This window comes from Solanum dulcamara, chromosome 11 (assembly GCF_947179165.1).
Source record: "Solanum dulcamara chromosome 11, daSolDulc1.2, whole genome shotgun sequence".
NCBI lineage: Eukaryota > Viridiplantae > Streptophyta > Magnoliopsida > Solanales > Solanaceae > Solanum > Solanum dulcamara.
The window spans coordinates 35518957-35591045 of record NC_077247.1 but is presented as its reverse complement, the minus strand read 5'-3'; the positions used below and the strand labels follow the sequence as shown (position 1 = coordinate 35591045).

Genomic DNA, 72089 nt, shown 5'->3' with positions numbered 1-72089 from the left:
GGTTTGGAGGATGGTCATCCACACGAATGACCTGGGATCGATTCACCCTCAATGCGAGTTGAGCCTATAGCATAGTGCTTGCCTAGTGCGGTTTACATCCTCGGTGTGGTTTGCAGGCTATTACAGAGTGGAGGGTTTACCCAATGTGCACAAAGTGCTCACCAGAGACTGCTCACGGGCAGAGGTTATAGCGGCTACGGGTTATCATGGGTTCCAAAAAAAAACAATGTGTACTACTGGAAAGAAAGAAAATAAAAACCTCTGAAATTGAAAGTACGAGGTCGTTCATGATATCGGACTGCGTAGGATTAGTATATCCCAACTGCAAAAGTAAAATTAGTAACTTGAAAAACAAAATAAGTTAATTACATGCTGTAAAAAGGTTAAAATACATAGTGTCAGTATATATAAGTTAAATCCCCGCACTATATTACATTATTAGTTTATACATATTTACTTTTTTAAACTTTGTGTCGAGTCATGACAGAAAAAGTTAGACATGCATACAGTGAATCCAAATTGAAAGGAGCCTAAGGCTACAATGAGGACACAGAGATAAATGGAGACGGATTCGCGAAGAATTTGGGCGGATGATTCCATCATGCTGGACTGTCTTGAGCCCATTCGATACCAACTTCCAGTATGTAACAATGGCTTCCGGAGACCATCCTCAGAGATAGCTGAATCATCTCGAAAACTCGTCTTCGCTACGTCTTTCCCTTTCGGAGGTAATAATAATGGCTTTCGAATTGAGCCCTCATCGGAGTTGCTGGCAAAATCCTCTCGGAAACTCATCTTGCCAACATTTAAATTCTTAGGAAATAAAGATGAAGCTTGAAGTAATGAAGAATTGATGTTAATGGGGGAATAATAGATCAGCAACAGACTCTGCAATAAACATGGAGAAACTGACCAATGTAAATTTATGAGTGCCAAGAAGAAAACAGAGTAGTTATTGTAGTTGAAGTATCAAATTATATGACACACTTTCGTTTTTGGTAAGTCACAAAACGAATAACACATACAAATATTTATCAATATTTTACCATCCCACTTATCTGGCAAAAAGTCCACAAAGGTGTACTAGCCAAATTACATAGCATAAATTGAGAATAGAAAAAGCTCATATTCAACCTTGTACTCTTTGTAAAAATATTATATTTAGTCATTGTTATACTTTTTTGATATATTTGTCTTTGTTCCAACTTTGGGCACATATTTATCCTTTGATGGTCAAGTCTCATGCCCCACTTTTATCATCCTATGTGGTGCCTACGTAAATATACTTTTATCATAATTAAAGAATTTTAGCCAATCGGCCAAATATTTGACTTTCTTGAGCTTAATTCAACCCATCTAAAAGGAAAATTAGATATGTTATTGTGATCATGAAAGTTGGGATAAGCTTTGTTTCCCTGCATATAGTATCTAAAAATTATTACCCAGGAACTTCAGTAAAGAAAAAGCTTTGCATTTGTTATTTCTAAAATATTTTGTCTACATATTATAGGAGTAGCTACAACAAGTTTCATCAACTTTAACCAACTTCTAAAATTGGACCTGAATGGCCTGTGGCCTATTGGGGAACTCCTTCGTCAATAAAACAAAATTCCACCATCCTTTTTTCCTTTTTCTTTTTGTTTAGGTTTTCTCCATGGAAATAAAATGTACAAGTAGTCTCATTACATATGTGTACCCTTCTTTAACAATTTGAAATTATACCGACGAAAAATAATTCAAGTTATTTGATGGACATGAGGAATAATAATACAAACTTACGAGTCATTTGGGTTTACAGTAATTTAACATGTTATAGTAAGTTGTGTAATTTATTTTCCAGGCAACAAGTTCTAACAGTAAGACATAATCATTTTTTTTCATCCTTAATCAGAGATCACAGATGAGCCGTCTGTACTCCTTTTCTGTGCTCCAGAAAACTATTAATGGAGGATATTTGGTGATCAGGATACTATAATGTGACTCTGCGACCTCATCAACTGAAATGGAATGTTAGGCCCAAATAATTAATAGTAGCAATATACTTTACACTTAAATGTTTGTTTTCGCTTTAAAGCGAAATAAAATGTACATCAACTAGTATTGTAGGATACCAGTCGATGTAGAATCTAAAGCCTGAAATTTTATGTGATGGCTTTATCCCTTGATGTCTTGATCAATGTCTCATAATTTTAAAAGACAACTAAATCTAAAGCTAGAACAAATTTCTGTCATACTATCTATGTCTAGACATTATGGACTTGACTAAGTCCAGTATCCGAACATAGTCATAAAATAGAGACGACTCTTTGCCTTCAAGACCGTCCCTGCTCACCCTGTTACTGCCTGCAAGGTTGTTGCACGGGCTTCCACCAATCAGTAAATCAAATCCGCCAAATGAATCTATCAATTGCTCCAAGCGGTCTCCATTCAACTGCTGCACATCTTCAAAATCTATAAGATTCCCTTTCTGATTAGTTTGCTCCCACCAACTTCTCACAATGTTCCTGTTGACTTCAGATTTTTCCACAGAAACCACATTGTTCAGTTGAATCCCTAGACGGTAAAGAGCAACTTCAGCACCGCCAATCCCAGAGAAGAGTGATAAGACGTTCATCCCATTTGGAAACATGTCTTTCAACACCGATAAATGGTATGCCACTGTGTCGACCTAATAATAATATCAATCCACGTATCATGTTAAAAATTATTCCAAGGTAAAGAAATTGTATAAGCCAAGGGAGGAGTTACTTAAATTAAATCTTGCAAACCCAAGTTTACGGGGAGAAAAGGAAGGAGGGAAAAGAAAACAAGACTTGGATATACAACAACTACAACAACATACCCAGTGTATTTCCACAAGTAGGTATGGGGAGGGTAAGACGTACGTAGACCTTATTCCTACCTTTGTAGGGTAGAGAGGTTGTTTCCGATAGACCCTCAACTCAGTACGTCCAAGGATAAATATCATAAATCATCAACAATATATCTTTCCACCAAAAGAAGATTTAAAAGACAAAGTGATCAAGTACGGCCCAAGCAATAATACTATTTAGTAAATTGATAAGATAAGGAGATATTATGATGTTGACCAAGAAAAAGGAAAGAAGAAAGAGACAAGACCTTATTGAGGCAGCACCAGAATATCGTATGGTGTGTCCATGAGAGAGCAACAGGATATTATTGCAAAAGAAGCTAATACCGTCCATATAAATTAAAAACACGTCCTCATTATATAGAGCTAAGCCTCTTTCAAAATCAGGAAAGACAGGTTAACTGGATCAGACGTTCAACCTATTCAAATTATTAAATTTTATTTCACAGTGGAACTTCCTCAAGTGTTTGTTTGCTAGCAGACAGTAAGGACTTTTACTACTATCAACTTTTTAAGCATAGAGCATATGACTGATAAGCTTTTAGGCATTTATAGCTAAGATAAGGTCATAGCTTCTATCATCCTCTCTCACTTTACCTACCTCCACCTCCCTCTCCACTTCTATGACCAGTTCACCACTACAAGGACCCAAGTAGGCATGTACACAAATCATACAATCATTCAGCAACTCAAGATTAGTTTATGCTACAACATCCCTGTAGCTAACTCATCTGCACACTCTCAAAACGTTGTATGCCTCCCAGGCACGTCAGAACCCCAGAAGAGGATGAATTTGGGAAAAGGTATACACACACAAAAAAAAAATCAAGTCATGGTTTTGGTTTTCTTTCTCTAGACTTTTCAAAACCAGAGTTCATGTATATGTTGATGCTAAGGGAAAACGAAGTCTTTCTTGAAAGGAGGAAAAAGAAAGACGTCGTAATGATGTTTACTAGTAATGAATAGTCATTCTTGCACTCCACTTCACCCCAGAAAACAATAACAAAATAGAAAAATTACAAAAATTACAAAAACGAAAGAGGAACAACTGATTTGCTCATCAATTCAGCTAATTAACTTTTACAATATGTCAACCACCACAATTACAGACACATAATCTGTGGGACATAGCTTGTGCAAAACTGCTCCTTTTTTTGGTTAGTGCATAAATGTTAAAACTCCTCTTATGACCATCAATTTTGCTACCATAGAGTTCATAATTGCACAATGAGGGATAACAGGTGTAACACACAGCTTCTTTCCAACCGTTGTTCTCTATGACGGAGTGTTTTTGTCAGTTTGAAGTTAGAGCAAGCTTCACACTAAGTGTTGCACCGGGGTAAAACTGAAATTTCCAGATTGTCTCTCATATGCTTCAAGCAATTAACCATTCCTTTGAGGACAAAGCTTCTCTTCATTATAACGAAGTAGTCGACCATTGTATATGTTTAAACAATGTAGTTGCATATAATAATTGAAAACTGAAGCTAAAGTCACAGGAAATGTGTCCCCTTGTTATGTCAACCCTTTTGATTACCTCCAAGAAACAGAAAGGACAACACCAAAACACAAAGCTTATTGTTTATACTCTGTCAAAACAGGCTACTCAACCCTTTGTGCCCAGAATGAGATGGTTGAGAGCTGGTCGTGGAATTTAAATTGGAAAACAAAATTACCCCCAAAGGTGATTTGCTTCACTTGGACAGCACTCTACGAAGCATGTTTGACTCAAGAAAATCTCAACAGAAGGAAAATGCATACTGTCAACAGATGCTACATGTGCAAACAATGTATAGCAACTAACAGTCACCTACTACTACACTGCTCAGTTGCTACAGATATCGGGAATATGTTCTTTTCAGTTTTTGGGCTCAATTGGGTTATGCCTGAGAGGATTAAGGATGCTTACATATGCTGGAATACTTGGAAAGTTGGTAGAGCCATCAGGAAAATCTGGAAAATGGTCCCTGCTTGTATTTTTTGGTGTATTTGGATAGAAAGGAACCGTAGATGTTCTGATGGAACAGCAACTCCTAATCACAGTCTCAAGGCTATGTCTCTTATTTTGCTGGATAGCTAGAGTAGTTTGTCCCCTGTAAACTACCCAGACAACTTTTTGGATTTTGTTAGCTCCTTATCTTTAGTATAAGGCTCGCTGTAATGGAGCTAACAAACTCACTTTTGATCTCACTCTCTTGTGTACTATTTGCATCTGCTTGATGCCTTCAATGAAATCTATTACTTCATCTAAAAAAAAAAAGGTAAACTGAGACAAAATTGGTGTTGTAACCTAGTGGTTGCAACTTCACCCAGCACTCAAGTAGTTCATGGTTAAAATCTCACCCATAGGACTCCCTTTCCCCTTATTCACAGGCCTCCCCCTCTTCCTCCACCCAACCCCCAAAAAAATAAATATTCAATATAAGATTTTTTTAGTGCTTTTGCTGATGAATCGCCCATTACCCCCTACACACATGGTTACCAGATACACATGGAAAAGCACATTACAATACTCGTATGCTTCAAAGCCATGAAGTCCTAGAACTCATATTCTAGAGCTAGTGATATCCCTTAACTGTAGATTCAATAGCTCCAGCTATGCATCTTATTTCATTTTATATAGGTTCTCTACCTCTTTTTTCCAACAATTCATCCACTTCCCTCGACTTCATAGAGAAATTTTAGAAAACTAAGATGACACTGAAGTTGTAGCGTGGATAAATGTTCTGTTCAAATACCACCAATGTCATCCCCCTTCTGAAAAAAAAATAAAGCTACATTACGTAGTGTAGTTTGTTTTTCTTGAAAACTGCTAATTTACATAGTGAGTTTTTTAATCAGCTTAACTAATATATTATGTTAATTAAAGACTTTAAGCCGGCTGATGCATAATGATCTCAGCAAAAAGTTGTGGGTAACAGAAAACAAAAGAAAGAAAAGATTACAGCAAGACTTGAATATACACGTGAAAATCAGAACAAAAAAGGTTAAGCTAACCTGGAATGAGTTACCAAGCGATTTGTATCTATCGGTCCTACTTATACCACCTCCCCTGGTATGGTTCTTTGGAAAACCCAATAGCATTTCAAATTCATCCGGCTCCAGAGGAGCAACTTTGTTTCTCCCAACCCACACCAAATTCCACTTCCGACATTGATCAAGAACATACTTTTGCACCCTCATAGGTGGCTCACCGTCAAAGGCCTCCACAGCTTTCCTGATCCTATCAGTCAATCTAGCACTCCCAATAGCTGTTTGCAAACAATTTAACTTTGTCCGTGGATCCCAAGATGGCCACCATTTCTTTGTTAGGGGAAGTGCCTCATTAATGGTGCGTGGGGGAAGTGGAAGCAAAGGAAACCTATTTTCAATAGGTAGGTTATGAATATAACCCCTTTTTCTTGCAGTAGCACAAAAATACTTTGAGTCCACAAACTCAGGCTCAATATCATATAGAAATCTGGAAATGGTGTCCCACACACCCTTTGGAGCTAGAGCAACATTTTCATAATAGAAAAAAGGGGGGCCAAAAGCTTGGTCCGGAAGAGTTCTTTGGACGATTGCAGGAACTGATTCTGTAGGAACCCCAAATCCAATCATAGGTTTGGGCAAACGAATTGTCTCTTCATCAAAAATCGCCCTTGGCTTTTTGCTTTTGCACAATTGATTGAACATCTTCCTTTTCTTGTATCCACCACTACCAATCATATGGTTCAGTTTTGGCTGTCACAATGGAAGTGAGGCATCAATTCTATGAAAAATGATTTTGTTATTCTGACAAAGCTGAACAGAATGTTAATTCACATGAGTCCATAGCAAAATAGGCGAGGGGAAAGCACACCTTTACATCTTCTGGCAGATAAGGATCTTCTGCTCTTGCCATTTGAGCAGCACAGATGAAATCTGTCAATTCAGCAACCGATGCTTCTGGACCTAGAAAGTTGTAAAGAGGACATTAATTACCTGGAAATGAGATCAAAATAAGTGCTGCAAATTCTAAAAAGATATTCAGGAATACTGCAGCGTCAATAAGCAGATTTTCTTCCAAATGCAACAGCATTGACACAAAGATAACTCAACTTAGTAGCATCTACCATAAAACTTGCATGAATAAGATTTCTTCAGCCAGGGATAAAACCTTAGCATAATAAATACATATCAAAACCAAACTAAATGTCTGATCACATATAAGATTCAGATAACATTATTAATGTAGAGGACAGAACATAATTTAATATACGCACCACATCTCTCCATTGCTATAGAAACCTCTTCCACTGGGTATCCCATATTTTCCAGGAATAATAATGTCTGCTCTTTTTCAGACAAAGAACTGCTCTCTTCTTTTATATAGCACTGTTTAGCAGAATTCTATCACACGTTGTAAAAGAAAAATGTTAGAAAAGCTTTACATAGTTGTGCCAAGACAACTCGTAACAGAATTCAGGACAGTTATTAAAACCACAGATATCTTCAATTTATTTGTAGTTCTACACAAATTTGCTATGTTGCTCGGACTCTCCAAAAATATTGCCGCATCCGGTGTCAGATCCTCCAATGACGCACTACTTTGGAAGAATCCGACACACCCCGTCGGCATTTATTAAGAGTCCGAGCAACATAGCAAATTTGTAAAACTAAACCACCTCACATTTTACTCATTCAATCTAGTAGGTGAAGCAATGGGTGTTCAAAAATACCATAAAACCAACATTGAATGCATAATAACATGTTACAGAGATCAACAAAGCGCTCTAACAAAAAAATCACTAACTGTATCTTTTGAACAAAGAGAAACCAGATTGACGTTATGCCACACAGTAAGACACTGAAAAGAAAAATGGAGAATGGTGTATCATTGAGGATAACGTACTATACAGAAGTCTGAGTCAGAGGACCAACTATCTTCCTCATAAACATCATCCAGAAAGTTCTCGTTGTATTCAGAAGAGCTATCATCAGAATTAATGCAGGGCTCCAGGTGAGGGCTAGCACTGGGCTGTTCTTCAGGAGAGTCTTCAATGGCCTGCAACATCCAAGACAAACGAAAAGTTTCATTAATAAGTAAAATTTATGCAAACAAATATCATAATTTTCTATGAACTTTCGGAGTTCATACATGAATTAGAGCTCATTGACCCTTACCTCTGAGGTGGCAATTACACGTGGACGGACAGGAGGGGAAAATTCTGGTGCGGGCATCAAGATTACATAGATTCTTGTTAAAAGCAGATTGGGATAATAGATTCATGAATATCAAACAAAATGTTCACCCACGAACCATCTCAAATCACTCCCCCGTTGAGTTGCAATGTGGAAATTGGAGGGTAAACAAGTGGTATTTCAAGTTTGAGACAATATGACTGAGTTCAGAAGGCTTCCTCTAGTTGGTAAAAGGGATGGTGAGACTCTTTTCTAGTAAGTAGATTCCCAGACTACGTATTCTCCTGCAAGCTGAAGCTACTGAAGCAGAAATTAAATGAGTGGAATATAGATTCTTTTGGCAATTTGGAGAAAAGGAAGGATGATGTGTTGAGAAAACTGCAGATGCTTGAACAGAGAACAAGGGAAATTGATTGGAGATCAGTTAGTTGAGCAGGCTGGAATTTGTTGGAAATACAAGAGGTGGCAAAGCTAGAAGAGATCTTCTGGAGGCAAAAATCCAGATTATTATTGCTGAAGGCTAGTGATAGATCACCAGAATTACCATAAAATTGCTAATGTTAATAAGAGATGAAACACATTTGACAAGCCAAAATTCAACGATGAAATAATTGAAGAACAGGAAGGCATTAAAAAGGAGATAGTGATTTTTTTATAAAAATCTATACATAGAAACTGAAAATTGGAGGCGGTCCCAGAATCACTTTAGGAGAGAAAATGATTGCAAGGACCTTTCTCAGGCGAAGTAGTAGAAGAGGTATAAAAAGTCGTGAAGGAAAATAGGCTCCTTGCCCAGATGGTTTCAATATGGCTTTCTATACACATTGCTGGTCAGTGATAAAGAACATCAGATGTTTCAATAAAATTGCTAATGCTAATAGGAGATACAACACGTTTGAGAAGCTAAACATCAATGATGAAATAATTGAAGCACGGGAAGGTATCAAAAAGGAGATTGTGATTTTTTATAAAACTCTGTAAAAAGAAACTGAAGTTTTGGAAGCCATCATTCAGAGTTGAGTGTCCAAGAATCACTATTGAGGAAAATAAATCGTTGCAAAGACATTTCTCAAGGGAAGATGTAGAAGAGGTTATGAAAAGTTGTGAAGGGGTGAAGGAGAAAAGGAACCTGGCCCAGATGGTTTCAATATGGCTTTCTAGAAACATTGCTGGTCACTAATAAAAGTAGACATACTAAGAGCTATCATTTTTTCCAACACAGGAAGGGTAGAAAAGAATTTCAATGCTTCCCTCATTTCTCTTTTAACAAAAAGTGCAGGTGCACAGCCGCTGAAAAACTTCAGGCCTATTAGCTTACTAGGTATCTTCTACAAAATAATTTGCCGAGTTGTTGACAGAAGGGCTGAAAACAATAATGAAGAAGCTGGTGGCCGACAAACAAATCGCCTTCATTAAAGGGAGACAAACTGCAGATGTTGCACTTATTGCAAAAGAGTGTTTTGATGAAAGGAAGAGGCAAAGAGAAGCTGGTACATTGTGTAAGCTTGACATAGAGAAGGCATATGACCACATAAATTGGGCATATTTGCTAAACTTGTTGAGGAAGATGGTTTGGGGAACGGTGGATAGGGTGGATCAGATTTTGTATATCCACGGTTACTATCTCAATCATCATAATAGAGCTCCGGTAGATTTTTTCCCATCTCAAAGGGGATCAAGGCAAGCATATCAGCTGTTTCCTTTTCTCTTCATTTTGGCTATGGAAGGAGATTAAGCAGAATGATATGCAAAGCAGTGTCTTTAAACTGGATCAGAGGTTTTGAGGTGGGGTCAGACTGCAAGGAAGGGTGGAAATATCCCCTATTTTATATGCTGATGATACTCTTCTTCTCTGTGGGGCTGAAAAAAAGTCAAATGTGATATTTAAGGGGTGATGCTTTTGAACTTTGAAGCTGCTTCCAGGCTAAAAATAAGTTTATTAAAGAGCTAGTGCCTATTAGTACCCAGTAAACAAGATACAAGATGTATAAAGTTTGGCTGATAACTTAGGATGTCAGGTAGGTAAACCCACCACTTACCTGGGAATCCTTTGGGGGCTAAATTCAAAAAAAAACTCAATTTGGGAGAAGGTTATTGAAAATTTTGGAAGGAAACTTGCAATCTGGAAAAGACAATACCTAGTGAGAGAGTAACTCTAATAAAGCACACAATACTGTGCTTGATTCATTACCCACCTATTTGATTTCTCTCTTTCCAATGTCAGCAAAGGTGAGACAAACTCTAGACAGAATTAGGAGGAATTTCTTGTGGGATGGAAACAAAGAAAGAAAAATCATTCCACCTGGTAAAATGGGAAGCCGTGCTGCTGAACAAAGAGGGTGCATTGGATATTAGGAACTTGAAGATGCACAATGAAAGCCAATTGATAAAGTGGTTGTGGAGATGTGGAAGGGAGGAAGCCAAGTTAGGGAAAGCTGATTTTCCACAAACATGGTGTCAAATGGAATGGTGTACTAATCCGATCAACTCTCCAAATGGTTTAGGACTTTGGAAATACATCAAGAGTCTACGTCCAAACTTTGAACAAGTGTGGGAATCAAAGTGGGAGATAGCAGAAGAACAATTTTTGGCAAAACTCATGGATAGGCACACCCCTCTTAAGAGTTAAATATGCTAACTTGCACAAATTTTGAGCGGATGCAGGGATTTCAGTATTTGATTGCAGAAACAATAGGTGTTGGTGCCTTAACTTCAGAAGGGACTGCTTTGACTGGGAAGTGCCAATGATGGTTACTTTTGCAAGAACTAGAACAAGTGTCCACTATACCTGAAGAAACAGATTCTCTAATCTGGGTAGAGCAGAAAAGTGTGAAGTTCTCAGTAAAGTCATGCTACATGAGGCTGAATAAGAGAAACAAAAAAGCAATTTAACTAGCCAGGGAAGAAGATATGGAACACACAAAAACCTTACAAAGCTGTTTGCTTTATGTGGGAGGTAGCACATGATGTTTGTTTGAATCAATACAATCTTAAAAGAACAGATTGACAGTGTGCACTCTTTCTCGAAAAAAAAAAAGAAGGTCAATGTGAACCAGATGTTTCATATGTAAAGAGAAAGAAGAGAATGGCAGTCACTTGTTTTTGCATTGGTCATGGGCAGCTTTGGAGTTCATTCATCTCCATGTTTGGGAGGTCTTGGGTGATGATGCAGTCAGTTCAGGAATTATTGGCATGTTGGGGTACAAAGGGCAGAAGCAGACCAATGAATAAGATTTGGAACACCATCCGTCCATGCATATGTCGGGTAGTATGGCAGGAAAGAAATTTTAGATGTTTTGAAGGCAAAGAAATCCTTGAATAGATGGTGAAATATAGATGTTTACACCTGCTGGATCTAAGGTGTAATTTTCAGGTTGTAGAATGAAGGGTTTATTGGAAACAGTCTCTCTACCCATTTACCCAACAAAGCTCGGGGTAAGGTCTGCGTACATCATACCCTCTCCAAATTCCACTTGTGGGACTACGCTGTGTATGTTGTTGTTGTTGTATATAACATGGACAGCATAAAAGATTTCATCAGCTCACTAGAGGAGTACCACTACAGGAGTCATTTTTGTTACTGGGGAGCTTTCCTTTCTTTTATCTTTGTAAGAAGACATCTTCCGTTTTTTTTTTTGGTACACAAATACTAGCTTAGTGCATGACCATTTTATTTAATAAAACTCAAAACCTTTTTCCAAAAAATAACAACATAATTATATTATTTTATTTACTCTCTCCCGTTAGGAGATAGAGGGGGTTTGCTAGTATTAACAGTCATTACTTTGTGAAAAAATGAAAGGACAGAATAAAGTCATCAGTACAATGAAGACAAACAAAAATCAAGCATTCTCAACAAATGCAACCCTGCTACCAGAGCTATGAAGACCAGGTAAAGAACAATTGCCATTGTTTATCGCACAATCAACACCTAGAATCCAATGTTAACATGGCACAATCTCTTCATGGGTCCTAATAGATGTCACCAAAAACCCTGACTCATCTAAACTTTGTTCTGAACAAGTTAACAAGTTTCTCTCTCTAGACCAACTTCAGCAAGTGGTGACAAATATAGGCATGAAGAAAAGGGAAGGAAGAGAGTTGGGAATGAATTGCACCATGCCCTCAAGCATGTTCGGTTTTACATAGTGTTTATGAGTAATCCCAGAAAAGAAAGGAAAGTAAGTCCTGATAATTCTTATTCCTATTTAAACAATTATAGGAATTCTATATCCTTCCTATATACACAAGGAATGAGTTCTTGACATATTCCTATTGCTTAAGACTCCCCCAAGTTGGAGCATACATAGTGTGTGCTCCTAACATGTCACAAACTAAACTCTAGAGCCACAAAGTAATTTTGTAAGAATATATGCCAAATGATCATTTGAGTTCACAAAACCAGTCACAATGCACCCCGATTCAATTTTTTTGTCACACCAAAAAAAATTTACTTCTATATGTTTCATTCTATCATGTAACACTGGATTCGAAGCAATGCGATTGCAGCTTGATTGTTGCATATCAAATGGGTAACAGAATGAGGTGTTTGATCCTTTACATACAATGAAAGTAGGATTCCCGTTCTATTGATCTGCCCCACCACTCATTTTTGTCCGTTCTATTGATCTGCCCCACCACTCATTTTTGTTTTTGGAATTAGAAAAAATTGCTTTTGCGTGAGATTATGAAGGAAAATAAGATTATTTCCGAGAAAGGAAATAGTCTTTTGTAGTTAAAATAAGAAGAAGCAACTTTTGGACAAGAGAGAACCTTTATTCGTTAGCAGAAAAAGAAATAGAGAAAGCATTAGAAGAGGGAGACAATTATCAGAGAAGGAACTCAAACCCAAACTCTTGGCTCTAACAACAGAAATTTCAAAATAGGGACACAAACCCTCAGCTCATATAGAAATTCAATATCAGAGGAGGATGTCGGTCACGTAAAAAGTAGTAGCGCCGGTAGCCGAAGAGATAGTGGCACCTAAACATTCGCCGAACAGATGAGCAGTATTTGAATGCAGAGGGGGATACCAATTGCTGGACAGAGGAGTTGTGCCAGACACCAAAAAGTAAGAAAAAAAAGAATAAATGAGTGGCCAGGCGGGCAACACATAAGGACTGGCAACACCCGCAAGTTATGGAAGCTATTTGAGTCTACCAAGATCTTAGAGTCTCTGATACCATGTGAAGAAAAGAGAAGGAAGAGAGTTTGGGGAATGAATTGCTTGATTATTCCCTCAAGCATGTTGGGGTCCATGTAGTCTTACAAGTAATCTTAAAAAGGAAAGAGTAATTATAGGGATTCTGAACTTTTCCTATATACACAAGGAATGGGTTCTTGCCATGTTAATAATTTTCTAAATCTTAATAGGTAACTATTAGATGAGCTGGTTGCCAAAGGAGGGATGGATTGAACAAGAATATCTTCATTCTCTTCACATAGTTACAATTTGTTACGAAATCTACAATGAACAGCTTGCAAACATGCTACAAAATCTAAAATGAGTAGCTTGCAAACAATGAGGCAGACATTACATACCTTTAATGTCAAAAGAGCATCCAGCACCAAATCTGAATTTTCTCCTGCAGTAACAAGTCAAGTAACATAAATACCGTAATTGTAAAATAGATTTTTAAGTTGAATAAAGACTTGGTAAATTCAAATACCATTTTGCTCTATCGCCTTTGCAATAGACTCTTCAGTAAATCCCATCACTACAAACTCCTGAATGAACTTGGACTGGCCAGGTGCTGATGATGAGCTTGCCTTCACGCAAGAGAAGACCAAAAGAGACCATGAATTGAGATGCAAAGGTATAAACTATTTTCTAAGTTCCTTCTTTTTTTTGTTTCAAAAAAGATGCCCTTGACAGGAAATAACAGCAGAATATCAATATAGGCTAAAAGAACTACCTCCCCATCACCACTAATAGCATACTGTCCAGTAGTTCTTAAATCCCTGCATGAGGAAAATGTTGTATCCTGTATTTCTAACTCATCTTCAGTATCCCAGTCAATGTTGTCACTATCTTCTTCGGAAAGATTTTTGTCCTGCACAGGATTGAACGAGAAATACAAACAAAGTATAAATATTTTTCCTCCATTTATCAAAAATATGAATAAAGAAGGATCATATACTTTCTTTTCTGATCTGTACGGCCAGAAAAAAGTCGAAAAACTGCACAGTATTAGAGAATCAAGAAATGAGATAATTTACCATTTCACAATGTAAGCCTGAAAAGAACTCTAAATTGTTCAGCACGAAGAATAATTGAGCACCCCTACAGAACATGAGAAAGTAAACGTGAATTACTGCCATTAAAGCTCCATGGAGCAATTATCAAAGCAAAAGTTCGCCCATCAAAATTTTTTGAAATTGGTTATATTGCATTCCTCAGCATGTCGCATTAAGGACATGCTGGAGACTTTCACAAAGATGCAAACAGAAATGAAAGGAAATACTTACAGTGATCCTAATAAATCTACAAGTTGATCTATATCTTCTAAGCCTATCACTTTACACCAAAAATAAAAAGATACTATACAATTCCATTTGACTTTTTGAATGGATTTGGATCTATCATCGAAACGGCTCTCATTTCTTTCTTTCCAAACACTCCACCAAATGCAATTGGGGTATTCTTCTCCCCCACTTCTTCTGTCTTTTGTCCCTCCTCAAGAAGCTAGCCCATCAACTATCACACAGAAAGCTCAAAAATAAAAGTTTCTTCAAGTCTTGACATGAAGGCAAGACTCAAGAGGAGATTGCCCTCATGTTCTTTCCTTGGGATACTACATATACAACCCCACCTCCCCCGGACTTGTCCCGTTTTATCCATTTGAACACTTAGGGATCGTTTGGTAGGGTGTATTAGGATAAATAGTCCATGTATTATGTATGGTATTATTTAGTACTAAGTTTGGTAGGAATTTTGGGCCTATGTATAACTAATCCATCTATATAGTTATACATCCTACATGGTATTATAGGATTTATAACTAATACCTTCCATTTGGTGATATTAGTAATGCATAGGATTTAATACTCTCTTGTCGCTACTCATGGAAAAATTTGCATTGAAGACCCATCATTGGATGAACTTAACTCTAAGGTGGTCGAAATTACATGTCTCATTGAGAAAGTGCATGTTGATGAGAAAGATAAAGATAAAAAGAACTATTTTGGGCCTCTCCAAGATAAGACTCATGGCAAGAAGTCCAACAAATTAGTTGTGGATCTAACACCAATGAGTAAGGAAAAACAAGGTGATGTTGTTCCTTTGCTACATAAGACGAAATGTATAATTGGTTTATTCATATTCTTGCAAATGAGTTTGTTTGTTTTTTTTGGTTGAGGTCAACTTCGGCAAATTGGGGGATTAGGTTTTGTTTTTGCCTATCAATTTTGAATTAAAACTTCAATTTCACCTAAAAAGTTCCATGCAGACAAAAAATTAGGTTTGCCACATTCATTACCGAAAAAATTAAAAACCATGAAACTTACCTGAGATTTACGATCAAGGGTGTCAATCAACTTTGTGCTGTGCTATATCAGAAATCTTCTTAATATCCTGCATCACCCAAAAAGAAAGTTAAAATTACTGGGGGGGGGGGGGGGGGAAGCACAGTTTCAGCAAATTCAAAAAAGAAAAAAGAAAAATCAAAGGAGAAAATATCATACATAGATAGATTTGAGAGAAGAGTGTAAGAGTGAAGGAAGAAGAGAACTTGGGAGAGATTGTTGTGGAGTCAGGAGAGAGATTCCAATGTACTGAGATGAGAACACACACACACACACACCGCCACTCACCCCACGCTTGCTTTGCATTTTTCTGTCGACCAATTGACGGTACAAACTATGAAGAGTACGCGCCACATTGGCCACTCGCCTACACGTGGATTCCCTTTTATTTTCAACCAATCAACAACCTTAATAATATATTAAAGATTTAATACCTCATATAACTTATATGATATTTGATAAATCCATAAAAAAGAGTTATTCACGAAACAAATGTAAAAAAAAATGATTTTCTTAATCAAACTATGTATAAAATAAAGATAGAGTTTGGTTGACAATTTACAAACTCTGCATAACTTATACACATATAAGTTATAAGAAAATTGATTGTATTATTTTATACAGAATAACAACAACAACAACAACCCAATGAAATCTCACAACGTGGAGTCTGGGAAGGTTAAAGTGTACGCAGACCTTACTCCTACCAAGGTAGGACGGCTATTTTCGAGAGACCCTCGGCTCAATAGAAGCATAAAAAGAGGTCAGATACTGTTAAAAAATACAAAAAGTTCAAAGCGTTATGCAGAATAAAAAGTGAATAATTAATATATGTATAACTAATTTTTTTATAGCTAATATATGCATTAATATATTAATTCGCTCACAACTAATCTCTACATTATAATACATTTATAACTCTAATCAACTATCAAACAGATCCTTAAAATTAATACTTAAATTATGTGTTGTTGTTACCCCTATAAAATTATAATATTTTTATCTAAAATTTACGAAAGTGTCAAGTGACCTAAAGAGTGCTTTGCCTCTCTTTACAGCATGTGAGGCTAAAAAACATTCATGTTATTATGAAGGTGGATTGTCTACTAAACACTATTTTATACACGTGGAGCCCACTGAAAGTGGGCAACCCACTAATTTTCCTTTTTCTTTAGCCATCTATTTGTATATATATATCCTTAGCATTGAAAGAAAAATGAACGCACAGAAATACGAACATATACTTTCTCCTTTCATTTTCTCTTAATCTATCTTCTGCTTATCTTTCTCCTGCTTTATTTTCTCCGCTTTATGTTACTGAATTAATTAATTTTATAACACATTATCAGTACGAAGCTCTGCTATTTATTCAAGGTAACAAAAGTGGTAAGAGTTTTATTTAATTTTATTTTAATAAAATGGCAAATATTTCAAAACTTGAATTTACTACTCTTGATATCTCTAGAAAAGACTATTTATCATGGGCACTTGATATCGAAATTCATCTAGAATCGATGGATCTGGCAGACACCATCAAAGATGATAACACGGCATCTAGTCAAGACCGTGCAAAAGCTATGATTTTTCTCCGCCACCATCTTGACGAGGGGCTAAAATTACAATATCTTACATTAAAGGATCCCTTGAAATTGTGGAAAAATTTAAAAGAAAGATATGACCACCTGAAGTTGGTCATGCTTCCACAAGCACGTCATGACTGGTTAAATCTGAGACTAATGGATTTTAAAAATATAACTGAATATAATTCTGCCTTATTTAGAATTATAGCTCAGTTAAATTTATGCGGAGACAAAATCACTGAGCAAGATAAATTGGAAAAAACATACTCTATATTTCCACCCGCAAATATGCTCCTGTAGCAATATCGCAAAAAAGTTTTACAAAATATTCTGAATTATTATCTCACCTTCTTATTGTTGAAAGACATAATGAACTATTAATGAAAAATCATGATAGTCGGCCAGTTGGTTTTTTGCCAGTCCCTAAAGTGAATCAGGCAAATTATAACCAACGAAAAAGAGGTCATGGCCCCAGTTGTGATCGTGATCGTGGTTAAAGAAGGAATTTTAATCATGATGCTCGGCTGGCACCGAGAAATTATCAGCAATATAAAAAACAGGGTAAAAAGCCAGAAGCTTTACCGAAGAATAAATCAAAAAGTGTATGTCATAGATGTGGAGGTGTGGGGCACTGGTCGCAGACTTGTCAGTCGTCAAAACGTCTGGTTCAGCTATATCAGGCATCATTAAAGAGGACAGAAAATAATCTAGAGACAAATTTTATCTCTAAAGATAATATTGAGCTCATGCATTTGAATGTAGCTGATTTCTTTAATTTTTCAGATGACAATATGAATATTCATAGGACTAATAATATGTAAATATTTTTTTTTATCTGTATTAAATATGATGTTTGTATTTTTCTAGTCAATATAAATAAATAAAATTTGTGTAATGTACCATGTGTTAATACTTATTTTATTTCTTATTGAAGAAAATATGGAAATGCCTTAAATTTTATTTGGATTAATGACCAATCACGAGGATATTTGTGTAATTGATAGTGGAACAACACATGCTATATTTAAAGACGAGAAATATTTTTCTAACTTGCTAAGAAGAAAAACAAATGTTACTACAATTTCTGCTAATTCAAAAATGATAGAAGGCTCCAAAAGAACTACTATAATTCTGCCTAAGGGGACAAAAATTGTTATAGAAGATGCACTATTTTCTTCTAAATCCCCAAGAAACTTGTTAAGTTTTAAAGATATCCGCAGAAATGGATATCATGTTGAGACACTAAATGAAATGAATATTGAATATCTTGGTATAACCAAGAGTGTCTCAGACCAGAAATATATTTTGGAAAAATTACCAACTTTGTCTTCTAGCCTATATTATGCAAAAATTAGTGCAATTAAAGCATATATGATCGTAAACCAGAAGTTTATTGATCCAAATATATTTGTGCTATGGCATGATCGAATAGGTCATCCTGGATCAATAATGATGAGACGAATACTTGAAAATTCAACTGAACATCCGTTAAAGAACCAAAAAATTCTTACAAATGATGAATTTTCATGTGCTACTTGTTATCAAGGCAAATTAATTGCCAGACCGTCGATCCTGAAGGTTGGCATCGAATTTCCTGGCTTTTTAGAGCGTACACATGGAGATATATGTGGACCTATTCATCTACCTAGTGGATTGTTTAGATATTTTATGGTCCTAATAGGTTTCATGTGTACCTCTTATCATCACGCAATCTGGCATTTGCAAAATTGTTGGCACAAATAATAAGATTAAGGGCTCAATTCTCAGATTATCCAATTAAGGCCATTCGCCTTGATAATGCTGGAGAATTTACATCCCAAGCTTTTAATGATTATTGCTTATCAATTGGGATAAAAATTGAACATTCTGTTGCTCATGTTCACACTCAAAATGGCCTTGCAGAGTCATTTATAAAGCGTCTACAATTGATAGCAAGACCTCTACTAATGAAAACAAAATTGCCAATTACTATTTGGGGTCATGCTATCTTACATGCAGCAACACTTGTATTTGGTCATGAGCCAAATATATCCCATCTATGAATTTTTGGTTGTGCCATATATGTGCCTGTAGCACCACCACAACGTACAAAGATGGGCCCTCAATGAAGGTTGGCATATATGTTAGGTTTGACTCACCCTCTATAATTTGATATCTTGAACCATTGACTGAAGATTTATTCACTGCTCGATTTGCAGATTATCGGTTTGATGAAACACTTTTCCCGCCATTAGGGGAAGAGAAGAAAGAACCCGAAAAAGAAAAAGAAATTGCGTGAAAAGTTTCATCACTATCTCATTTTGATCCACGAACCCGCACATGTGAGCAAGAGGTCCAGAAGATTATCCACTTACAGAAAATGGCAAACTAAATGCCAGATGCATTTACTGATTTGAAACGGATAACTAAGTAACATAGCCCTACAGTTAATGTGCCTATCCGGATTGATATCACAAAAGGACCATCTACTAGTATCATAGCTTCTGAATCCTGGTAGACCATTGGGATCAAAAGATAAAAATCCTAGAAAGAGAAGCGTGAGAAACCATAAAAATGATACTACACAAGAACCTCATGAAGAAGGTCAAGATTTGAGTATTCCTGATATTCCTGAAGAAATCAGTGAGCCCGAGAATCAAGTGAATGAAGAACTTTCAATAAGTTCTACCGGTGATGAGATAAATCTAGATCGATCGAAAATTACGGTGGATAATGTTTTTGCATATAATGTTACAACTAACCTCATGCAAGATAGTGAAAGTCTTAAGCCTAAATCCGTCGAAAAATATCGACGTAGATGTGATTGGCCAGAATGACAAAAGCCAATTCAATCAGAATTAGACTCTTTTGTTAAATGTGAGGTTTTTAGACCTGTAGTCCAAACCCCAGAAGGTGTAAAACCAGTTGGCTATAAATGAGTTTTTATACAGAAACGAAATGAAAAAAATGAAATTGTAAAATACAAGGCTTACCTTGTTGCACAAAGATTCTCTCAAAAATCTAGAGTCAACTATGAAGAAACATATTCGCCGGTTATGGATGGAATAACTTTTCGATATCTCATCAATTTAGCTGTACATAAAAATCTTGAAATACATCTAATGGATGTAGATACAGCTTACCTTTATGGTTCACTTGATAATGAAATTTACATGAAAATCCCAAAAGGATTAAAATTGACTGAAGCATGTAAAAAGTCTCGGAAAATGTACTCAATAAAACTGTAAAGATCATTATACGGTCTAAAACAATCATGACGTATGTGGTATAATCGCCTTAGTGAGTACTTAATAAATGAAGGCTATATAAATAATGTTATTTGTCCATGTATTTTTATTAAGAAAACGGAATCAGAGTTTGTTATACTCGCCGTTTATGTTGACGACATAAATCTCATTGGAACTCCTGAAGAGGTCCAAAAGACAATTGAATATTTAAAAAAAGAATTTGAGATGAAAGATCTCAGAAAAATAAAACTTTGTCTAGGTCTGCAAATTGAACATTTAGCAGACGGAATTTTTGTCCATCAGTCTGCCTACACTGAGAAAATCTTAAAAAGATTTTATATGGACAAAGCACATCCATTAAGTACTCCAATGATTGTTCGATCACTTGAAGTGGAAAAGGATCAATTTCGACCTCCAGAAGAGGGTGAAGAACTGCTTGTGTACCTTGCTAACGCAACTAGGCCTGATATAACATTTTTTGTTAATTTGCTAGCAAGGTATAGTTTATTCCCAACACGAAGGCATTGGAACGATATCAAACATATTTTGCGATACCTCAAGGGTACTATTGATATGGGTTTGTTTTATACTAATAAAGGTTGTGCAAACCTTATTGGTTATGCAAATGTAGGTTATTTATCAGACCCATATAAAGCTCGATCTCAAATATGCTATCTATTTACACACGGAAGAACTGATATATCATGGCGATCTACAAAGCAGTCTATCGTTGCTACTTCTTCAAATCATGCTGAAATAATAGCTCAGTTGAAAGGTGGCTTCATAAAAGGAGACAAAACGAAATATATTTCACCAAAATTATTTTTTTTCACACATGATCTACAGAAGAATGGTGATATTGATATACAACAAGTTCGTTCAAGTGATAATCTTGCAGATTTATTTACAAAGGCATTACCAACATCAACTTTTGAGAAATTAAGATATAAGGTTGGAATGCGTCGTCTCCAAAACATCAAATGAAGTTTTTATCAGGGGGAGAAAAATACGCGCTGCACTATTTTTTTCTTAACAAGGTTTTGTCCACTAGGTTTTCCTGATAAGGTTTTTAATAAGACAGCAATCAAGGCGTATTACCAGATATGTAGACACAAGTTTTATGGATATTCATGATAAATATGTATATTATGTTTTGTAAAGTTTTTTTTTTACACGTAGACATTCAAGGGGGATTATTATGAAGATGGATTGTCCACTAAACACTATTTTATACACGTGGGGCCCACTGAAAGTGGGCAACCCACTAATTTTCCTCTTCCTTTAGCCATCTATTTGTATATATATATCCTTAGCATTGAAAGGAAAAATGCAAGCACAGAAATACGAACATACACTTTTTCCTTTCATTTTCTCTTAATCTATCTTCTGCTTATCTTTCTCCTACTTTATTTTCTCCGCTTTATGTTACTGAATTAATTAATTTTACAACACATGTGACATTGTATATTTGTTTTTATTTTTTTGGCTTATTTAAATTTATTGATTTATTTTTTATTTTTCTTGTGAATCCAATATTTTTTTATAACAATAGACTCAACTACAAATTAGAATAAAATTTACTCAATAATATTATATGCAACTAAGAAGTTGAATAGAAAAAACATATTAAAACATATATGCAACTACAGAGATTGATTTTAAAACATACCTACAATAAATATTGTGCATGTTATATGTATGTCTTTTAACAGAATTTATTATAAGAAAGAAAAACAAAAATAACTTTTTTAAAAAAAATAATGTGAAATGTCATAATAGTCTATTTTCTAGCTCTCACATGCTATAAAGAGAGCGAGGTTACTCTTCTTGATATTTGGTGTTATAGAAAAAATAGGTAGAAAATGTTATAGTCTAGGAGATAAACGCTCTATAGTTTAAGTATTAAACTGATAAAGCATAGTTTTGAAGAAAAAATTAGGTATTAGCTTACTACTAAAAGATAATAGATTTTAAATAGTCAAATTATGCAACAACATTATTTACAATCTATCTCGATAAAGTAAATATATAGAATCCATCTTGAATTTGTCTGAAAAAGTTGAATACACATTCAAATTATTATGGCGATCTATTACATATATGTGTTATTTAAAAGTAAATTTATTTATCCTGTCCTAGATTTACACCTAGATTAAATGAATATAGTGGGGGTCACTCGGCCCTGATGATGCATGACAGGGTGTGTAGATTTGTGGGAGGCCTTAATTCAAACTATATCAATGCTTGCACTACTGTTGTACTAAATGATAGTATGAATATCTTGTCAATTCAAGCCTTTGCACAGTGCATAGAGGAGAGCCCACATCAATAGTATATGAGGGATAGGGTTGAGAGAGATCAACAGAAAAGGGTTAGGCCCACTGGTTCACATGGGGAGTTTCAGGGGTGTTCCCAGACCCTGACATTCTAGTAGGCCACCTAAATAAAACCTCCACCACAACAGTTCCAAGATAATAGACTTGATCGAGGATAATCAAGTCCAGGTGAGGGTTCACGAGCATCGGACTCTTAGCAGCAGAGAAGTTGTCCTACGAGAAAATTTCAGTTGCTATAATAGATCGACAAGTCCAAAGATTGAGGACCAAAGATGTGGCTTCTGTTAAAGTCTTGTGGAGAAATAAGAACAAGAAAGAGGTGACATAGGAAGCTGAAGATAACATGAGGTTCAAATATCCTCACTTGTTTTATATCCATTACGATGGCATATTTGTAAGATACCTATTTGATCTTTATATTATTGATTATTATTATGATTGTTGTTATTGTATTTTTGCTCGCACTATTCTTGCGGAGCTATGGTGCTTCACTATTACACCCCAGAAAATTTTTGTCTTACTACGGTTATAGATGGCTTAACTGTGAGCTGAGGTGGAGCCCATATAATGGAATTTTTATAAAAAGGATATATGATAATTTATATAGATAATATATGTGGAGTTAAACATAACTCAAGGAGGACCCTTGAGCCAAATCCACGTGTAATCCCTCCAAAAAGATGTTTTTAAGTTACGTTTTTGGGCAATCTGACTTGGGGAGACCATAACATCGTCATAATTCGGTAATTTGGGAAACATTATAAAATAAGAGTTGTAGATAGTTGGATTATCTTTCTAACCATAGGTTGTGGGAATTTATTCGATATCGATATCAAGAGATATGACTGTTTTACTGAAAAAAGGTGCTGGCTGCGAATTTTTAATTTCAAATTTTAAAATGGCTCAACCTGTTTGCAAATTTCTATCAGTATAGAAATATTAGTCAAGATTAGGGATTAATTAACCATGGTTGGATTATTAAGTGGGAATTTGAGATTAATTAAGATGAATTAAGTTAATAGTGGGATGAAAAGTGGTCCCCACTGCCACATGGCCAATTCTAATTGGCCCATGCTTTAGTAGGGGACAAGTAGGCCTCTTGGACAGCACACTTGGTCTTTTTATTGACTAAAATCTACAGCCAATTCCTTTTTCAACTCTATAAAGCTCTCCAAGAAGAGAGAAGCTCTCATATTCATCAAATGGAGCTAGAGAGAAGTGACAACAAAGAGAAACTGAGGGAGAGATTAAGGGGTCAAGGGTGGTATTTTTCTTCAAGACCATGGCAGCAGCTACAGTGACGTGAAGCAGCCATGGAACAACCAAAAATCTTCATCCTTTCAAATCATCAAACTTCAGCAAACTAAGGAGCTACGTATAAAGGTAAGTATTGAACATTTTCTATGCGTTTTAGGGTGAGTTTGGACGTTTTGTGAGTGTACAAACGTGAATTAGATGTATGAAATCATGTGTGTTGATGCTGAAATATTGGTGAAATGTTGGAGGCTGTTTTGGTATGAAAATGATAAATTAATTTTATTTAGTATTTGATTGTTATGGATATGAATTAAGTGATGAGAATAAAGGAAAGTAAATGGTTAAAGTTGAGGTTGAATTTGTTGTGGGCTGTTGTAGGAGTTAAATGATGTTAATGTACTTTTCTTGCACATAAGAAGGTGATGTTGTTAATATGTGGCTGCTGCTATGGCTCACAAAAACTAGAAGAAAAATTAATACGACATAAGATGTAAAATCGTATGTAGTCTCCTTGGTGTGTTCACACGTCGTCGCAAGGTTTTGAGTCTCCTTATGTTGTTAATTAGGGGCTGTTTTGACATGTTATTGTTTTTCTTGTTGAGCTTGAAGGAGTAATGATAATTAAGGTTTTATATTGTATAATTGGTTGGTTAGGCTATTTTAGGATTGTTTCGATAAAACGTCAAGACTATAGATCATTAAGGATAATTGGAAGATGTAGTAATTGTATGTGGATTGGAATTTTTGTTGAGTGTTATGAATGTGGCTGCCTTAACATACCAATAATGTTATAATGAAGATGTTAACTTGTGTTAAATGAAATTGGAAGCAAGAAAACCCCATGGTTAGTGTTGGTATTAAAATGGACAGATTTGGAGTTGTTTGAATTAGATTGGGTTGATTGTCGTGTTGCTATTATTGTCATGAATTATGTGTTAAAAATGAAGGGATTGTATATGTTAATGTTTGGTACATATTGGGGTTGTTCTAAACTAAAAATAATGGATGAACATTAATTAATGTGGTGGTTGTTATTGTTGCTTATTACAAACGAAAATGAAAGCATACGACATGTCAAGTTGAAGTTGTAATTAATTTAAGGGCGGCTTATGGTGTGTGGCTGCTTGTGTTAAATTGAAGTTATGATTATGCATTGTATGGTTGATTGTTGGGCTGTTATAGATCACTTTAATAAGGTGTGATGACTGCAACTTATTAGAAGTAATTTGATGGCATCGTAGTCGTCATGTTGGTAATAAACGGAAGTTAAATGTTATGTGCGTTGTTGTAACAACCCCTAAAATGTTGTATGTCGGTATTTTAATTCTCGACAAAAATAATACAGCCTTTGTATTTTGGGCATAACTTTTCATAGGTTGGTCCAAATTAGGTGATTCAAATTTCTGGGTAATCACAACATCCTTACCTACAACTTTCATGAAGAACATAACTTCAAATTCGGAGTATAAGTAGGTCAAATAAATTAATCTTTACAAGATATAGTGCTGTGACGGAATTGAGTGTTGATAGAAGAAAATTCATATCTCACTGTAGGTTACTCCAAATTGGTTGATTCTTGAACGATATGAAACTAGACTTCCATATCTACAATTCTTATGAAGAAACCAAATCCTAATAAGGAATTTATCTTATTCAACCATAGCTTCGAAAATGAGTATTCTGTTAAAAAGAACTCATCTTACCTACCATGGAAACATCTAGATGCATTTGACATCATGCATGACATAAATTGTCCTCCATTTAACATCATCCATGACATCAATATATTCCATTAAATTTTCAGATTTTTCTTTATAATTATTTTATTTATTGTTAGGTCCCTCTTTCCCACCTATAAATACCCACCTTATTTTCTCATTTTATTCATCAAGCTTTCCTAAGCATTTCTTCTCTCTATATACTTCTTCTCAAATATAGTTTTAGTTTTAGTAGTATAAAAATACTACTCCGGTTATTCTTATACTCCGGGTAGTACACAAAACGCTCCGGCGAGGAGAAAAGGCTAGGGATCCAAGAGTATTCCAATTCGGAGTAAACCTTCGGATTTAAGGTATGTAAGGCTTTCATAGCATTGAATTGAGTTCGTCCATGCGCCCAATATTTAAATTTATTATAATTGAGTTATAGTTGAGTTTTATTCAAATCTTGAATTCTAGATGAATTAATTCTTCTTCTATTGAGTTTGATATATTTATGCATTAATATTATTATTATTGTTATCTCTCATATTATTGGAATTATTGTTCATGGCTACTTTCCCATGAATTCTAATTGATTTGATGTTCATGAATATTTTTACATATGTTTTGAGTAAAGATGTTGCCTTTTTATTATTTTTATTGATAAAAAGAGAGTTATATGAATTAATACTATATATGTATTTTATTGAGTTTTGAAAGAGTAAAAGAGTTGAATTTGAATGAATTTGAGAAAAATGATATTTTGAGCAAGATGTTTTGATGAGATGTAAATGATGTTTTTGGAAGTATAATGATTGATGAACATGAAATGAGATGAGTTTGATGATTTAAATTAAAGTCCAATGAGACTAGATGATGAGTTTAATATGAGCATATATTTTGGAAGTAGTATTGAGCACCGAGTTGGGTAAGAGTTTAATTGACTCAAACCCCAGAACTACGTAGCCAGCGTAGGATGGAGGCTATGCCTCTTAAGTCCCAAAAAGAGGACTTTGATGAATGGATCCAAGATGGTGATGTCCTTTACCATGGCAAGGTATTGGATGGATGTGGCAACGACATCGCTTCGTTGTATCATCGCTAGCTCATAAGTGATGGTTGTCGGTTAGAGAAACTCCCAACTGAGTAAGCATTGCTTATTACTATTATTTTTATTATTATATTTTAAACTTGCATTACATATTCATGTTGAGATGATGTTGAGTTCTGAGCTGAGTTTTCTTGAGAGGAGTTTCTTGATATCTGTCCTTACCTTCCTGCCATTTTACATACTCGTACATTCCACGTACTGACGTCATTCGACCTGCATCGTTTTATGATGCATATACAGGTGTTAGAGATCCTCAACAGGCGCATCGTTGAAGATCATTTCTTTTCAGCTATTTGGTGAGTCCTTCTTGTATTCGAAGGAACTCCTTATCCTTTTATTATTGTTGAGTGTGATGTTTCTTTTGAGGTACCCATGGACATGTCATTGGCACCATCTAAGAGTATTAGAGGCTTCATAGACAGAGTCTGATGATGTAATCGGGGTAGTTCTCCTTAGAAACTACTTCTTCTAAGAATTATATATTTTTCCTTTGATTATGACAATCCCACATTAGTATTATTAAGTCTTCCGCTGAAGAATAAATAAGTAATGAGACCAAGTGGTTCTCTCGGAAGCCAGAGATGGTTTCTGAGTGCCGGCCACGTCTAGGGTACCCTCTCGGGGCGTGACAGTTGTTTGGAGTATTTTTGAATATCGTCTTGGATTGCCTTCACATGGCATTTGAATGTGCGATTATTGATGTTTCTTGGTGATTGTATGGCTGATTTGGGAAGTGGAGAAAGTGAGCAGTATAAGGGAGTTGCTGCCCAGAATTTTGTGTTTTGCAAACCCGTTTTTGGATGGAACTGCTGTTAGTAATTTTAGCATAACTCCTGGTGTAAAGCTCCATTTTAAGTGATTAAAGATATTCTGAAAATCTATTTTATAGATTTAAATTTTTTATTTAGGATATAAAATTCAGTTTTGCATTTATATACTCAAAAAATGGTGATGAAGTTCAGGGGAGGTGCTGTCCAAATTTTCAGAAATAACCTACTAACGACAAAGTACGTTTTATGCCTCTCCATAGACTAATCATAGCTCTTAACATATTAATATAGGTTGAGATTCTATGGGGCAGCATATACATGTTGTGTGCGGATAAATGCTAAAGGTATGTAAAGCCTATTCCTTCTTTCTTTTGGCATGATTCATATGAAATCAACGGACGACGAATGTATAAATTCCAAAGAAGCTCCTATTCTTAGAGACACTAGGAAGGCTAATGTTCTTAATTCCTAGAAATTATATCATTATGTTTTGATACATGTGTATGATTCCATCCATCCTATTTTGGTATAATTCATATTTTGATATAATTCATGCTTGGCATAATTCATAATGGCAATCGAAGGTTATTTGAAATAACTATTGTCTTGATTTTTAAATGATGGTTCATTTTAATTATTCTTTTGAGTCCCAAATGATGATTTAAATGCATATGGTTTCTCACTATTCTGCTCGTGCATGCCTTAATGTATCTTTCATCGAGTTCCGGGCGGGTATGTATTCGTGCACAGTTTCACTGCATTGTTCACCGAGTTTCTCACTAGAGGGCCAGGTACGGTATATATATATATATATATATATGATGATATGATATGATGATGTGATGATGGCCCCGAGCCCCATAATGGGCCAAATATGATACATGTATATGACAGATTCACCGAGTCCATAATGGGCCGGATATGATATATGATATAATCATGCATGATTTTATTTCTTAAGGCACATGTACAGTGATTTCTTGATTATTATATTTGTCTCTTGAATCTCTACTTCAGGTGTGACCTCTTTATGGTATTTTATGCTTTATATACTCAGTACATATGTCGTATTGACCCCTTCTCTTCGGGGGGCTGTGTTTCATGCCCGCGGGTACAGATATTAATTTTGGGGATCCGCCAGCTTAGGATTTCCACTCAGCTATTTTGAAAGTTCTCCATTGTTCCGGAGCCTAGAATTTTGGTATAGATATTTTGATGTATATATTTATTTATCCATGGATATGGCGGGGACCTATCCAATCATATGTTACTGCTGATATTCTTAGAGGTCTGTAGACATATATATGAGTGGTATATAGATGTTATCCAACTGTACTAGTATGACTTAAATTTTGGAAACGTTCCTATTCATAGTGGCGGCCTTGTCCGCTTGCATATATACATGTATATTTTAGAATGTGATGTGTAGTGGCAGTCTTTTTGGCTTACGTACTATGTTATCTTTTAACGATTGCGACTCCCTAGGAGACAGGTGGTTTTATATATGTATAACAGTTTTGGGGCGATGTTCTGCCCGTATAAGTCCCCTATCAAGTTTAGTTGTTGATTGATTATAAGTGACAGGTGTATGTACGAGTGTCCAGTTTGAGAACTAGTCACGACCCATGGAGTTGGGTCATGACATTCACTATTTGTGTTGTCCTATGAGACGTCTAGATTGGAATTTTCTGCGTTTTAGGTTCTGGATAGTCACGTTTATAGAGGAGACTTTGCCAAATTTTGGCAACTCTTAAGGACTTAACCACGTGACTTAGATTTTTTATTCAAGGACAAATATTTTTAAGGGGGGAGGGATGTAACATCTCAACTTTCTAAAATGTCTAAATTAACTCTACCTTCATAGCAAAATGAAGAGTGATTAATAAATTAAGAATGATGTGGTATGTCATATTTTAAGTGTTAAATGATCGTATTTTAAGTTTTGAAATCAAGCAAGTTGAAAAATAAAAGTTGGCAAAAGTTATCACAAGTTCTTTTTAGAATTTTCTATGAATTTTGGGTCAAATGTCTCAATGATTTTCTTCCAATCTATAAAGAGTTATGGGGACCATGACTTATCAAATCGAAGGTCTAAGAGTCTACTATTTATCCATACTACTTCAGCATAGAGAGATATTTGTATTTTTGCGAGATGATCCAAGCAGACACGTGGATGGATCCCACGTCGATGGGATTTTATATATATCTTCTTCTTTGATTTTTCTTTATTTTTTTTCAGTAACCAAAAAATCCAATAAAGTCATTCCTAGGATCACCTAAATTAGTAATTTTCTCGATCTAAGTCCTTGATGGAAGTTATTCTATGCGTTGAGCTCGTCAAGTGGTATAATTTATTCCATTGATTTTATAGTGTATCATAATATGGTGTTGGGACAGTAGAAGGTTAGATATATTTGAAGGTTTTGAGCTATATTACGAGCTTAAGATCAAGGTAAGATCCTGCTTTCACTAATTCTAGTTTTGATAAGCTGTAGATAGTAATTTACGATAAAAATTCGTATCTTTTATTAGATTATCACGACGTCCTATATTCTTGTGTGTTGATTGTGATTCTGCCTTGTTATAATTATGAAAAAGTCAATTCACCATTTGAATTCATCGAAAAAGATATGTTAAGGCTATTTACCTTTTTCGACATGTTTTCTTATAGCTTAGGAGCAATACAAGAAGGTTGTTCTTATCGTTGATATACTCGTAATCATGATTATTGGTTGTTGGCTGCTCGGATTGTTATAATTCTCTATTGTCGGAATTCTTATTCTGTTAATAGCGGCTATGTTGGGCACGACTTAGACATTATATGTATATGTTGTTTAGAGGTAAATTGGTCACTTTTAGCCTATTGAATTATTTGTTACTGCTCCTGGGGCTATTGTGGTTAACTGCAGGAATGTGATGATTGCCTATGAGGCTATGTTGTTACCTAAAAGGACTATGTGATATTTGTCTGCACGACTATGTCGTTGCCTAAGTGTTTATGTGATCTTTGCTTGTGGAGCTATGTTATTGCCTAAGAGGACTATATGATATTTGTCTGCGGGCTATGTTGTTTCCTAAGAGGGCTATACACGGGTCTATGTTGTTACATAAGAAGGCTATGTGATTTTTGCCTAGAAGGTCATGTTGTTGCTTAAGAGGGTTATGTGATTTTTGCCTATGAGGTTATGTTATTTCTTAAGAGGGCTATGTGATCTTTGCTTGCGAGGCTATGTTATTCCTTAAGAGGGCAAATAACTGCCTACGAGGCTATGTTATTGCCTAATAGGGTTATGTAACTGTCTATGGAACTAGGTGACTACTACTAAGGGTAAATAGACTCAATTGACACCTTTAGAGCTTATGGGAGCTTGGGTAGGTGGTCTTGGTTGTTGTTTGTACCTGCCGAACTTATGAAAGTTTGGTTAGGTTGTTGTTTGAATATCTTTTGTTTGCATAGATCCAAGAGCAGGTCAGTATGCTTATCTTTTTCTTGACTTACTTACCTGATTACTTTCAGTATATTATGATGACTGCTCAGTTATTCTATTGCATTTTATACTCGGTATATTGTGTCGTATTGACGCTCCATTGCCTGGGGGCGTTTCATTCATACTTGCAGGTTCCGACAGATGACTCGATAAATCTTCTCAGCAGCACAATTGTCTTTTATCAGATTTGCTAGCCTTTTCTTTCGAAGTTACTAATGTTTTGAGGTTTACTGGCTTTTGTTGTATCTAATTTTGGGTAGGACGGGGCCTTGTTCCAATCAAGCTTTACTACTTTTAGAGGAATGCAGACTAGTGTGTTGGGTTGTATAGCCACGTTTTGGATATATTGCCCTTTTTTGTTGGTTGGCTGAAGTTGTATGGTTGTTTGGTGTATTGTCTTAATACATAGTTGTTTTCAATTTTTGTATAGATATCATATCAGCTTTGACAGCTCATCTATAGCGTTTACGTGTTTCTAGATGTTATGGTGGTCTCTACGGCCCAAACAAAACTTGTATATTAGCTGATTATTGCTTTATATGAACTGTTGGAAGTATCTTTTTTCTTTATAGAAGTTGTTGATAGGGGCTTTGTCGATCGGGCACTTATTTTTAAGTCGAGATATACTTGTTTATTTTCTTGATTGTTGTGGCTGCTAAACACCATTAGAAAATAGTTCAACAGGATCGGCTTAGTGCTAAGTTTAGGCATTAGGGCCAGTTACACCCCTTGAGTTTGGAGTGTGACAGCAATCAAGGAGCGATCTTATTCGAACTTACTTGAAATAAATAATTTTCTTATATAGATTTTTTTTGTATGATTCCAAATTTTTACACAACACATCACTGTAAAAATTTATAATGCATACGAATCACGGAGACATATATTTATTTTTATTATTTTGTCATTAGTTAAAATTATTTAAACAAGTTATATAAATTGTTGTGTTAATTGCCTCATGTTAAATTACTGCAGTATATCTTATGTTAACTTTTATTAATGTCTTTTACTCTCTTTATTTGAGGTAAAATATTCATTTCACTAGGTGTACAAATAACTTAAAAAAAATATCTTTGCTTATTATACTAAACTATTCTCTTAATTTTAATGTATATAAGACAACACATAAAGCCACAATTTTTTCCATCATTTTTATCACCTGTAAAAAATGATATGATTCATTCTAATTTTCATCCAGTAGGTAGTTATTTATGTTTGTTAAAGAGAAAATTGACTAAATAACATATTAAGTATTACATATTACTAGTCCTAACAAGAGTTTTTCGTTTTCCATACATAACAGTAGAATTCTAACCCTACTTAACAAACTATTAAACATGTTTATTTTTTAAAAAAAAAGGGAAAAAGAAAATTAAATTAATAATATCAAAATTAAATTAGGAGATATCCCTTCCATAAATAAAGATCTTGTGTAACTGTCAGAATATACAATTCCTTAATTATCTTTCAGTCTGTTTAATTGATTGTTATCACAATATCATTAGGGGAGTTCATGGTTCGGTTTGGGTCGGTTATTGATTAAAACCATAATCAAACCAATTTAATCGGTTATTAAATGTCTAAAACCATAACCAAACCAAGTAAAATAATAACCACGGGTTTGGTTATTGTCGGTTTGGTTCGGTTATTCGGTTTATGACTAGCTGAGACAATTCAAATATTCTCTCTCTACATTCTTCAAATTCTTACGAAGCTCTTTTTTCCTCACGGCCTACAGAGGTTCGAAACAGAAAAGGAAACAACTTAAACATTCGAAACAAAAAAGAAAACAACTTAAAATCAATTTAAAATTTGAAAAATTTCTTACAAACCTTCTCAAAATTTGACAATCTTGTACTTGGGGTTGAGGAGTTTTTTTTGCTCTTGAGCCTTCACTGTTAGTCTATCACTATGAGTCTGTGACTTTGTGAGAAACCAACGTGAGAAGAACAGAAATATAAAAGGAAAACAGATACTAGGGTTTTAAAGTCTTAACTTTTCCCTTATGTTGTTGCCTGCTGCTTAAGTGCTTAGTGCTTATTAGGAATTTAGAATTTAGAATTGAGGATTTAGAATTGGGCTTGAGAGTTGGGCTAATGAACTTGAATTGTTGGACTTGGACTGTTGTTTAGTGTTTATTAGAATTTATAATTGGGCTTGAGAGTTGGGCTTGGATTGTTGGGCCTTAAAAATAAATAGATTAATATTAAATTATTAATTAAAAGGTATAAAATATCTTTATTTATTTATGAAAAACTAATATTATACATATAAATAATTATAAATTTTATGTATATAATTATCGGTTTGGTTCGGTTATTTATTCGATTATTTTTTTCTATAATCATAACCAAACCAAATATTATCGGTTATTCAAATTTAAAACCAAACTAAATCAAACCAAACCAAATGTCGGTTTTTTTATTCAGTTTGATTAAATTTTCGATTTGATTTTGGTTTTAACCAAAACTGTGAACAACCCTAAATATCATATTTTTCTCTGTTTCGTTCATCCTTCTTTTTGCTTTTATTCCCAATTTTATTTTTTTGTTGTTAATTTAATCATGAATAGTAGCATGTGTTCAATATTGATTCAACATGGACATCGACGGAACGGGTTTATTTTTTGATGTTATTTTTACTTTTAAAAATAAATAAATTATACATCGATTTAGATTTTAATGTTGTAATGAGTCTACTGAAATTTCGTTGTTATTGAAATTTATTTCTTCGAAAACTGAAATAGATATTCAGTAATGGAATCTGATTTTTATTATTTTGTGTATTTAGTTTGATCTTGATGTATTAATGTGACAACTGAAATTGTATAGTACATCTTCGTGTTTTTTTTTTGAATTTTTTTGGATGATATTATTATGAATTGTGATTTTGACTGATAAATCTTAAAATGACATTTGTGCATTAAAATAGTTCATAATGATTTTGTTTTTAAAAAAATTTAAAACTTGAGAATTGTATTTGTATAGTATTGATTTTGGTTTAAAAGATTGTGTATAAACTGATTTGGCTTAATTCTTTTAGTAAAGTTTTTTTTTGCTCCGATTTTTTTTTTTGTTGGTGTTTGCAGTATTTCACAATGTCACGACATTAATTTTTTTGTTTGTTCTTAGAATATGTTGATTACATATTAGAAGGAGTTATATATGATTCTAACACTTAATATATCAATTTCTATCCCTTTTATTTAACATTATTTTTTTGTGCATTTTTTTGGTATATAATTAGGTTATAATGCTTTTATGGTTATTGAACTATAAGTTTGTATATTTTGTTAGTATAGAAATAGCTATATGGTAGTATTCATATTTGAATACTTTATTTAACATGTATGTGGTATATAAATAGGTCACTATATGAAATATGTATAAATTTGATATGCAAATAGGTCACTTTCTGCCTCTTATATTTAACATTATTTGTTGTGCATTATTTGATATATAATTAGGTTATAATGCTTTTATGATTGTTGAATTATAAGTTTATATATTTTGTTGGTATAGAAATAGCTATATGGTAGTATTCATATTTGAATACTTTATGTAACATATATGTATTATAAAAATAGGGCAATAAATAAAATATGTATAAATTTGATATGCAAACAGGTCACTTTCTTCCCTTTGTATTCAACATTATTTGTTGTGAATTTTTTTGGTATATAATTAGGTTATAATGCTTCTATTATAACTTTGTATATTTTGTTGGTATAGAAATAGCTATATGGTAATATTCATATTTGAATACTTTATTTAACGTATATGTGATATATAAATAGGCTATTGTATAAAATATGTATAAATTTAGTATGTAAACAGGTCTCATCTTGCCTCTTGCAATCATTGATTCTGAAAATGTTGCGTCGTGTAGATGGTTCTTTGAGAGATTTAGAGACGCACTCGAAGAAAGACAAAATATGTTATCCATATGTGATAGGAATGAAAGTATATGAAAGGGTACTTCAAGGGTATACCTCGATGTCGTCGAGCGAGACACAATAGAAAGACATGTGGTAGATAATCCACATGAAGCATAGTTTATAATCATGATTTCTGTGTTTGTTTCATTTAATTTTTTGTTACAAACAGTTGAAATATTATTTTGCTATTTCTAATTTAATAGACTATGCTTATTGCGTTTTCTAACTATTAATTTCAGTTTATATACTTGGGTCTATCATGCAAGGCAGCGGGAGATTAACGAGGATGTCACACATCGTATTGGGGCAGGGTGGACGAAATGGAGGCTCGCTTCCGATGTACTATGTGACAAGAAGGTGCCACCAAAACTTAATGGCAAGTTCTACAAAATGGTGGTTAGACCGACTATGTTATATGGGGCGGGTGTTGGCCAGTTAAGGTCTCTAACGTTCAAAAAATGAAAGTAGTCGATATGAGAATGTTGAGATGGATGTGTGGGCTCGATGGAAGACAAGATATGGAAATGCGACTGAGATTGTTTGGGCATGTGAAAAGGAGAGACACAGATGCCCCAGTGAGGAGGTGTGAGAGATTGGCCATGGATGGTTTTAGAAGAGGTAGGGGTAGGCCGAAGAAATATTGAAAAGAGGTGATTAGATAGGACGTGGTGCAGTTACAGCTTAACGAGACATGTCCTTAGATAGGAGGGTGTGGAGGACTCATATTAGGGTAGAAGGCTATTACATAGTCTTGTTATTCTTCCGTATTAGTAGGCGCATCAGCGCACTATAATTTCTTGTGCTCTGACTTCTGTTATTATCTCTCTATTACTTTCTGTACTTTGATTACTCTATTTTATCTGTGTCGCTTTCATTATTTGCGTTATTCGTTATTTGCTTTTTCATATCGCTTTGAACTTCTTAGCCTTATCTGACATCTTTTTATGCTTCTTTTGAACTGAGGGTCTCTCGAAAACAGCCGTCCTACCTTGATAGGAGTAAAGTCTGCGTACACTTTACCCTATCCAGACCCACGTTATGAAATTTCACTAGGTTGTTGTTGTATACTTGCTGCTCCCACATTTCAATTGCTTTGAAGTATTGTTTAAAACAAATTTTCCGATACATACTTAATATTGTGATATTTGTATGAAATGTGGTTACAAAAAATATAAGGTATAAGGGGTATATTAAAGATCTTATTTCATACCACTAATAAAAAAAAATTGAACCGTATGAATTGTGGTGTAAATAATGAATTAAATTATGTGATTTCTATAATTCAAATATAAATAACTATTTAATTGTATTATATTGGTATAATTTATGATTTCACAATTTAATGGGTTTACTGTGTAATATTGATATGTATTGTGATTTCGAAATGAACTATATAAAATACAAATTTTGAGATACGTGCTCAATAGTATGATATTTATTTTCAATATGATTGCAAAAAAAGGGTTAAGAGGGTATATTGAAAAATCTTATTTCAGACCACAAATAAAATAATATGAACTATGTGGTTTGAATTGTGGACTAACCATATAATATTGATATGGATTTTTAATTTCGAAAAAAAATATATTAAATGATTTGAATTAATACATCGTATAATTACTGATTGTGTGTAAAAAAATATTTTTAATGATAATGATTTTGGTGTAAAAAAATCTTACAATTAACTAATATTTTAAAAATGTAAATAAATTGATCGCAAAATCAATTTTTTTTAGTAAGTAATGTAGTGTATAAAAACTGATACAACACATGATGTATGATCATGAAATCAGCCAATATGAAATTTTAAAGGTCAAAACATATTTATATCCATAAAAAAAAAAATCAAGTTTTTGATATAGAATTTTAAAAAAGTAAAGTAAAATGTATCCAACAAAACAAAAGATCAACTAAGCTAATTTTTTTGTCTCTATTTCGGCCTAGGTGGCTTATGAACATCTGGAACAGGTTCTCTCAATAGTCGTGGTCCACCAAATTTGTTTGCAATATTTTTTGTTACTTTGCTCTTGCTAATTGCTCCATCAATTTATTTTGCTTTTGCGTACTCTCAAAATAGTGCATCAAATGCTGACAGTGATATTTTGAATTGAAGTAAAAACTTGAAATCTCAATAACTCCGTGCGTAAAAAGGCACATGCATACAAATCTGAATTGCTATAAAGAAATTTAAACTATGAATCAAGATAGGAATAACACGGGCGTACACACTTCAACAAGAAAATATATAGTTATTTGTATACTGTTATATACGAATATAACAAATATAACATGATTTTATTTTAGAAAAGCATATGCATACGCATGGCATACACAATCTATATACATTAAAATACAAATTCTATACATTATTAAGGACATGTCCCAAAATAATGTAGAGTATCTATTAAGTATTAAAATAAAATTTTCAATTCATTCATTAATTATTTACGAATTATATTAATTTGGTATATAAATTGATAATATAAGATGAACTATATTTAACCAATTGAGAGCTAATTCTATAAGGTGTATGATAATCAAAATTAATGCAGAATACAAACATATCATACAAAATATTAAGAATATCTATTCTAATAAATATTGGGTCTAATAGTATTTTACAAAATGATATAAAATTAATATAAAATCATGTTTATCAACCCAAATGATAAATTTTGTTATTATAATACCTACTTTATGCTCAGAATCCTCGTCAATTTTAATGACCCATAAAATTTGTCGATTCATCAAATTTTATGACTTTTTAAATGAAATGTTAATATACAATTAAAAAAAACATACAAATTCTGTAAAATATAAATAAATAAAATAAACTTTTCATACCATCACAATACCTTTTCCCTTTTTAGCTTTCAATCTTTCAAAACTTTGTTCACAAAGATTTGTTGTGTGTATAAATAACCCAACAAAAATACTAATCCAACTGTTAATAAACCAAATGTTTATAAACAACCCAACAAAAATACTAAAAAAAATATGAAAAAATTCAAACTTTTCATACCTTCTCAACACTTTTTCCTTTTCTGTTCTTGAAATGCTTCAAAACGTTCTTGGGCCTTTTCAAATCTAAGACTCTTACGGGGGGTGACATTAGTTTTGAAGAATTTGTTTATGAATAAAGAAATTTGAAAACAAAAAATCTTTAATTCTGTTTGAAGAAGAAGAAAGAGAAAAGTAAGATAAAAAGGAGTTTTGAAAAGACTGAATGAATATGGATAGTTTTTTGGTAAAAATCAAATGGTATAATTACTTACCTTGTTGGGAGACGTGCAAACAAATAGTTTCGAAAATGTAGTATATTTTAATCACCTCGGTAACTGATATTTAAGAGATATTTAATAATGTCTTTTACTTGTATTAAATAAAATAAAGTATATAACATATTAAAAATAAACTAATTAAATAAATACAAATCTGTTATCCTAATTTAGTTGTTGTATTAGTAATTCCTAATTAGATAAGTAATATATGTTCTTAAATACATATATGGGGTAATAATTTTTGGTTAAACACCTGTGAAAACGAATTAAAGTATATTTAAAATTAATCTATAGATGTATTAGTAGACTTTGTTGCTTCGTATGATTTTATAAATTGTTGACGAAGTTGTTTTTAGCCCCAACTTGTAAGTTGCACATGTGACCTTGGCTTTCTTTTTTAGAAAAAAATATATTACGTACATGAGGTGCTATCTAAATAATTTTATAAGTTGTTGATAATCTCTTTTCAGCTTTTTGAGTATTTGTATGGCTAGCTTTGTGCTTAAAATAAGCTCAAAAATAATTGGGTATGTTTAGAGCCTGTTTGGATGAACTTGTTTTAAGTAACTTATAAGTTGAAAACTGTTTATAAGTTATAAAAAAAATAGGTGGAGCCAATTTATTTTTTTTGACTTATAAGCTGTTTTCAACTTATAACCTATTTGAAATAAGTCCATCTAAACAAACTCAATTATTTATTGAGGCTTATTTAAGTACAAAATGACTTTAAATTGGTCAGCTAAACACTAAAAAAAGTTGAAAACAGCTTATAAGTAACTTATATGTCAATCCAAACGGGCTCTTAGCTTAGCTTATCTAAAGCAGCTTATAAGTTACCTTCAGCTTATAAGCCAAAAATATAAAATAAGTTGGGGTATAAGCTTTAAATAAGTTCAGTCAAACAAGCACTTAGTGTATCTTGCATATCTCGAGTTAAGAAGTCAATAAATACGATATGATATGCGTGCACTTTTAAAAATTCAATCCTTGTAATTATCAACACAAATAATTTTGTATATCTTGCATAATTCGAGTTAAGAAATCAATAAATATGATATGATATGCGTACACTTTTAAAAATTCAATCCTCATAATTATCAACACAAATAAATTTAAACGGATTAGGTTACTTATGAATTAGTCTAGTATATACATTGATCAATAAGTTAATATCAATTATTTAGTTAAAGCTTTATAAATGTCATTTTATTATAAAAGAAAGATTAGTGGATGCTCCATTTTCTAAATGGGGCCCATTTAGAGGGGATGACATTGCTTTCTCTCCCTTATCTTCATAGATTTTCGGCTATAAATAGCCTTACGCAGTATGTAATGAACACACAGATAACAACTCTCTTTCTATAACAGCTCTTTCTTTGTCTTTGTCATCCTTCTTGCTTTGCTAATTTAATTTATTTTATAACACGTTACGAGCACGAGACTCCATTACTTTGAGCTATTTTAAATAGGTAGCAAAAATGTAAGAATTTTATTTTCTTAAAATGTTTAATATCTCTAAACTTGAATTTGTTGCTCTTGATATATCTGGATAATGCTACTTATCATGGACACTAGATACCGAAATACACCTAGAATCGATGGATCTGACAGGCATATCAAAGATAACAATAAGACATCTAGTCAAGACTGTGTCAAAACCATGATATTTCTCCGCCATCAATTTGACAAGGGGTTAAAATTACAGTACCTCACATTAAAAGACCCCCTTAAACTGTGGAAAAATCTAAAAGAAAGATATGACCATCTGAAGTTGGTCATCCTTCCACAGGCACGTCATGATTGACTCAACTTGAGATTAATGAATTTTAAAAATATAACTGAATATAATTCTGTCTTGTTTAGAATTATAGCACAGCTAAATTTATGCAGAGAAGAAATCATTGAGCAAGACAAACTTAAAAAAACATACTCCATATTTCCACCCGCGAATATGCTCATGCAGCAGCAATATCGCGAAAAAAAATTTAAAAAATATTCTGAATTACTTTCTCAACTTTTTATTTCTGAACAACATAACAAACTATTAATGAAAATTCATTATAGTCGGCCCGTTGGTTCTTTGTTACTCCCTGAAGTGAATCAAGCAATTTATAACCAACGAGAAAAAGGTCATGGCCCCAATTGTAGTCGTGGTCGAAGAAGAAATTATAATCATGATACTCGTCTTTCACCGAGAAATGATCAACAATACAAAAAAAAGTGAAAAGAAAGAAGCTATACCAAAGAAAAATTTAGAAAGTATATGTCATAGATGTGGAGGTATGGGGCACTACTCACAGACTTGTCGGTCATCAAAACGTCTGGTTCAGCTATATCAGGCATTCTTGAAGAGAGCAGAAAATAATCTAGAGACCAATTTTATCTTTAAAGACAATATTGAGCCTATGCATCTGGATGTAGCTGATTTCTTCAATTTTACAGAAGGAAATATGAATATTGATAAGCTTGATAATATTTAAATAATTTTCTTTTCATTCGTCTGTACTAAATAATATGTTTATATTTTTCTAATTCATGTAAATAAATAAAATTTGTATAATGAGCCATGTTTTAATTATAACGTTTACTTTATTTATTTTTGAAGAAAAATATGGATAAGCCTCAAATTTTATTTGGATCAATAATCAATCACAAGGATATTTGTATAATTAATAGTGGAACGACTCATGCCATTTTTAAAGACGAGAAATATTTTTCCTACTTGCTTAGAAGAAAAGCAAATGTTACTACAATTTCTGATAATTCAAAAATGATTGAAGGCTCCGAAAGAGCTACTATATTTCTGCTTAAAGGGACAAAAATTGTTATAGAAGATACATTGTTCTCTTCAATAATCAACCCTGAATGTTGACATCGAATCTCCTGGATTTTTAGAGTATACACATGGGGATATATGTGGACCTATTCATCTACCTAGTGGATTGTTTAGATATTTTATGGTCCTAATAGATGCATTATCAAGATGGTTTCATGTGTGCCTCTTATCATCTCGCAATCTGATGTTTGCGAAGTTATTAGCACAAATAATAAGATTAAGGGCACAATTCTCAGATTATCCAATTAAAGCTATTCTCTTTGATAATACTGGATAATTTACATTCCAAACTTTTGATGATTATTGCTTATCAATTGAGATAAAAATTGAACATCATGTTGCTCATGTTCATACTCAAAATGGCTTTACTGAGTCATTTATTAAGCGCCTACAATTGATAGCAACACCTCTACTTATGAAAACAAAATTGCCAATTATTGTTTGGGGTCGTGTTATCTTACATACAGCAGCACTTGTACGTTTTAGATCGACTAATTATAATAAACACTCTCCGTCACAATTAATATTTGGTTATGAGCCAAATATAACTCATCTACAAATTTTTGGTTGTGCGGTTTACGTGTCTATAGCACCATCACAACGCACTAAGATGGGTCCTCAACGAAAGTTAGGCATATATGTTGGATTTGTCTTACCCTTCATAATTCGCTACCTTGAACCGTTGACCTGAGATTTGTTCACTGTTTGTTTTGCAGATTGTCAGTTTGATGAAACGAATTTCCTACAATTAGGGGAGAGAAAAAGGAACCCAAAAGGAAAATTGAGTGTAAGTTTCATCACTATCTCATTTTGATCCACTTGCCTCTATAGGTGAGCAGGAGGTCCAAAAGATCATCCACTTATAGAAAATAGCAAATCAAATGCCAGATGTATTTATTGATTTGAAACGGATAACTAAGTCACGTATTCCTGCAATAAATGTGTCTATCCGAATTGATATTTCAAAAGGACCATTTAATAGTGTCATAGCTTCTGAATTTCAAACACGCCTGAAGCATGATAAACCATTGGGTTCAAAACATAAAAATTCAAGAAAAAAAGTGCGAGAAATGATAAAGATGACACATAAAAGAAGTTCAAGATTTGATTAATACTGATATTTTTAAAGAAATTAGTGAATCCGAGACTCAAGTGAATAAAGAACTTTCAATGAGTTCTACTGGTGATGGGGATAAATTTAGATCGATCAAAAATTATTGTGGATAATGTTTTTGCATATAAAGTTGCAATTAATCTTATGCAAGACAGTGAGGAGCTTGAGCCTAAATCTGTTGAAGAATGTCGACGAATATGTCATTGGCTAAAATAGCAAGAGGCAATTCAATCAGAATTAGACTCACTTGCTAAATGTGAGGTTTTTGAACCCGTAGTCCAAACTCCCTAATGATATAAAACCAATTGTCTATAAATGAGTTTTTGTTCGAAAATGAAATGAGAGAAATAAAATTGTAAGATACAAGGCACGCCTTATTGTACAAAGATTCTCTCACAGACCCGGTGTCGACTATAAAAAAATATATTCACCTGTTATGGATGCAATAACCTTTCGATATCTCATCGATTTAGCTGTACATGAAAATCTTGAAGTGCATCTAATGGATGTGGTTACAACTCTTTTTTTATGGTTTACTTGATAATGAAATTTATATGAAAATCTCAGAAGGATTAAAATTACCTGAAGCATGTAATTCTAAGTCTCGGGAGATATTCTCAATCAAATTACAAAGATCATTGTACGGTCTAAAACAATCAGGGTATATGTGGTATAATCATATTAGTAAGTACTTGATAAATGAAGGTTATATAAATGATGTCATTTGTCCTTGTATTTTTATCAAGAAAATAAAATCAGAGTTTGTTATACTCGCCATTTATGTTGATGACATAAATTTTATTGGAACCCCTAAACAGGTTCAAAAGACAATTGAATATCTAAAGAAAGAATTTGAGATGAAAGATCTTGGAAATATAAAACTTTGTCTCGGTCTGCAAATTGAACATTTAGCAGACGGGGTCTTCATCCACTAATCTACCTACGTTGAGAAAATTTTAAAATAATTTTACATGGATAAAGCACATCTCTTAAGTACTCCATTGATTGTTCGATCACTTAAAGTGAATAAGGATCCGTTCCGACCTCCAGAAGAAAATGAAGAACTTCTTGGTCCTGAAGTACCATATCTCAGTGCTATTGATACACTTATGTATCTTGCCAACGCAACCAGACCTGATATAACTTTTTTCTGTTAATTTGCTAGCAAGGTATAGTTCTTTTCCGACGCGAAGACATTGAAAATGTGTCAAACATATTCTGCGATATCTAAAGGGGACTGTTGCTATGAGTATGTTTTATACTAACAAAGGTTGTGTAGACCTTGTTGGTTATGCAAATGCAGGTTATTTATCGGACCACATAAAGCTTGATCTCAAACAAGCTATCTGTTCATGTTATATTCCGTATTTTTGCACATTGGACTATTCGTGAGCTAATAGACATAAATTCAAGGATTTTTAATTTTTATTCTTAAAATGACACGACTTTTTTGTAATCAAAGTGGAAGCCATCAAAAAAAATATATTTTTAAGTTACGTTTTTGGGTGATCTGACTTCGGGAGGCTATAACCTCTTCAGATTTTAGGAATTTGGAATAACTCTCAAAATGAAAGTTGTAGATAATTGAAATAGCTTTCCAACCATAAATCATGGGTCTGAATGTGACATCGGGATAAGGATATATGAATATTTTAAGGCAGAAAGGTTGAGCTGAACAGTGGATTCGGCCCAACCCGATTCCAAGTCAGGTCGGGTCCAATACCTACGCCATTTAAGGAAATTTTTCAGCTTTCTCCTTTATTTTTCAGACCAAAATATCCAGGAATTTCCAGGGAGAGAGAAAGGAGAATCTTACAGAAAAACGCCAATTTTGACCAAAATTTGAGCCCCAAATTTCGAAGCTCATGAAGAGAAAAGTGTTGTACGTCGCGTTGCCTTCAATTTGAGCTAAAAATCATCCAAGAAAGAGTGTTAATGTGGTTGCTGCATACTTAAGGTAATATTAAAGTTCCTTTTTCATTATTAACAAGTTTATTTAGAGTTTTAACGGATTAGAACGGAGAAAATAACGTTATAAACTCGTTTGTTGTTTTGTTGAGATTTATGGATTAAGGGGCTGTTTTAGGTGGATTAAATGAATGGAATTAGCTGAGTTATGATGTATAATAATTGTTAATATTATTTTTGATATTGTTGATGAGTTGTTGTTCTTGAATTTGGAAGAATAAAGTGTATGAAGATATTGTATACAAAGCGTATACCAGACTGTTTTATGACAATATTTGGGGTTGTTTTACATAATTTTCATGGTTGTTTTGTGATGATATTTTGGAGCTGTTTGGTATGATATTTATGGCTGTTTTGCGGTGATATTTTAGGGACTGTTTCGTGGTTGTTATGAACTATTTTGTGGGCTGGAATATTGGGGGATTGGCTGTAGTTGTTGTTGTTGTTAATATACTATGGATATACGAAAATAAAGAAGTGTATACCAGCATTGACGTCTGAATGTATATTGGGCTCTTTTGGAAGTAACTTAAGGATGGATTTAATTCTAGTTTGATATTAAATTATTGGTATTGTTGTTGTTGATATTTTAATTGGTATTTGGCTAAATTGGAATTTCGAGGATTGTTAAGTTTGCAGGGGAAATGCTGCTCGAATTTTGTTAAGTTTCATTCGTACTTGGATTAGTTAGTAAGTGATGTAGATATCTAACTGTGGCCTATGTTATCTTAATTTTAGACCCACGAGCTCGAGAAGTAGACGTTGGACATTTAGATAGAGTTGAAGGTATGTAAAGCTACCCTTCTTTCTTTTAGCATGATCCATATGAAACAAACGGATGGCAAATGTATAAATTTCAAAGAAGCTCCTATTCTTAGAGACACTAGGATGTCTAATGTTCTTGATTCCCAGAACTTATATCATTATGTCTTGATACATGTGTAGGATTCTAGTCGTCATATTTTTGTATAATTCATATTTGGTATAATTCATAATGACATTCGAAGGGTACTTGAGATGACTACGGTCTTGATTTTCAAATGATGGTTCATTTTGATTATTCTATTGAACCTCAGATGATAATCTGATTGTATATAGTTGCTCGTGGTATTCCACTCGTGCATACTGTTATTGTATTATTCATCGAGTCTCGGGCCGGGTATGTTATCATGCACAGTTTTACTACATTATTTACCAAGTCCCATGATGGGCCGGGTACGGTATACGTGCACATGACTTTATTCACCGAGTTCCTTACTAGAGGGTCAGGTACGATATATGTATATGATGATATGATGATACGATTATGACACTGAGTCCCATAATGAGTCGGATACGGTATATGACAATGATATGCATGATTGTCTCTTTCTGTAACAACTCTTTCTTTCTCTTTCTTCTTGCTTTGCTCATATAATTGGTTTTATAACACATTTGATAATTTCGTTAAAAGGAGAAAAAAATAATTATTTTATTAAGGTCTAATAAATGAAAAGAGAGACGATTTCATTTTATTCCAAAAAGTAAAAGAAAGACAAATTGAAAGCATTTGCAATAGGAGTAGCTTACCGTCGTCTTCAGCTACTCGTCGGACAACTATCGGACTCTTCAGGTGTTGCTGACCGTCGCCGTCAATTGCCACCTGAAACTTCCAGTTATTCCTCCTACACAACCGCCGAAAAATATTAACAAATCTCTCTTGGCCATTTTTAGCGCTCATGGGTGAACAGACCCAAGTACAAACACAAACCGAAACCCAAACTCCACCCCAACCCCAATCTCTACCCATTTCTGATTCCACCCTTGTATCGAACTCTACAGTTGATCTTCCCTCAAACCCCTCTAACCCTTCCAAAATCCCAATTCGACCACAGAAAATCCGAAAACTCTCTTCCACCCCATCCTCCAATGGGAAACCCCCTCAAACCACCGAAGCATCGGCATCCACTGCAACAAGCGGAGCGGTTACCGCAACCAAGAATCGTCGGAAGAGTGCACCGAAATCATCAAGGGTCTTGCCCCAAATCATCAAACCCTTATCAGCTGATGGAGAGATTGACAATGCACTCCGGCATCTCCGTTCTGTGGACCCTCTTCTTGTTTCTTTAATAGATACACTTCCTTCCCCACAATTTGAGTTACACCATTCTGCGTTTTTAGCCCTTAGCAAGAGCATTCTTTATCAGCAACTAGCTTATAAAGCAGGTACCTCAATCTACACTCGCTTTGTGTCCCTTTGTGGAGGAGAGGACGCTGTTTGCCCTGACACTGTCCTCTCACTCTCTGCTCAACAGCTCAAGCAAGTAGGAATCTCGGGGCGAAAGGCTAGTTATCTCCATGACTTGGCAAACAAGTACAAAAGTGGGATTTTGTCTGATGAAACTCTCGTGAAGATGGATGATAGGTCATTGTTTACCATGCTTTCAATGGTGAAGGGTATTGGTTCTTGGTCAGTGCACATGTTCATGATCTTTTCACTTCATAGACCAGATGTTTTGCCTGTTAGTGACTTGGGGGTCAGGAAAGGTGTGCAATTACTGTATGGTTTGGAGGAACTGCCAAGACCGTCGCAGATGGAGCAATTATGTGACAAATGGAGGCCATACAGATCCGCAGGGGCATGGTATATGTGGCGGTTAGTGGAAGGGAAAGGGACTCCAACTACTGCAGCAGCACCAATTGATGGAGGTAATGTGCAGACATTGCAGCAAATTCAGACAGAACAGGAGACACAACAACATCAACTGCAGCTTCTCGAGCCAATTAATGGCATCGAAAATCTTGGGTATCTGACCTTTCTCTATACGAACTAATAGTTGTTTCTATATTATATTCTGGAGTAGCATGGTCGTTAATCCTGGATTATGCTGGTTATTGAACTTCAGTTGCCTTCCTATGTTTTTTAAATTTGAATTCTTTTGTAGTCTATCAATTGTTCATTTGATATTTGTTTGATTAATTAAGGCACTCTCATTTTTAACGACACATAGGAATAAAATTAAAATCCATTACAACCAGAATTTAAAAAGTTGAACTTAAGCATGCTCCACCTTAAACGGAATAGAGCAAGAATTTATCCATACTGGAGGTTGTTTGGTTTGTGAACAATTTGTACTTGAATTATGATGTGGGGATTTATAATACATGATTAAATAATAACAGACAATCTCCTAGTACAACTTGGCATACTGCGATGCCATGTCAGTCATCATTACCGGTAAGAAATGTGTCGACTTGGTAAGTCGGTCTACAATCACCCAAATAAAGTCGTGCTTTAGACGGGTGTGGGGTAATCCAACCAAAACTACAAATGTTTTGCATGGATATTGTGCATTCACTGCCTCTTAGATAACTACCTGCGCACATTTGAAGTGATTTCTTATCTCTTTTTTATGATAATTTAGTTGTGGGTTGAAAATCCCAACTGTTGCTTCCTTAAACATACTCACCATTTTCTGGTCGCGGTTTCATGAAGAAACAGTTACACTTTGTTATGCTTGCTTGCATGATGGGTTTACATAATTAGTCTTCAAGACTATCAAAATGTTTTAACTGGAATCAAACAGCTTGTTATACGACCAAAGATGTAAAGCATTTCTTAGACTTTCTTCAGTGGTTGTAACAAGGACATTGTGTGTATATGTCGAACTATCTGAACTCTTGAGGTTTTGGATGTTGAGTATGTTTCAGAAGTCATACGAGAGCACAATATTGAAAGAAAAACTTCATCCAAGAAAATGAAAAAACAAGTTGAAAGAAGAATAAACTTTTTACTTTTACTGATAGGCGTATGCCTTGAGAAATGAGGCTGATGTCTGTTTGGTTGTGAAAAAATAACGTATTTTAATGTAGAATCTGATGACTGGAGAAAGGAAAAGGTAGAGTATGTAACCATAAAGGGGATCGCGAAGTGGGCTGCATTAGGTAAGCACCAAAGGGGGGAGGGGGGCGAGCAAAGATGGTTTGTTTAGTGGTTGAAACAAAGTAGGGTACTACATTATTCAAACACAAGGTAAGAGTGTCAGATACTGGTGAATGTGTAAGTGTTTGACTCATGTAAGCCCTTAAATTTATGATGCATTGAGATTTATGAAATGTTTGACAGCGGTGAGAGACAGAAAGTGTAAGTGTACGTTTTACTTACATGTATTATAGATGATTGCTTGGATACTTCTTAGACTGCGCCTTACAAAATAAATGTATTATATATTATTGGTAATTGTCATTACTTTTTTTATTGGTAAGGTTGTTAATTCATTAACTGCATGTTGTCATTAAAAATGTTCAACATTGTCTTTTCTATCTGTTTTGGTCTAAACTTTTTTCTATCTTTTTTTTTTTTTGAGAAACTGGTTCTGTATACTCCTCTCCTCCAAAAAGAGTAAGTAGGAAAAAAGAAAAAACTAGTTACAGAGATCCTAGTCATTCTACAACTTGGTCTACTTCTTTTATGCATTATTCTTTACACCAAATTAAGAGTAAGGACCGAACACCCGATTCCTATGACAAATGATTTTATGAAAAGCGGTTGAAAAATAGAAATGTACAATACAATTCCATTTCTCTTTTTGAACAGAGGTGGACCTATCTTCAAAGCACCTTCCATTCCTTCCCTCCACAGACCACCAAATAAAGGAAGGGATAATTCTCCGCCAATCCTTCTGGCTCTTACTCCCTCCCCCTTCTAATCCAGCAGCTCAGTAGATCTGAGGTATGCTGTGGCATGGCCCATTCAGCCTTTGTGAGGCTGAATAAAATTGTCCAAATCTGAGATGTGAATCTGCAATGGAGATGTTTTCCCTGTCTCCTTGCATAGATGACAGCTAGAGACTTCTGGTAACCTCCTTTTCTGGAGAACTTCACGTGTTAAGCAAGACCTCCTGGCCACCAGACAAGTAAAATACGTTACTTTACCCTCCCCAGACTCCACTTAGTGGGATTTCACTGGGTATGTTGTTGTTGTTGTTTTTGTCGTCGTCTGTTTCTCCCTGATCTAATTTCTTGTATTAGCCCTTTTATGCTAACATGTTCATAATTGTCTTGTTCTATTTTATTGCTTTCACATTTGAGTTCGTATCATCTTGGTATCAAGGTTTGGATTGGTGTTTGTTCTTACACACACTAGGTATTTGATTTTTATCAAAAAATCAGAGAAGTTTGGAAAAATAGAAATCCGTGTTTATTCTTTTCGGTTCATATTGCACTTCACTGTTTGAGTTTAAAACAAATATGAATATCGAAACTCATCTTATTCTTCACTATTTCTCTTCACCACTACTACCCGAGGTTTGCTAATCTGAGAAAGTTAGGGTGATTTGAAGACCCAAATCTGGACTTAGTTACTGTTTTTGAAATCTGCAATTCATCATTGACGGCTTCAGAGCTTTTCAAATCTGAAAATTCTTTGAAGATACTGGTCCAATTCGAATGGGTGTCGTCTAAGGCGGTTGGAAATTGATTTTCAAGTTAGAATTTGAGGTTTGGAGTCGATTGAAGCTTGTTTGAACTGGGTTCGATTGAAAAATCTACAACTGACTTGGCAAAGAAGATTAGCTAGGTTCGGTTGGCTTTTGTCAAGGTTCGATCAAATTGCTTGCCTGGGCGTACTTCCTATGCTTGGAAGGAGCTCCTGATTCACATATGAGCCCATTTGGATTAGGCTTAGGAGAAAATTGAATCCACCATTGTTGGCTGCGAGAGCTTTGAACTGAAGCTTTTGAGTTTGACATTATGTGTGCTGTTTGAGTTGGAAAACTGATTATATTGTGTTTGCAAGCTCGAAACTCTAGCTGAAATCTGGAAGAAATTGTGGCAAAACACATAGAACTCTGTTGAAACTCGGATGAAGCTTGAAGGTATTTGTTGTTATTTTCGTAGGATTGAATATTGGGGTTTGTTCCTAATAATAGTGTGGACTAATTCATCAAACATGACAATTAAGAACAAAATAGGATAAACACAAGAAATTAGATTAGGGAGAAACAGAAATTAGCCAAACAAAAGGATAATCAATACAAGGGAAAAGAGATTGAATTAATAATTGGTTCCATGACAAGGGAAATCCAAATTGGGTTCATTACAGAGATAAAAGGGATATTCCGTATCAGTGTTATTGAAAGCGAGCGTAGTGAGGCGCAGGTTTGTTGCTTTTTAAGCCTGAAGCGACGTGAAGTGAAAAAACAAGTGTTTCTCATTTGAAAGCGAGAAGTGCTGGAAGCATACGCTTTGTGTTTAATTTTAAAAGGCTGTACCCAATTTAGAAGAAAAATTCGCTGACCAGTAGTCCGGAATTTGTGAGTGTTTGCTGAGGAAACAAAGGAGTATTATCCTCTCGAGACATGAATCTTTTGACACCGAGATTCTCTGTCCAAATATCAAACCTGTTTGCTTAGCTCTTGGATGTCCCTATCCTACATGAATGAGAATTATCCTTGTTGGGTTCTTTTGATTTGTGTGTGTGTGTGTCTCTCTCTCTCTCTCTCTCTCTCTCTTTTATAAATAATTTGCCTAGTTTTGTGCTACTTCTGGTATGCCAAATTCTTTTCCATAAGATATTTTTTGGTTGAAGAAAAGGTGGCCTGAATTGAGGGGAGGAATATAGTCTTACTGATATAGCATCTGCAATTAGTGTGAGAATGAGATGTAGTTGATTGATAGAAGTTTCTTCCTTGTGCTTTATCTGCTTGTTTAGTGTTCATTGTTGTTTATATTTTAGGTTTTAGGATGAGATACCAGTATACTGATGTTTGCATTGTTTAACATTTTTGTTTCAGGGCTTGCATTTGGAGCCAATGATTGCAGTGTTGATTAAACTGTTTTCTGAGGCTCCCTAAGATCCTGTGCACCAATATTCTGTAGCATGTGTTAGTACTGAACTTATGTTGCAGAGATTGTGAAGTTGTAATAGCAAGCAATTGTGCTTGATTGATGTGGGAACTGCACTTTTTAGTCCCCCCTCAATTTTCATCCCCCCTTTAAATGTAAAAAGCTCTGGAATTAGCAGCTTCCATCTGTGTTATGATTTTTGGCAACTTGATGTACCATAAATAAATGTTAGTACTATAATAGAGACTTAAAACAGAGAGTCTTTGTTTCTCTCCTTTTTACTCTTGCTTTTGCGGTATTTGAGTGATCAAAGAAGGTAAATACGATATACAAGTGAGACTTGCATTATGGGGCTAAATTCTACGTTTGTACTTGTGGGTAGATAATATATGGGTGGATTGAAAACCTTGATTCACTCATTTTTAATATGGAAAATAAATACTAAATTGAATGACGGATAATATGGATCCTAGTCTTGTTGAATACTTGCTACAAAGCTGGAATCACGGTTTTGCGATTCAGCTGTCTCTTACACTCACCATACGAAGAGAAACTACTATATAGTATATATTTATATCCTTGATGCCCAAATTTTGCTGATTTTCTTTCTACTTATTGTAGTTAACTGTTGAGTGTAGATAATGGTGTCATAAAGATGCATTTCTTGATTGTCAAGTGTACAATAGTTTATATCAATTTTATAAAATGAAGTGAAATTTTGTTCGAGTAAAATGATTTTTTATTTTGTGTAGTTACATAAGTTGTTTAAGCTCCTTGCTATTTTTTTAAATTTTCTTTTAATTCCCTTATTTGAGTTCTTCGTTCCGCACCGAAAGTGGAATTAAGAAAGAAAACATTCCATGCCCTCGGAGAGTTGCTCTGTCGTGTTAGGTCACTGACATATATATCATTTTTAGTTGCAAATTTTATATTTATACATTTAGGAATTTTTCAGAACTTATACAAATCAAATGTATCGACACGATAATTATTTTCAAGATAGGATAAGCATATACAAATTCTGCATTTATACAACTAGGAAATTTTTGGATTTATACAATTAGGAACTGAATTATACAAATTCTGAATCAATACAACTGAGAGCCGAATTATACAAATTCGGCACGTGGGTCACGTAATTATGATTGTATGTTAGTGGCGAATGATAATTTAATTAAACTGTAGCTATGTTAACTAATTATCTAGTATATGCTTGCTTATCCGTGTAATTTTCCTATTAATTTACCAATCAAAGCCTAGATGACTTAATCACAAGACAAGTTTATAAAATTGCTAGTTAAACATATTTTTGTTGTTGATAATTAACAGTAAAAATAAAAAACTTAAAACATGAAAACTAAGAAGATCTTTTCCTAACATATTTCAATAGTAGACGTCAAACCTCTTTTTTTCATTTTTTTTCTCGTTCAATGCTAATATGCTATTACATTGATTTAGATTTTTACAAATGATTTACAACTTCACTTTATGTGTAATATTCCTCATTAGGATACTTCTTTTGGATACCTAGGATATGCTACGTGGGCCATGTCCGCATGAAGCAATCTTGCATGGAATGAGGTGGGTGTTGTATTACTACCAAGTCTCCTTATTGCATCCTTCCCAACTTCGCCAAGTGATCTGAGCATTTATTTCCTTGACTCAAAGTATGAATTAGAGTAATCCCAAGTTTGGATATGAGACTCTTGTATTCTTCTATCACAGCGTGATCGAGATAACTTGATGTTACTCCTCACAGTTAGCCACTTTAGTGCTTCGCATGAGTTGGTCTCAGTGATGACTTTCTTCAAATTTTAATTTTTGCTAAAATCAAATCGCCATTTATAACCCATAACTCCGCTGTCAGGTTCACGTCGCTCTCATGCCAAGTCGTCCATAGAACCCGCCCAACCACCTTCCCTTGTCATCTCGTGCGATCCCTCCAAATCCTGCTAACCTCAAATTAGGCATGAAGCTGCCATCAGTATTGATCTTCATAAACCCCTTGGGAGGAAAAACCCAATCGATGAAAAAAGATTGTCTATCACTCTCTCGATTTTATGTTAATTGAATTTGAGCATAATCAACTCTAGGAATTGAAAAAAAAAATATGCATTGTTATTGCAGTACCTAAAATTACACTCAATTAAGTAAAAATATGAAGAGATGAGACGAATGATAAAGTGTAGTTACATATTATATAGCTTTGGACTTTACTAATTTAGGAAATAAACCAAATTCTAAGTTGTTTAGAATTTAGTATTTGTTTAATTCATGTCTAGTTATGATTTATTTTTCTTTAGTTTGTATTGGAATATGTTTTCTAGTCCTAATTTAATCTGGTTTCTTAATCTATTTATACTACTGTATATTAAAAGCATGAAGGCATTTAAAAATTTTGATTGAATTTTTTGCCTATTAAAAGACAATAGATAAAATTGTCATTTACTATTTATTATTTTAATATTTAGAATTTTAAAATCAACTAAATTTTGTGCGTTAAATCTTTCCTTATTTTTTTGTTCTCATTTGTAATCATGACAAGTGAAAAATTAAAAGAGTTGTCACAAAAAGAAAAAGACATTCATTTTCAAACGAGTTTAAAAAAATGGGACAAACAAATTGAAACAAAGGAGTAACTAATAGTTGAAACATTATTATATATAAAAAAGCTTTAATTAAGTTCTACCTAACCAAACACGTGATCCTCTAACATAATTGAACCCACTTTACCACTGGAACAAAGTTAATCTTTGGTTCAAGTGGAGTCAAAAATTGATCTATCGTTTTATTTGTTCAAGGACTAATCAAATATACTTATACTATCAAATAGGTCCGCGCTTCCGCGGTTTGAGTTGAAAAATTACTATATAATTTATTTAAACATGTATGTTGTGAGATGCTTCTTATTAATCTAAAACTTCTTTGAAATGCCAAAGTATAAAAGGTAAAGAGTTTTTAACATGCTTAAAAATATATACAAAAGCAGATGTTCTAGAGAGACAACTAAGATCCCAATATTGGCTGAGATCTCATTTGTTTTCATTAAGATTCAGATGTCTAAATCTGAATAAACATCTGAATATTAAGATGTGCATTAAGATCTAAATGTCTAGATTTGAATAAACATCTGAATATTAAGATGTGGTCTCTAAATTTGAATATTGAATGATGAAAGTTGTTCGTTTTCAACATCTGAATGTGCAGATGAACCTATATTCAAATATAAGAGATAATAGTTTTGATAGGAACATCAAACCTCTTTTTTTTACAGTAAAATGAAGAAAAAATTTATTAATTAATACTAATCTTTACGTACTCATATCACTTACTATTAGACATTTGGAGCGGCGTGAAGCCTTACTGGTTCTTGATGAGTGGCAGACCGATGACGGTCTTGTAAAAATTTGATTTGTGAGAGTGGGATTCTCGTTTGGTTGGCTGTTTGCGATGAAGATCTGGTGGTCTTGGTGATGATTCATCTGGAGAAGGAGGTGGGTTTAATAAGAGAATATACATAGTTCAACAATAAGTATATAGCTTGAAAAAAGTTATTTAAGTTGAAAAAAATGTTAATCATTTGTTGCAATATAATACCTTAGTTTTAGTTCTCAAAAATATTACTAGTATATTAACTTTAAATAGTTTAATTAAAAATTTAAAAATATCAGACAAAGTTCTGCAGTTATTTTACTAAAAACTTAAAAAACTGAAAAGACAAGTTACTATACTACTAATGTCAAAACTATATCTAAGGAAATAATGAATATTTTTAAATATTAATTGTGGTCTAAATCAAAATTTTAATAAGAGACCTCAAATATATACTTAGTTCAACAATAATAATATATCTAGTGTAATCTCACAAGTAGATTTGATCATACAAGCGAGTTTGAGAGTTTGAAGATCAAAAAATCTAAAAAAAAAATAGTGTCCTAAAATAAAATTCTAATAAAAGGCCTCAAGTATATACATAGTTTAACAATAATAATATATCTAGTGTAATCTTACAGAGGGTTTGATCATACAAAGTCTCAATAAAATTAGTGGCCTAAAATAAAATTTTAATAAAACAAGTATGTACATAGCTCAACAACGATAATATATATAGATAATGAAAACTTACCGATTCAAGAGGGAGAAGTGGTGTTTGATTGAGAAAAGAGAGAAAGAAAGTTTGTAGCAGTGAGAGCAAAGTCGTGCAAAGAGCGAGAGAGGCGAGGCGTAATTATTTTATAGCATATTTAATAAGTTTGAATGTTGTGAAAACTCTCCTACAGATCTGATTCGTTCAAATCTTTTCAGATCCATTAAGAGGCTTTTTGAAAAAAGAAACACATGAACTTAAAATGATTAAGATTCAAACCTCCGTTAAGGCAACATTTTTTTTTATTTCAAAAGATCACCAATTTACAACTCCTCATTTGGTGCAGCTCTTTAAGTATTTTACTGAATCATGATTTTTCATCGCAGTTGATCACACTTATAAAGTAAGAACAATTCTCTATGATGAGAGTATTGAGGTAATGGAGAAGTTAGATCACAATCACCTTATCTTCAATCTTTCATTAGTCAAACACAATCTCATTCGACAACTTCTCATAATTGTTTGCAAATTAAACTTTGTACTTTGCGAATGATCGAAATAGGCGATGTAGAAAGAGAATTTTAAAGGGTCAAAATCATTCCCCACCCTCCCAAGTTTGGTTTAAAAATAACCCCCCCACCCCCTCCCCCAACTTTCAACAATAATTATTTTTCCCTCCTTATCCCATGAAATATCTATTTTACCCTTGATTTTCTATTTTCCATCAACTATTTATACAAGTAAAAATAATAGGTAATATAATAGTTTTAAAATATATTTCAAAAATAATATAAAAATATTAATAAAAATAAAGGTACATCCTATAAAAAAAATTAAAAGATTATCTATTTGTATTGTAGGTAATTTTTTATTTTTTAATTTAAAAAATACTTCATTATTGACAAACAAAAATCGTTTATCTATTTAGATATTTAAGAATAAGAGAGAATTAAAACATGCATTTATATGCATATACATATACATATTAAATGCATGTAATATTAAAATAATAGTCAGAAATAATAACATAAATTTTAATTACAAACTGATAAAAAAATTGTTCTACTTATAATTTTAATGTTCTTAAATAAAAATCTATAAATACTTAGATTAAGAATGATAAATAGTATATATTAGAGTTTTGATTATTATTAAAATATTCACTTTTTATTCTACTCTTTATTTCATTATAGAACGTCAATAATTTATATATTCAATTAGGATTTTTTTTACTTTAGTTTTTTCGAATAGAAAAAATCATTTTTGTTTTTAATAGAAAATTTGTTACCTAGAATTAAAAAAAACATGATTTTAAAGAAGTAAAAAAAAAGAAGACAAAGGTTGATAATACAAAGAGTAAAATAGGCATTTTGAAAAATTAATTAGGATAAGAGGAGGAAAATAATTATTGTTGAAAGTTGGGGGAGTTTGATTTTTAAACCAAATTTCGGTGTGGGGGGGGGGGGGGGGGGGCAGGGATGATTTTGTCCCGAATTTTAAATTGTTGTCAAATTCCTATTCAAAATGTGGCATGTATTAACTATTAAGTATTAACTTTGCAAAGTTCTGAGGAAAGATGATGAAATATAGATAATATCAATATTAATTTAGTTTCTAATTAGTATCAATATTTGGAGTTGATAGTCACTAAACTAATAGTTATTTTCTCACAAAGTTATTTTTTTGATTGAAAAAATTATTAAAATCAAGAAAAAAGTGACTTTCTGAGATAATAACTATTAGTTGAGAGACCAAATGAGAAATTAACCTTAATAGCACTCAAAGTATGTTTCTAGATCCAAAGAATTCACATTAGTATGTTCCTGTGAAAAATTAAAATTAAAGAATTACTAATTTTTGTTTTTTATTTTTGAAATAGACTAAAAAAAAGTAAATCAAATAAATTGAAATGGAGTACAACTTTGAAAACAAGCCCATCCTTGACACCAATTTTTTTTTTAAAAAAATTGAACCAACGCCAAAACATAAAAATGAATTAATTGCTTGATTGGTAATATGACTTATGAGCAGTCACCTTAGTAAATGCAGAGTCTTAGCAACAAAGTGCACTTAATTCGAAGTTCTTAAGTACTGATTTTCAATCCTTTGAAAACTACAAATGTACTTTGAATCATTATTAAGAACTTCGAATTAATTGCATCTACAAGGTGCAGATAGTCAAGTTCTGATTAATAAATGTTGATTCTCATATTTTTCAAGCCACTAATTTATTTTTTGGTAACAAGGAAATCCACAATAGTTAATTTTTTGGTGCGCTGTGTAGACCTCGCAAATCACATAGAAAATATAAATTGCATTAGATATATACTCTGTATTACAAGCTTGATCGAAAAATGCATGTACGTGGTATCTGTTATCTCCTGTATTAAAATTAGCAAATCAAAAATAATAAAGATGAAAAGAAAAATAATATCTAAGTCTACATAATTCAGTGTGTGTCCTTAAAAAATTTAATCCCCTTACTGTACCCGAGGTTATGGATTATTTTCTCCCAAGATAAAATGGATAAATCATTAAAGAAGTAGCGGTACCTCAAACTTCGATAATTCCAACAAACTCAAAAGTCAGCAACGAAATCAGACAAAGACACAACTTTGTTTGTAATAAACTTTTCTGCAGAAGAGGGAGAAAATTCGATGTCGAAAACTGAGGAGAAGCCTCTCTAATTATAGCCAACAATGTGTCCGAACTCACCTGTTCAGAACAGTCTCATCTGTTAAGAGTAGGCATGGTGTTTTTCGGGAAAAGAAATATTTATTCAGAAGGAAGAAATCCTTTCTGAATCCGCGAATTTCTAATTAATTTTGTTCCGCTAATTAATTAGTTAATTTCGTAAACTAATTCTGTGATTTAATTAATCAAATTAGTTCTATGAATTAATTAATTAATTAATAATTCAGTGGATTAATAATTAATATTAAGAAAAAGAAAATTAATTAATGAGATTGATAAATAAATTATCTAAAAATTATCAGTCAATCACATCATTTGTCAAAGCCGAAGCTAAGGCCGAGCCGAGCGAGCGAAGACGATGACGGTGTGAAGGGGCACCATCTACTTAACCCTTTAAGAGTTAACAGAAGTATTTCCTCATATAAAGACAAAACTTTTTCTTTTTTCTACCAATGAGGGAGAAATGACTTTTCATTTTTCCTTCACTTGGTTCCCCACATGTCTCAATTCTTATTTTCCATATATTCACACCTTACTTAAACACAACAATCTCCCACATGAACGTGCAATGACTATTGTTTAAAACATATGCATGAATAACTGTGTGATTCATAAGTAAGGATTAATTACATCTGGATAAGTAGGTTTTCCTTTTAACTTTTCATAGTGAACATATATCGGATATACTCGATCAATCGGTAGATTTGATATCTTTGAACCATCGAACTTTGGTGTATACCTAGACAACATAGGTCACATAATTAATTCTTTAACTATTTTTGATTGTCATTATTTTGTTTGTTTCAGCCATAAACATTTCTTGGTTCATAAATGCGTAGAAAATTGGTCTTACTGGATTCTCCTAGAAGCGGCTTACACTTCACACTTACATATGTAATTTCTAAATGTATTATCCCGTAGATACACTATTTAATATACCCAATATCTAACTTAGATTTCATTAAAAGGTCCTAATGCCTTATCCTTATTACTGAACATTGTCACATCATGAGAATGGATCATTAAAAAAAATTATTACAATGTTGAACCATCATCAATGACTTTGTTTGATCTCTTTGAACCTAGATCTTGGGATCTCCAGTCTTTTAGGTAGAGTTACCACCACAATGATTTGTCCTCGGCCATAGTCCCATTCCCTTTGATGATCTCTCAACTCCCTCTCTAGTTAGGCTTTTTGTAAGTGGAGTCGATACATTATTCTTTGACTTTACATAATTAATTGTGATAATTTCACTAGACAGTAGTTGTCTAATGGTATTGTATCTTCGTTGTATGTGATGAAACTTACCATTATACATTACGCTCTCAACTCTTCCTATTTCAGTTTGACTATCACAATATATGGATATAGAAGCCATTGATTTTGGCCAAAATGGAATATCTTCTAAGAAGTTTGAGTGCCATTTAACTTATTTACCGGCCTTGTCTAAGGTTATGAACTCAGACTCCATCGTGCAGTGAGCTATACATGTTTGGTTGGATGATTTTCAAGATATTTCTCCTCCACCAATAGTGAAAACGTATTCACTTGTGGACTTAATTTTAGTTGACCTAGTAATCCAATTTGCATCACTATATCCTTCAACAACTGCTGGATACTTGTTGTAATGGAAAGCAAAGTTTTGAGTGTGTTTTAAATATCCCAAAACTCATTTCATTGCCATCCAATGATTTTGATTAGGATTACTTGTGTATCGACTCAATTTACTTATAACACAAGCTATGTCTGCTTGTGTACAGTTCATGATGTACATCAAACTTTCCAACACTCTAGCATAATTCAATCGAGACTGACTCTTACCTTTATTCTTAGCAACATCAAGGTTCACATTAATTGATGTTTTTGCACTTTTGAAGTTTAAGTACTTGTATTTTTCATCTACCTTTTGGATATAATGAGATTGACACAATGCTAGATCTTGAGGAGCTTTGTGAATCTTAATTTCCAATATCAAATTGGCAACTCCTAAATCTTTCCTATCGAACTTACTAGAAAACATACGTTTAGTAGCATTTATGTTAGCAATGTTGTTACTCATTATTAGCATATCATCCACATATAAACGAACAATGACAACTTTGTTTGGGGTGTCTTTAATGTAAATACAATTATTATATTCATTAATGTTAAATTCATTTGCTAATATGATTTGGTCAAATTTCGCATGCCGTTTCTTAGGTGATTGTTTTAGTCCATAAATTGACTTAACAATTACATACTTTCTTTTCTTTACCAGGAACCACAATGCCCTCGGATTATTCCATGTAAATTTCTTCCTCCAATTCTCCATTTAAGAAAGATTTTTTTACATCCATTTGATGGATTTCAAGGCCATATACCGCATCTAATGCAATTAACATCCGAATGGATGTAGTTCTAATTACAAGTGGGTATGTATCAAAATAATCAAGGACTCCTTTCTGTCTAAAGCTTTTAACGACAAGTCTTGCCTTGTATTTGTCAATAGTTCCATCAACTTTCATTTTTCTTTTGAAGATCCATTTTGAACCTAAAGGTTTGTTTTTTGGAGAAAGATCAACCAATTCTCAAGTTTGATTACCCAAGATTGAATCAATCTCACTATTGACAATCTCTTTGCAAAAAGATGAGTCTGCAGAATGTTTGAGGCTCATGTTCGAGAAAAAATGTTACAAAATCATATCCAAAGGATGTAGATGTCCTATAACATTTATTGCTCCTTGAAATCTCTTTATTAGGTATATTCTCCTTTGATTTTTCTCGAGGTCGTTAGACCTTATACTAGACAATTCAAGTCTAGTTTTAAAACATTGTGAAAATGAATGGCCAAACACAACTCCTACTCCAACTTCAAAAAATTCAGTAAAATGAATAATATTTGGTTTCATTGCCAAACACGACGTCTTGAGATTCATATCTACATATTTGTTTTGTGAGGCTTACGGCCTAAGCGTTCGACCGTGCGCTTTAAAAATCTAACCATTAACGTTCGGGCTCATTCGACGATTTCTATCAAAATCATGTGTCAAAGTTCCCAATTAGCATTGTTGACCTTCAAATTCTTTAACAAATGAATGGTAAAAGTTCAATTCATCTATAGAAATATGAAAATTGAAAGTAACATAAATAACGAGTAATAATATTTCATGATTACTAATTTAGAACATTGTGAAAATGAATGTCATTTGAACATCCTTATGAAAATAGACATCTGAAATTTGTATATCACTTTCGATTAGTCTTCATGTCTTAATTTTCTCTTAATATTATCAGATTTTTATTATTTTATCATTTGAAAGTAATTTTATATTTTTTAATAAAGAAGTAATGTTTCAAATTTTAGTACTGACAATGTTTATTTATTATTTACTTTTAGAGAAGTAATATGTATAGTTTGATTATTTTTTTACGAAATTGTAATTATTTACTAGTTTGAAAGTAAGACATTGTTGATTTGCATTTCATGATAACTTTAAACTGTTGAATTTTTTATACTTACAAAAATATGTTAAATATTTGTTTCTGGGAGTTCCTTAAATTTTCTTAATTTTTATGTATCTTTTATATTTTTTATATTATTTTGCTATTTATAAAATATAAAAAGAGATGGTCAAGGGGTAGAAGTTAGAAGCATCGGGTGGATAGGGAGAATACAATAAATATAGAATCTTGCTTATAAAACTTGTTTTCCCTACTTCCATTAAAAAGGTTATTTTCCTCATTTTTAATAAACATGTTTTCCAAAGATTTTTTCCAAACCAAACATAAGAAAATATTTTCCTCCCTACTAAACCCACCCGATTCATTGTTTTTGAGCTACATTCTTGCAAAATTACATATAGGCTACGTAATTGAAATGTATGTGTATCATGTATGGATTGTAGTTACGTATCCCTCATTTAAAAAATCATGCTACTTCTTTTGTGTTGCTATCTTTCAAGAAATAACATATAACTAGTTGGTTTCCTTCATGAAAGATATGCTATTGTAACAATGAACTTATTTTGATGGAGCCTGTCGTGCATAATAAACTCCATACATACGCTTTTTTTATGTCGAAGAGCGTTTTTTTGGAACTACCATTTAGAAATTACAAAATTACTCATTGTTATAGCTATTACAGCCCAAGGGAGCTAACTACCCATCAATGTTTGTGCCATTCAAAGGCGAAATACATCCCTCCAGCTTCCAATCACAGGCCAGGAAAGGTAGACCCTAAACAACATAAACTTAAATTCGAAAAAAATGAATTTTGCATGCATTGATACCGAAGTAATGAGATAAACAAAATTTCAATAGTTCACGTCAATGAAAATACTTGTTATCTTTGTGGTGCTAGTTAATTCCCCTGGTAGGATGGCTCAACCCCTTCAGCAGCTAGTTTTATTCGTTGGTGATGTTCTGCAACCTTGTAATCTACAATTTCCTTGAACAGTTGAGAATCAAGAACGCAATCTGGGCTCCCATATACAGTTGCTTGAACACTAGCCACAAGTTTTGCAATCTCACGCCCAGAGAATCCTTCTGTCTTCTTAGCAGCTTCTCTGATCACGTCATCAGACAAATCTGTTATAGTTATCCTTTGTGGGCTCTTCTTGAAGAGGTACCCCCACTTAGAATTGTTGTCATTGTCACCTTCACCAGCAAGGTACTTGTTCAAATAGAGCTTCAGCAATTGGAAACGCTCATCCTCTTGAGGGAGAGGGAATTCAATAACTTCATCTATACGGTCAGTGACAGCACTGTCAAGATCTCCTGGCCTGTTGGTAGCGAGGACAAGAACTACATCTCGTGACTGGTCCCCTGTTCGAAAGAGTAGAGCATTCAAAGCGCTTCGCTGAGCTTCACTCATGTATGTACTATTCCGCCTGAGATCAAAGAAGAGCACTGTCCTTTAAAAATTGTATTTCTAGTAGTTGATGCTACATTTAGAAAAGTAACTCAAAAACAGCAGCATATCATTATCATTAAGCAGATAAGAAGTAGCATTTAATCGGAAGCAGCTGCACTTAAATTTAACTTACTCGCACAAAAATGCATCAGCCTCATCAATGAAAAGTAGTAAGCCTTTCTTTGATTTTTTGGCCCAATCAAATATTTCGTGAATTTTGGTGACAGCCTGTGCACCCAGGGGTGCAACATCTCCTCCGGTCATCATAGCATAGTCTAAACCCTGTCATATTCAGACAACTTTTTTAGCTAAAGACTTATTTTTGGAATCAAAAGAGGAAAAGAGTGAAACAAAAGAGAGTTATTTCCTTCCTTTTATTCGTTAACTTCAAAAATGCAAGAATCGTGAGAGCTCGATTTTCTTCCCTTTTTAAAAGTTTGGTAGGGGAAGAGGGGGGAAAGCAGTAACTTTCTGGCTATAGTTCAGAAAAGTGAGAAGTTAGTCCGTTATTGCCATAAGCAGTTATTCATCCTGCTCAGTAGATGAAAGGGTATTTACGTTAAAAAAATACAAGAAGCAATTAACGATGGTTGCCCAAAAATCCTGTATTAACAGCACAAAAACATCCACACTTATTTATTTATTGAACAATTAACTAGTGGAGTAACAATTATAATTGGGGAACAAGGAAAAATACAAGGAAAGTGTACCGATTTTCTTGCTATTTCCCTTGCAACCATTGTTTTCCCAGTGCCAGGAGGACCATAAAAGAGCATATTGCGAAATGGTGCCTGGTGAGACTTGGTGTTTGCTGTGGCCCTAGCAAGGTGTTCTATTCTCCTCTGAAGAGAAGGATGCAGAATAATGTTTCCAAAAGCAGATTTACTTTGTCCAGTTGCTGGCAAACCAGCAGCTGTACCAAATTTGAGTCCTTTGTTTGCTACTTGAGAAATCATCCAAGACCAAGGAAATCTTGACATGGATGATTCACGAATTAACGAGGGTTGACCAAGAATTCTGTTAATATATCCCCAGGTAACTCTTGCACCTTCCCTGTATTAACAGAAAAAATAAGAACAAATATGTATAATTACTACTCTAAAGATTAAATATCAATGAGCCAGCAGATATAATTAAATAGGACATTAAGTACGAATTGGTCAGTAGACAAGACACAGCCAAATCCTCTCAAGATTAGCAAATTGATGATCATATGATTACTTGCGCAAGTCTTTCCTTACACCTAATTGTTATGCATAAACAAGACAAACTCAGTTGTAAGGTGCTTTCAATGATTAAATTAATTACCATATTACAAGTAATCAAAAACTGAAAGACTTACTAAAGTTCGAAACAAGGCCAAATACACCGGCAGACCCTCAAACTTGTAATCATTTTTCATTTTGGCACCTCATCTCTGCAGGGTACCTATTGAGTACCTCATGTTGCCAAATTATGCCTACTAAGCATTTTGAGGACATGTAAACTGAGTGTTTGGCACTTCTTCTCAGCGTAAGAGCCTAAATTACTTATACACCTCACTGGAAAAAGTAGAAAGTTTGAACTATTTCTATTTAGCCAATTCTTTCCACATTAGTTTCACCATGGTTTCTTCAATACTATATTCACTTACCCTACCTGCTTAGAAATACTTTACCTAAGCGAGGGTCTACAAGAAATGCCTCTCTGCCTTCACAAGGTAGGGGAAGGTATGTGTTCACATCACCCTCCCCAAACACCACTTGTGGGATTACACTGAGTATGTTGTTGTTGTCGTCTTTCTCCGGCCACCTTCATCTCTTCCACCACTACCATTGTTTTCTTCTTCAAATCTGCCACGCCCATGCACTCGCCACCTCTTCTTCCTCCATTAAATCCAACAACCACACGTGGGAACTTCAAAAAATTCCTGCATTAACTTCTTCATTACTCAAACCATCACCATAAACCTAGTTACATCTCAAATGATTCACATTGTCTTGCTCTGGAGGCTAACATTCTCCTCATCAAAACAAACAATTGGCTCACCTTCTTCTTGCAAAATTTAAGCAAGTTAAAATCATAGCCCTCTCCCTCACGATCACCCAAGACCTCCTTCACAAGATTCAACCAAAATTTACCTCCTACAAGACACCTTTCCCCACTGCAATACCATCCCAAAATTCACAACTGACCTTAACACCCTAACAATAAGCACAACTTCAAGAATATTTTTATCCCTGACCATTCAAAGAATTATAAATTGATCTTTGATTAACATGCTCGAAGTTTGGCTCTTCCCCCAATAATCTCACTGTAAATGGATACCAAGAGAACAAGAATACCCATATCAAGATGGATCTTTAATTCATAATGGGTGTTTTAAGATAATAGTGAAAACCCATTCATAATTTTTTTGAGCATTGGTAAAGTTGTATTCTTCAGCATTAAGGACATGTTGGCCACCTTCAAAAACTTACAGCCCTAACCAAAATTACAAGCTTCCTATTAAGTCTATAATTTGATCTACATCTTCTATACAGACCTGAACAAACCCATTCATAATTAACGTTAAATATTTTATGTTTTCCTTAAAAAAGTTTCGAAAGAGCAAAATGAAGGAGGAGGTAAAAGAAAGAAGTAAAAGAAATAAAATGGGAATAAGAAGAAGAAAGAGGGAGAAAATAGTTTCATAAGTGAAGGGTAGAAGATGAAGTAGGGGGTGGAGGGAAGAAGATGAAGGGAAGGGAGGTTTCTGAAAGATGAGTATTTTTAGACCTAAAATTCACATGTCATCGTTCCATTCGTCCATTTTGCAGGTCATGAGCACGCGCTTTGTGTTCTGTTTACCAGTTGTTAGTGAAGGGTTTAACAGATACAGTTAACGTGAAGTATTTAATAGGTACCACACAGAGCTAAGGTACCAAAATGAAAAATCGTGGAAAGTCTGAGGGTCTAACGATGTATCCGGCCAAGAAATAATGTAGGTCGACTACGAAAATTCTCACATAAAGACCAACTCAAAGCGACTACCAGATTTCTATAAGCAATTTAAATTTTCCCCTGAGAAAACTAAACAAAGAATAATGCTACATCAGTGTTGTGAAAAAGCGCCGAAGCGCTCGCTTTAAGCGTGAAGCGAAGCGAGGCACTAGCGCTTCAACACCGTGAAGCGAAGCGATTTCAAAAAAGTGTGCGCTTCATGGGAGAAGCGAGAAGCGCGCTTCATCTAGAAGCACGCTTCACCTAAAAGCGAGAAAAAAGCTCGCTTTTTTTGAAAAAGCGGCACTAGGGTTTTTTTTAAAAAAAAAATCTGTAAAACTTATAATTAATTGTTCCAAGCTGCAGCGACTTCTTCTTCAACTTCGACAGTTCAACCAGGTTAGTTTCTCTTCTCCTCTTCTCCTCTTCTTCTCTTCACCTCTTCTTCTCTTCTTTTGTTATTGTTTCTATTTTTATTTCCATTCAGCAGTTCTGCCGTCTGCGCAACTGCCGTCTGCGAAGAATTATTTTTTTCAACTTTTATTCAACAGTTTGGGCATTTTTTTTAAGATAAAGCATATGCTCTGGTTTTTTTCCACATAGTCTGGCTGTTTTATTATTTTTTTTTAATTTTTCTGCAGTTGCTCTTTTAATTTTGCTGCAGCTGCTCTGTTATTGTTTTGACAATTTGACTTGTGTGACTGAATTATTATTCTATTTTTTCTTTGTAGTAAGTTGTATTTTCTTAATGGCACAAAAAGAAATCCATCTTGGGCATATGGAATTGCCATGGGAAGTAACACCAAAATCAAATGTGTTTTTTGTGATATGACATATAATGGCGGAATATTTCGTCACAAGAAGCATCTTATTGGTGGTTATAAGATGTTAAAGTGTGTCCAAAGGTCCCGAATAGTGTGAAGGAAGAAATAAAAGAGTATTTTACGAAAAAAAATGAATTTAAAACTCAAATGAATCCTGAAGCATCCATGGTTAATCTTGTTGATGATGATGAAATGGATGATGAAGTTGAAGTGAATATGCCAATGGGGCATATTTATTATCTATGCATATTTTATATTTTATATTTTTATACTAAATAGCGCTTTTTCTGAAAAAAGCATGCGCTTCGCTTCACGCTTCTCGCTTCTGTGAAGCGAGCCCCTGTCGCTTTTTTCCGCTTCTCGCTTCTCAAAACACTGTGCTACATTTTAATATATTGTCTTCAAGTCAAGATCCATTAATTTGCTTATATGTTTGAGCAAACAGAATGTGAATGAGCATAATCAGGACTCCAGTCCAAATTAGCTCATAGAACCCAACCTCCAGGGCAGAATGGGGTCAAAGATTATAGATCAATGTGAAAGACAAGCCTTTCTCTTGTAGAAGGGTAACAAAAGGTGACACTGTTTATCAAGTGGGACACAAATGGACATTTCAACAGATAAATGTCCCCAGGATTATAGTAACGAAATAAGGTAATAAACAAGGGAAGTATAGAAATATCACATGGTTAATTGATAAGTCATATATAATTATGCAAAACCTCTAGCTACGTCATTCACATGGCAAATAATGTAAATGATGCTTTCTTTTTTTCATATGGACAATTAAGCTCTCAATTTGTTTCCTTATTTTCGTCAACTAATGAATTTTTTTCCTCACATTCAATCGAATGAGTTCAACCACATGTAAGTTGATATTTAATTCTCTAAACCCACCAGTTTAGTAGAAAGACCTAGAATCTCTTTAATTTTAGCAAATCCCACAAATAAAGCTCTTTTTATTCACTACTATCCTCCTAAAATAACAAGACAAAAAGATAATGCAACCAACATGAATGAGCAAAAGACAAAAAATCTAAAAAGTATCCTGCCAAGATCTTGTCTTAGAGAAATCTAAACTACTGATTATTGGATTGAGACAGGTTCAATATAGTAACGTGGATAGTGAGGATTCATATAAGTTATAACCGACCTAAACTAGTTTAGGCTTGAGACATTTTTTATAGGTAGTATGGACATGCTCACAGAAAATAAACTAGTACGAACAAGCTTCAATTGTCAAAAACATTCAGTAACCCTTACCTGTACCAAACTTCTTTAAGAGAATATGGTAAGAACTGTTCAAGGAAAAATACACATCAAGAAGCGGTATATAATTAAGAGGTCATAATATCGCACCACTCTATCACCATTAACCATGGTACTAAAACTGTTGTAGATCTTGTGGCTGTCCTACATCTATTGATACCAAAAGACAGTTATAGATCTTGGTTATAGGAATGCAGGAGATGTACACACTTTGAATATCACTGCCGTAAGTTTGACTTTTATGAAAGGGAAAAGGAAATGAAAGAGTAGAATATAGACCTGGTGGTATAAACTCCAGCAGCCAATGCAGTGACTCCACCAACAGTCATTACCAATTTACTCCTATCAGTCAATAGAATCCGGAAGCCCTCTGCAAATTGGATTGAGAAACAGTTCCATTGACTCTTGCTCTAAAAGAGTATAATTAAAAAGATGTATTAATAATGTAATAGCAGAACATTTTCAATAGCCTATTCTATGTGGTTCATCATCCAACGCCCTCCTAAAAACCATCACACTTTTTTTTTAGGTACTCTTATCCTGGTCTATCATACGGAACAACTTTGCTAATATGATGATACAACTACAAAAAGTAACAGAGAAAAAATAAAATCTATAAGTAAGCAAGTAGTAGAGAACTGATACGAGTTTCCTTCCCCTTTTATTGTGGGTTCTTTGGGATAAGTACAAAGTGGTAACAGTTCCTATCAAAAGAAGCACTGGATATGCCAATTGTATTTTCATGCACAAGATGTCAGTGAGTTTTTTGTTCAAATAGAGTAACAACATTAGCATACCTTCAACATGACTGAAAGTTGTATTAATGGCTGCAAGCCACTTCTCTCTTTCACCATTTATTCTTTCTATCAGCATCCTCCTTTTATGATCTTCAGTCAGTTTAGCTTCATGTGCCCTACCTTCTGCCTCAGCCATGGCCTTCACTCTTATTGTTTCTCGTTCTATTTCAGCTCTCTCTTTTTCAGTTTGTCTTTGTTGTGCTTGAATTTGATCTTCTGTTGCTCGTCTAGCTTGTTCTTTTCGTAGTGAAGACTCCTCTTGCATTTTAACCAGTTCAGCATTGTGTCTCCTTTGAGCTTCATGATCTGTCTGAAATCATGATATAAAGAGCAGTCAACTAGGTCCCTGTGTGAGATCATTTCAGCATTCAAGAACAATATACACATTCTATGCTATCTGAAATAAACAAAAATGCAGATTTACAGTGTGCACAAATTTCAGGAAGAGTAATGATTGGTAGAGTTTTTGTGAAGAGAAGGATGGAGCATCAGCGGTGCTACTGAGTATTAAAGCTTAACCTTTTGAACACTTTAAAGTTGGTTTGTTTCAAGAATCAACTAGTGGGAACGGGAGATGGTGCTAGGATTCCCCTTTTTTAAATGATTACTGTTTAACTGATCCCCATCGACTTTGAAAGCTCTAGACCTCAGACAAACATTGTTTAGCTACACTGATGAAACCCTGTTTATCATAGGCCAACTTGTTCTCTTCTCTAGCCCTTTATCATTGATAACGTCTACTTCTTAAATTAAATTACAAATATCAAAATTGTAAGCATAGGTATACAACGTGGTAAGAATTACCAGTTTTTTTATATAAAAAAAAGAAGAAAAAAGTGTATACGGAGTGGTATGTAAGCACAGGTATACAACTTGAGTTCTATATTACACATTCTAATAAACTATAATTTCTCCCAAGCACTTTGATACTCAAGATGCCATGTCCTAGCTGAATCAAGTCTAACTAAGAAAGCAAATCACTCTACAGACCTGCATTCTTTTCCTAGCCAATTCATCTTCGTATCTTAGCATTTGTGCCTTGGCTTGTGATTGTTGTTGATAAAGATTCCGCTGATCTTCTCCCCATTGTCGCTGTTTATCCTGCACTTAGACAAGTGCATTTGATACAGTGTAAAAGAAACCTGATAATAGCTAAGCAAAAAGTTAAAGAATACTCACAGCTGAATGTATCAGCATTATAAAACAATGATAGGGTGCTTTAAGCATGTACACCAGAATCAAAGCAACTATCTCATCTTAAGAGGCAATAATGCACATTAAGGTCACATTTGGTTTTTGGTTTTGGTTTTGGAAGAACTGTATTTGAAATATTCTTTAAAACAGTTACTTGTATGGACTAGATTGTTACTCAACATATTGGTTGGTTAATGTATTTTACAAAAAATGGTTAGACTACATTGTTTCCGGAAGTCACTACGACATGATTTGGCAAAACTTTTTTAGAACTAAATCAATTTGGCTTTGCCGAAATTGTTCTCTTTGAAACCAAAACAAACGGTCGTTTCTGTTTTAAAGATTGCTTTAGTTAAGGATTTTCTTTTTACTTCTATCAACATAGAAAACAAGATTACTAATATGTTTCCTACATTTATCTACAGAATTCTATGAGAATTACAACTATCATCTATTAATCGATCTCCATTTGACATGGTTTACGTGTTATCCGTAGTCAAAAAAACTTACAATATCTGCTTGAGCCTGGATTGCTTCAAAATGAACTTTCTCAGCAGCAATATCCGCAAGCCGAGTTTTTTCCTGCTTTCTCATCACATCAAACACCTTCAACAAAAAGCAAAAAAACAAAATTAGATTAATTCGTTCACGGAAAATTTACAAAGAAAGCACTCACCTGTTTGTGATAAGGAGAACTGTTGATTTCCCTAAGAGCTTTTGCACCTCTTTCTAACGATTCCGGGTTGAACCCACCTCTTGAATCTTCAGAAGAATCCTTTGCATCTGACTCGGAAGAGTCCGTCTGAGGACTCTCAGAAGAAGATGAAGGCACAGAAGGAGATGGAGATGAAAAAGGGTTCAAGCGAAACGGAGAGTCGGCGTACGCGCGGTTGGGGACAGTGGAAGATGTAGCAGCAATGGCAGCTGCAGCTGCCATTGCTGCCATTGAAGATAACCTCGAAGCAGTCATTATTAACAAAGCAATTTCATGCTTGAATGCAACATTGAGTTCTTCGATGTCTGGTACGAGCGAGCTTAAACCCTGCGACTATGGGGTGGTCAAAACTAGGGTTTAAGAGGATCGATTAGTTGACCGGTTAGATTGGGGATATTCTTGTAATTTTGGTGCCGCCTTTTGTCCAACATTTCTTGTGCGGGGAGTAACCCGGGTGGGGCTTTGTTTTGGGCCAATTGGTAAGTGGTTTGAATGCAGCCCAACATCTATATATTATTAAAAGGAGAGGATAAAGCCACCACATTCATCCAAGTGGTAGCCTATGAATTTGCCATGTGTCATCTTAGAAAAATAATTAGTTACACTAGATAATAATTAACTAACTTTTAAGTTTTTATACCTTTTTTTTTATAAATTTAATTTTTGAATAATGTTTTTATTTTTTTCATTTTCTCTAAATACAAATTGTGACAATTTTGTAGTCATAGTAATAATTTTTAAATTTTTCATTTTAAAATATCTTTCATATTATATTACTATATTTTTAAGAAGAAAAAAAAAGTCAGCCATTAAATAAGATAAGATATTAGAAACAAACGGCATAATATCCAAAAATACCAAAAAAATAAGAATCACCTATTTGATTGAATTTTTTTAACGAGTTTCAAGTATTTAGAAAACAAAGTGCAACATAACCCCCGACTCACATTTCTTTTATTACATTTTTATATAAATAGTTTTATACAACAACAACAACAACCCAGTGAAATCCCACATCGTGGGGTCTGGGGAGGGTAGAGTGTACGCAGACCTGACTCCTACCAATGTAGGACGGCTGTTTCCGAAAGACCCTCGGCTATATAAATAGTTTTATATCTATGAAAAAAATTACAAAAGATAAAGGTAAAATTTGAATTAATAATTACAATTTTGGAGGTGGTTATAACTTTCCTACTTTTACCATATTTAAATTATTTAAAATTATCAACAAAAACGCTTTTATCGTAACAAAAAAAATAAATTTGATATTTATAAATTAAAAAGATTATATCGAAACAAAAAAATTAATTTGATATTTGAAGGTTATCAACTCCTAATATATCTCAACTACTTCCCACTTTCACATTCTAAATCAAAACATTCCGAATAAAAAATCAAATGAATTGACCAAAACAAAGTAGTTGAGATACTTGATTTTTCAGTTTTTCCGTTTTAAAAATACTCGATTTTTAAGCTTTAAAAAATAAATTTAAATTATTTAAATCTGTAGTTATGGACGACTTGACACATGGCATCACCACAAAAATTAAAAATGTCAATTGACAAATAATAAAAAATGCTAAATAAGTAATATGTACAAAAAAACACATTAATGAAGGGTCAGTTAAAAGTAAAATCAATCAAAAAAAATAGACCCAATAAAATAT

The 72089-nt window shown here is 33.8% G+C and overlaps 3 protein-coding genes and 1 pseudogene across 3 annotated transcripts; 1 reads left to right on the top strand and 3 right to left on the bottom strand.

Annotated features, from left to right (window-relative positions):
- LOC129874057 (sugar transporter ERD6-like 6) overlaps positions 1–956 on the bottom strand; it is a 5214-nt pseudogene extending 4258 nt beyond the window's left edge.
- A 1042-nt stretch (positions 957–1998) lies between these two features.
- LOC129872208 (DNA (cytosine-5)-methyltransferase DRM2-like) lies at positions 1999–14319 on the bottom strand. The gene is made up of 9 exons (XM_055947102.1): positions 14255–14319; positions 13951–14088; positions 13705–13804; positions 13577–13620; positions 7746–7898; positions 7117–7243; positions 6714–6805; positions 5870–6595; positions 1999–2668 (listed from the first exon to the last, which is right to left on the bottom strand). Exons 1-9 carry the CDS (start codon positions 14255–14257, stop codon positions 2234–2236), a joined length of 1818 nt encoding a protein of 605 aa, XP_055803077.1. The 5' UTR covers positions 14258–14319; the 3' UTR covers positions 1999–2233.
- A 31344-nt stretch (positions 14320–45663) lies between these two features.
- LOC129873983 (alkylbase DNA glycosidase-like protein mag2) lies at positions 45664–51258 on the top strand. The gene is made up of 2 exons (XM_055949192.1): positions 45664–46949; positions 50938–51258. Exons 1-2 carry the CDS (start codon positions 45883–45885, stop codon positions 50957–50959), a joined length of 1089 nt encoding a protein of 362 aa, XP_055805167.1. The 5' UTR covers positions 45664–45882; the 3' UTR covers positions 50960–51258.
- Positions 51259–61733: 10475 nt separating this feature from the next.
- Positions 61734–70855, bottom strand: LOC129873079 (uncharacterized). Its single transcript, XM_055948080.1, has 8 exons — positions 70384–70855; positions 70218–70313; positions 69504–69614; positions 68514–68823; positions 67996–68086; positions 63373–63715; positions 62796–62944; positions 61734–62639 (listed from the first exon to the last, which is right to left on the bottom strand). Exons 1-8 carry the CDS (start codon positions 70675–70677, stop codon positions 62111–62113), a joined length of 1923 nt encoding a protein of 640 aa, XP_055804055.1. The 5' UTR covers positions 70678–70855; the 3' UTR covers positions 61734–62110.
- Between the last annotated feature and the right edge of the window lie 1234 nt (positions 70856–72089).

Coding starts and splice junctions, on each gene's coding strand:
- LOC129873079 (XM_055948080.1), bottom strand. CDS start 70,677: ATGACTGCTTCGAGGTTATCTTCAATGGCAGCAATGGCAGCTGCAGCT. Junction 70,314..70,383: donor GTTCTCCTTATCACAAACAG/GTGAGTGCTTTC, acceptor TTTTTGTTGAAG/GTGTTTGATGTGATGAGAAA. Junction 68,087..68,513: donor AACTTTCAGTCATGTTGAAG/GTATGCTAATGT, acceptor TCCAATTTGCAG/AGGGCTTCCGGATTCTATTG.
- LOC129872208 (XM_055947102.1), bottom strand. Junction 6,806..7,116: donor TATAGCAATGGAGAGATGTG/GTGCGTATATTA, acceptor ACAACTTTCTAG/GTCCAGAAGCATCGGTTGCT. Junction 2,669..5,869: donor CGCTTGGTAACTCATTCCAG/GTTAGCTTAACC, acceptor TATTATTATTAG/GTCGACACAGTGGCATACCA.
- LOC129873983 (XM_055949192.1), top strand. CDS start 45,883: ATGGGTGAACAGACCCAAGTACAAACACAAACCGAAACCCAAACTCCA. Junction 46,950..50,937: donor AATGGCATCGAAAATCTTGG/GTATCTGACCTT, acceptor TTTTTGTTTCAG/GGCTTGCATTTGGAGCCAAT.